Source organism: Sorex araneus, chromosome 2, assembly GCF_027595985.1.
Source record: "Sorex araneus isolate mSorAra2 chromosome 2, mSorAra2.pri, whole genome shotgun sequence".
Taxonomy (NCBI): Eukaryota; Metazoa; Chordata; class Mammalia; order Eulipotyphla; family Soricidae; genus Sorex; species Sorex araneus.
The window spans coordinates 70,177,529-70,247,086 of NC_073303.1; the positions used below are offsets into that span (position 1 = coordinate 70,177,529).

Consider the following 69,558-nt stretch of genomic DNA (forward strand, 5'->3'; position numbering starts at 1 on the left):
TGCACACAGCTGACCCTGGATCGATTCCCAGCATCCCATATGGTACCCTGAGCACTGCCAGGAGTAATTCCTGAGTGCAGAGCCAGGAGTAACCCGTGAGCATCGTCAGCTGTGACCCAAAAAGAAAAAAAAATTAAGTATAATTGTCCAACCATCAAGCACTTTTACCATTAGGTAAAATGTACCTAACTACAAAGATTTCTCTTTTCTTCTACCTCAACTCTATAAAAAAATTCAACTGCTAAATGTTGTTGGCTATAAACAGTATACCTAGACACTTAAAACTCTTTTGATAAAATACATATAACACTTCAAAATTATTCTAAGAAGACAGAAATAACAAGGATTTTTGAGAAAATGCTTCAATAATAAACCATTTATGAAAAATTTCTATTTGTCTTTGTATTTCAGTTCCTCTTTTACCTAAATCTGGCTAGAAGGCATTAATAAAAACCAATTCACATTTTTTTCTTCTTGTCTTTATTGAACAGTTTCAAAATGAAGACATTATTTATAATAAAAACAGTGAACAAGAGAAAACAGCAGCCATCATAATTCTGATTTTCCAAGCTAATAATTTTTAAAATAATATACATTTTTACATTTTAAATGTAAGCTTACAATCCTTTTCTTTCTTCAAAGATTTATGTAAATAAATAAAAATAAAATAAATGATGCATAGATCTGAGAAAGTCTTCGAAACTAAGATATTGCACAACAAACTGAAGTCAGAGAAATAAAATATAAAGATGCATTTAAATACATTGTCACAACTTATTTCATAATTTATAAATATATTTCTTCTACTTACTGTTGATAATAATATCTGAGCTCTGGAATTGAATGATTTCTTACCAATTTGTCTCCCTGTGGTACATTATACATTTGCTTGCTACTAAAGAAACAAACATGGGCCTTTTTATTTCTTCCTTGGGCAGGCAAAAATTTTATGATCATAAAACAGTAGTTGAAAAAATAGTATTCATCCTAGATAAAATAACAGTTAAGTTCTTCTTCATAACTTCTTATGAATTAAGACAGAAGAACACAAGCTATTAAAATGGAAGTCTAATATATATATATATATATATACAGTATTTTCCAAAATTTATTACTTATTCTAGTTAAATGATAACTGAATAAAAAGCAACCAAAATTGTTTTTAGGAAAGAAATTATAAGGTAAGTTAAATGACAATCATTTTTCTACTGTTTTTATTCTCTGCCTTAAAAATAAAATACCCTAATGAATAAAGTTATATCTTATAATTTATAATAAAGCATATTAAGTAGACATAAATTTCAGAAAAAATTCTAAGCCAAAAATTTCTACACTGATTTTCAAAGCTAATCAGAAACATTAACAAGAAACTAAAAATTTCCTAAAATGTAATACATTTGTTTACCAAGTGTATAAACTCTCAGGTTTAATTCAACAGAAGTTTTTACTGAATTGCTAAATATAGTTGCACAAATGATGAGATCTACTGCTAAAATATGTTACACTGAAAATGACGATTAAAACTTGCATTTTAATTAAAGTTAAATGAGAGTAAGTGAATTATGCATCAAAATGATATATTTTAGTGGCTTTTTACTGTGATACGTGATGTTTCAACATCAAACACTAGGAAGGACGCAAGGAGGAGAAATGAGTCTCTTAACCTACTCAGAACTACATCTAACTACACTTTCAAAGGACTAAAATTTATTTACTTTCTAATATCTTTAAATGATAAAGTATGTATTTATACTGGGGGGAGGGAGTGTGGGCAAAACCCACTGGTGCTCAAAGCTTACTCCTGGTTCTGTGCTCAGAGATCACTCCGAGAGGTGCTCAGGGAACCATATGGGATGCTGGGGATCAAAAGCAGGTTGGTTGCGTGCAAGGCCAGAGCCCTACCCACTGTACTATCTCTCCAGCCCTAACATTTAAATACTTTTACCTGCATGCATGCCATTCACTAAGACTTGATCACATTATTATTAGGTAAGGAGGTTTGTTTTAAAATGTATTAAGAAAATTTATCCTAACTCAAAAACATAGACATAAACATGTAGAATTTTGCAAGGAATTTTATGCATTTTATGTTATATACTCAAGCTCAGCAAAAATGACACAGTAAAATACTCTTCAGACATGAAACTTGGGCAAAAAACCAGCAAAAGTGATATTTTAAGAAAACTGGAAGTAAAAAGAATAAACATACATATATGCATATGTATTTAAACTAAAAGACACAGTGGTAAAAATCATCAATTTATAATTAGAGTAAGGAACTGTTGTATTTTTAGTCTTTTATCTCTTAAAAGAAAATTGCATAATTACATTTTCAAAGAATGAATAAAGATCAAATATAATATCACATATAATAATACAAATAGAGAAAACATAAACCTCAGGGCTATTTTTTTCCTTCTTAGAAAGTATTCATAAAGTTAATTCTGGAAGAGCTCTACAGGAGAATGACCTCACATAACTAGATGTAACAAAAATACTCTCTTCCATTTCAAAATTCCAAGCATCCCATCCTACGGTGACACTTTCTGAATAAACACCAATAGAATGTTTATTCTGCTTATTCAACGTAATGATTTAAAAAATAAAGCTTGCAGGGTTGAGCACAAGAGTTCGGGGATTCGTGAAGGCATACTTAATGTGCTTTAACAACAGTCACAGAAAAATAACAGCCAAGTTAATGATTATACTTGAAATTATTTTCTGTCTCATAAGTGACTATTTTCTTCGATGGCACAATTTAGGGTTTCAGGTGTTTATTATTACATACAGTATATGTACACTATATACACATATATACAGATAATATAGCAAGAGATTATGCTTCAAAAACTGCTGAAAAATTATTTGAATAATTTTAGCATAAAATTAACTAGATGAAGTGCTAAAGCTGTCCAGATAGCAACAGCCTTCCAACTCTGATTTTAGGTCGTTTCCTTTTGGGATTTTCACAGAATCATTCTTCTAATGCCACATTCACAGCAATATTTCGCCCATTCCACGGGGTATTTAGTCCCACACTCATGGCAGAATTTTGGCAAGTGTCCAGAATTTCCTTCAATGCCTTTAACATTTCCACCATTAAGTGACGCTACATAGTCTCCATCGGGTCTGAAGGACAGAGAAACAGCAGAAACACAAAGTCCTTGTTAGCAGTTTCAACCATATAACCCTGGGGACAAGAACTACCCATTCAATATAAATAAGTTTGCTTAATTTCACTTTCTGTTTTTGTTTTGGGGCCATACCCAATGGTACTGGTACTCAGGGCCTACTCCTGGCTCTGCTCAGGGACCCCCCCTGGCGGTGTTTAGAGGAGGGACCATATTAAATGACCCGACAGAAGCTGGGTAAACCACAAGCCAAGGCCAAGAGTCACTGTGCTCTCTCTTTAATGCCCTATCTCATTTTTAATGCTGCTCATGTTCAGATTATAAAAACAAACCTTTTAGTTATTACTTCTAAATGCTTTCCTTAGCATCATATTTGTCCTGGTTAAAATTTTTAATAGCTAATGATGGAAATGCTTCCTAATGGCTCTATTTACAATGGGAAGAGGATGGAATCTATACTATTTCTGCCAAAGTAGATACAAAGAGGAAATAAGAATTTAGCCATGAGGAAATATACATCTTTTGGTTCCAGATTTCCTTCCCATGCATAAGGTTTGTGTTATAATATCCTTAATGTTTATTTTATTATTAAATTTTTGTATTACAGTAATTAGTATTCAACAAGCCCTTGTGTATGTCCAAGTAACAGAATATAACGCTGAAGGCAAAACCAACATCAGAAGAATTATATCATCAATACAACAAATTGAGAGCTCAACATTTGATTTTATAAGCTTTTTTTCACAGAACTGAATCAATGGTTCAATTCAGATTCTACTGGTAAAACGTTAGATAGGAAAACAGCTATCCAACTCCCGTAAGATGTTCACATTCCCTCCTGGCTTATGTTTTGAGAATATGATATTTAAAGTTACCTTAATGAGAACTCTTAAACTGCCAAGAAACTATAAGCATCACAACAGAAAAAAAAAATTCCCCAGAGGAGAATTCCTGCTACACTCCAATTTGGTGAATTTCAGGTACACTCCAATTTGGGCAATTCCTGAATTAAGCAGTTTAAGGGTAATACAAAGAATCACTGAACTTTCTGATAAAATCCAACGAGACCTAAAAGCTGTATTGATGAGAAAGTCAAATGTCAACACTGAGTGCTCGAAAAGTCCTTTCCCTCTTATTTCAGCGCACTAAAGACAGACTATGGAACCACTATAATCTCTTGCAACCAGGGTACTCTTGGATACAGAGGACAAACTTTTTTTTTTTTTTTTTTTGCTTTTTGGGTCACACCCGGCAATGCACAGGGGTCATTCCTGGCTCATGCACTCAGGAATTACCCCTGGTGGTGCTCAGGGGACCATATGGGATGCTGGGATTCGAACCCGGGTTGGCCGCGTGCAAGGCAAACGCCCTACCCACTGTGCTATCGCTCCAGCCCCCAGAGGACAAACTTATAGCTGTGGATAAAATTGTTTTAAACCACAAAGAATATAGTAACTAATCAGAAGTAATAAATGAAGGGATTATCTCATCACCGTCAATAAAGATCACTGCTATCACTATCACTGTCATCCCGCTGCTCATCGATTTGCTCGAGCGGGCACCAGTAACAACTCCATTGTGAAACTAGTTACTGTTTTTGGCATATTGAATACACCACAGGTAGTTTGCCAGGCTCTGCCATGCAGGTGGGATACTCTTGGTAGCTTGCTGGGCTCTCTGAGAGGGGCAGAGGAATCAAACCTGGGTTGGCCTCGGGCAAGGCAAACACCCTGCCTGCTGTGCTACCGCTCCAGCCCGTCAATAAAGATATACAAGAAAAACTATTTCAGTACTGTCTGCACGGCCAAGGAAGTCCAGCCTCATAACGTGGCAGCCCCCCTGCTGAAACGAGCCCCCAGATCTGGACAGTCTCATGGGTGAAGCATGTTTAGTAAGGAAAGATGCAGCCGTGCATCAGAGCTGCAATGCAGGGGCAATGCAGGGAACATTCTGCTGGGAACAGCGGACCAGACAAGTAGTGCAGTAAGGGACGACTAAGACACAGACGTAGGCAAGGCAGGAGACATCCCTCAAGGAATATGTGAGCTTAAGAGGGGCCCCAAGCCCGCCAGGACTGATTCCTGAGTGCAGAGTCAGGAGATCAGCTCAAGAGTCTGAAGCATGTACTTTATACTCCAGAGGCCCAGGTTTGATCCCCAACAAATACATAGTCCCCGGGCACCCTTCGGATTGGCTGTCAAAGACCCAGTCCCTGGAGTAGCTCCCAGAACTTCTGGATATGGCCCAAACACCAAATAATAAGAATAACAGCAACCTTTTATAAAAAGTTGAAAAGGTCCTCCAATTAAAACATACACTGAAGTTTGCTTTTCACTCAGATTTGAAGTTCAGATAAGCAGCAGCTAACATAATTGAGGACCACTGAGTTATTGTGCAAAAAAAAAAAATGAACTAGAGGGTGGAAACGTGCTAAATGAAAACATACACAAACAGGCTGAAAAAACAGGAAGCAGGAGGACAGGGAACTGGTAATATCCTAAAACAGGCCTAACATGGGGCTGAAGAGAGAGGAACTTGCCTTCTGCACAGCCGACACGGCTGGATCCTGGCACCGCTGTGGGCGCCCAAGGCTGCTGCCAAGTGCCGCCTGAGCAAAGGACCATGTGGAAGCCCTGAAGTTACAGAACTGCTTTCAACACTGAACTTGAAGTGAGTTAATCTTGAGTTCAGTATAAAACGTGCTTTATTATTCTCCTTCTTCCCAGTTTGGGTTTTGCTTTCAGTTGTTTGGGGGCACCCCGCTCAGCAAGAATCTTAGTATTTTGAAGGACCTATTATTTGATTTATAGAGTAAAAACCACCATTTTGCAGTTCAGCTATGAAATCTGGTGGAAATAAATTATCTTTGATCCTTTATAACAATAACTAAAGAAAAGGGAAAGACTATGTCCAAATTGTTTCCATATTGCACAATTTAAAAGATCTCATAATTCATAATATTCAATTTTCTATAAATTACCCCAATACTGTCACTGTCATCCCGTTGCTCATTGAATTGTTCAAGTGGGCACCAGTAACGTCTCTCATTGAGAGACTTATTGTTACTGTTTCTGGCATATCCAATACGCATGGGTAGCTTGCCAGGTTCTGCCGTGCGGGCTCCATACTCTCAGTAGCTTGCCGGGCTCTCCGAGAGGGGCGGAGGAATCGAACACCGGTCGGCCGCGTGAAAGGCGAACGCCCAACCGCTGTGCTATTACTTCAGCCTAATACATATTTCGGAAAACTGCACATTTTAATTTCCACTACTAGTACACCAAGCTGAACATACCTGCATGTGTTGCTCTCATTATATGTTTTTCTTTTGTTTGTTAGTACACCTGAGGCAGGATTTCGTGCCAAACTAGGTGGTGTGGAATTTCGAGGTTTGATGTTAGTTCTAGAAAAGATGAAATAACAAAACTTAGTTAATAGCAAGCATACAAGATGAAATAACAAAACTTAGTTAATAGCAAGCATATATACTCGATTTGCTTGCTTGCATAATTAATAACAGGCTGTAGAAGTAAATCAAAGGATTATAATCTAAATAACTCTTTAAATCGAAAAGCAACAGTAGTTAATACTAAGTATAAGCCAAAGCAATTTACACTTTCTACCATTACTAGGAGTATCAGTTATTAAAGTATGTATGTTACTAATAAAATTTATAGATTAACCATCACAAAAGTAATCATTCTAAAAGTATAAATCTATAGTTTCCTCAAAACAGAGGTATATTTTGTTAAGTGCTTATGATCATTAAATAATGTATTAGCCATAGGAGATGTAGGTAAAAAAGAATCAAACATTAGTACGCCATATTACTACAAGAATTTTCATTTAGAAAAAAAAACAGCAACTTGGAAACAGCAACGGAAATAAAAAAGGGTTAAAAATATTTTTCGTTGTAGACCAAATTTTCTTCATTTCACCAATAGCCTGGATAGCTGGTATCAGTGGAATAGGAGTTTTGGTTGGAAGAGCACTGAATTTCTTTTCTAGAATTTCAGGAATCATGAAACTTCGAGGCATGATAACAGCGGGGTTAAAGTACAAGCTTTGGGATTCAGATGAATTCCCATGGAAAACCAACTGGCATGCAAGAACTCGGTGATGGAGATCAACCTTTTTAAGTCTGAATCTTCCAATTAACAAACTATGACCATCATCACTTATGTTAGGGGAAGTAAAACATACTTCAGATCAATACCCAGCATCATTGATGAAGAAGCTGCTACTATCACTCACACTATCGATACTGCTACTACTATATATGAATTAGTGCAAGCGAACATGATGAAGTGGTGTTATGCCCACTACAGCATGTCAACTATGACATGCCCAATACATTTCTAATTGTCTTCAACACATAAATTTAGTTAATCTTTCAGATCATCTTATGAGGCAGGCAGGAAAAAAATACTTCCTTTTTTCAAATGAATCAAATAGTAATTAAGAAAATTAACTGTTCTGCCACAACTAGTAAGTTGCAGAATTAGGAACCAGATGTTTGATAAAGGGTTCATTTTCACCTTCCTTTTTATCAATTTAAGTCAAATATTTTCATTTGATAGATAAGCACTGTTGTTACATAAATAAGTAGAGTCTGTCTTAAAACGCCTTTAGATAGATACCAACTTTGTAACCTGTGGCCTAAATCCTTCTCTGCTTATATTACAAAAGGTGAGGAAGGTGTCCTAAGATTGGAAACAGCTACCTCTAATCATATGCAGGTAACAATAACAATTTTTCAAATACTTTCTATGAAATTTTTAATAAAAAATAATGTTAGATACAGTAATATAACATGTCCCACTATATTTAATCTTCACAAAAGAAAAGTTAAAGAAATTCATGTGCAGAGAGTTGAAGTAAATTGAGAAGCTCCTGTGTGACCAGAGTAGTTAAAACGTGAAACCTGGCGGATCCTACTACCAAATCTATATTCGCATGCAATGGTGCCCTTCACAGAGGATGCTATGGCTAATTTCTTTAAAGTATGTCTAAGCTTCTACAAGCAAATATCATCTTGGTGTATAGATGAGTCACTCTGGGCTTACTAAACAGACACTGCTAGGCCGAATCTAAAATTCACTCTACTCACATTCACACACATCCTCTATGGGTGTTTTAGAACAATGGAAGCGCCTTTTAAAGGTATTTTTTAAACTTAAGTAACACTGCAAAAATCGAATTCCCACAGGGAATATCCTAGGAATTGAAAAGGTCACTTATGGCTCTAGATCATAGTCTTACTAGAAAACTTAATCATTCACATAATTAAATACATGATATATAAATAACTTAAGCATACTCATGTATACATACATTGTCAATATAAAACCCTTCAGATAATTAAAAAAGTCTTAAAATTCAGAAAAAATATATAAGGCATCAACAGTGGCTACCAATAGTAAAGGATTATCATGCATTTTTAATAACGTTTTCTCTGAGGTGAATCTTACTGACAAAAAATGTTTTAGACATTCTTTTTTTTGGGGGGGGGAGTGGCATGGGGGCGTTGGGAGAACACCCAGTGGTGCTCAGGACTTGCTCCTGGCTTTGCACTCAGGGATCAGCCCTGGTGGTGCTCGGGGAACCCAATGAGTTGCCGGAGATGTAACAAGGGTCTGCCATGTGCAAGGCAAGCACCACACCCGCTGTCCTATCGATCTCTCTGGAACACAGTTTTAGTAATTCTTAAGACAGTGGGAAGAAATGTTTTAATGCTTACAATGTGTCATACCACTCTCACATGGGAAACATTCTTCTCATAGGTCAGCACCTGAAAAGTGCAATCCTTATTCTATAGTTGTAAACTGTGACAGCTCCAACAAGAGCAAAAAATCATTTTGGACCTGGACTCAAATCCGTCTTACTGCTGCCTCCGAGGGTAAAGAAAGACGGTGCTTCTCATACCCAGCAGAATGTAATAGCAGGCCTTGGCTATGTTACTTCTGCTAAATAATATATTTTCTGACTCAAATAAGTTATTAATTTCATCACCTTTAAATCAGAGAGGTAGATTTGGTATTAGGATTCCAATCTGTGAATCTTAAATATTTATAAGGAAGCGTTCCAAAATAACTTCCACAGCCACACTGGTCTCTCTGATTAATCTGCTGTGCAGTATCAAAATGGCACAGAACCTAGTGGTATCATTTCCTTGTGGTATGCAAATTTTACAGCTATAGAAGAAGTAAAAATCTCTAAAATAAAAAGTTTTCTAAGATTTTTCTCTTGATTTGTAATAATTTTTTCACCTGTTTAACGAAAAGATAACCTAGCAATCTTATTTCATATACATGGCAAAATATTCCCCATACTCTTTTTATAAGTAGTACTCCTTAAACTTAGTAAAAGTAGCAATTCTTGAAGGTGACTGCCATTCCAACCCTATAAAAATTAATGGAAAAAACTTTGATCTAACTATGCATTATTTAGGATGACAGATTGTGCTATAAAAACCAAAGTGTTTTTAAGTTTCAAAAGACCATTTTCCATTTCTTGACTTCAAAAGCATAAAATAAGACCTTTTAAGTATTAAATTATACAAGTTATAGTATTATATTAAAAACTTCAAGAAAATACTGGAAAAAGATTAACCAAACTCAGTTAGTTACAAATACTTACTTGTAAATGGGTAATAACTCATGTCTTTGGATGGCACTGTCTGATTTTGTATCACTGTCATAGAACCTTTGCATATGTCTTCCAGTTCGAAGTGGAGGGCCTAACTTGTCCATCTTACTATTAAAATATATAAAGATGTACCCATAAGGAAATTGCTCTTGTTTGTTTCCTTATATAAATGGCTTTTTTAAAAGACGTTATTCTGGTACATCAAAAATCTAACCCTCCCCCAAAGTCTTAATTTTCTAACTGCCAAGGTAAAGACTAATGTCAGAAAGAATCCTAGGGAGCTGGACAGTACAGCAGGTAGGCGCTTGCCTCGCACATGGCCGACCCGGGTTCGATCCCGGGTTCCCCAAGCACCGCCAGGAATAATTCCTGAGAGCTGAGTCACAAGTAAACCCCTGAGCATGGTCAGGTATGGCCCCCAAACAAACAGAAAGGAATCCTCAGTTCATATAATGTTCATTGTCAGAAGTGAAAATTCTGATTAGAAAGATGATCCGATTAGTCCTGCTGGACACCCAAGTCAGTGCCACGTTTCGAAGTAACAGAGCCATGGAACAGATAGAGACCTAAGGCGGTGCCGGAGCAATAGTGCAGCTGGGAGCGCGTTCACCTGGCACACGGCTGAATTCCAGGCATCTTAGACGGTCCCCCGAGCACCACCAGGAGCAATTCCTCATGCAGAGCCAAGAGTCACCCCTGAGCATCACTGGGTGTGAACCAAAAAAGCCAAAAAGAAAAAAAGAAAAGAAAAGGAAAAAGAAAGAAACCTAAAGAAGTTTCAATTATTTCAAATAAAATTCATTAAGTTAGGAGTAAACAAAAAGTGGACAATTCTGATAAATAAAACAGACTGGATGGTGCTACTATTGAAGCTGTGAAATAACCGACTATTTCCCCTTCCCCGGAGTGAGAAGTTTTTTCCTACATCCTCAAATGCCAAATAGAAAAAGCAACCAAGTAAATAATGTTTCTGTCTTTCCCCCTTCTAAGGTCTACTTCCCAGCAGTGCTCAGGAGCACCCGGGCCCCAACGCGCCCAGGCGTGGGCTGCTGGTTCCCTGCGAGAACTCCAAAGCCTTCCCGGTCCCCCCGCTGATGCTCAGCGGCCTTCAGGACCAACCCATGGGCGTTACAGGGGTGCTGGTGGAGCTGTGTGCAGGGTATGCACCGTAACCCCTGCATGCTCTCTCCAGCGCCACAGAACATTTGAAGTCAAAATATGATAGACTGTGTAGGTGAAAGCTTACTGGAAAATAATACCTTTTTGTGATTTTAATTAATAAGTCAGATTTTTTCTTGGAATTGCATAACAATGATCTAAACATTGCAGTTCAAGCAGTAATTATCTTACAAAAGGCATCTGTGGATTGGAAAAGATCTTATTTTCATTCTCAAAAATAAAAAGCTACTGAAATTATAAATCAATTCTCAATAAAAATAGAAAAATTAATTTAAAAATATAAGTACCGTATAAAAGTAAATCATAAGTAAAAATGATTTAAATTTATACCAAATTTACATTTTTTGTTACGTTATACTGAAGTTAAAGTATAATCATCACTATACACTGTCACTGTCATCACTGTCATCTCATTGTTCATTGATTTGCTCGAGTGGGCACCAGTAACATCTCCATTCGTCCCAGCCCTGAGTATTTTAGCAGCTTCTCCTTACTCGTCTTTCCCAACGATTGGAGGCTCTTTCAGGGTTAGGGGAATGAGTCCTGTTATTATTACTGTATTTGGCATATCGAATACGCCATGGGAAGCTTGCCAGGCTCTTCCGTGACTTTGAATAAATAAATAAATGAAATCGCAAGTATAATCATAAGAACACAAAAAGTATTTTAAAATATTAAATATTAGTGCATATGATTTTTAAATAACATAATAGTCAATGGTGGAGTAATCATTCTAGTTTATAAGTGGAGGCCTCCCAAGCTCTTCAAGTATCTCAGCCAAGTATAGAGATCACAAAATATACAACTTCTCATGTATTCTTATTTATTTTATTAAACATGAAAACTTCTTTGTTCATAATTCCTTGCTTATCAATCCTTTTATTTCAGTTCTTCAACTTCTATAAGCATTAAAAATAACTCAACACAGCTATAAGATGAAAGGATACTTGATAAAAAATTTTTAAAAAAATGGTGACACATTTTTAAAGGGAATATAAAGGCTTTCACCCAATTGATTTTTTTCTTTGCCAAAGTTTCTTTTTTGTCTTGCTGGATCTTGCAAAACATCAGCAACTGATCTAAAGAAGTAATGAGAAAAGGAACCCAGAGAACTGTTTTTACACGTTTTTCCTAACTTTAGGAGCCTTGTAAGTTACAAAAGAAAATTCACCTGTGTTGATCACTTTTATACCAAATTGATATATCATCTGAGATTTTTTTAGAATACATAAATGCTTAGAAAGCACACAGAGATCCATTTCATTATGTCATTTTTAAGTAACACTGGAGGATTAGAATTTTAATCTGATAATCATCATGGAACAACTGAGACCAATGTTTTTGGTGTGTCTTTCTGCAACATTTCTTTAAAGAAATATGTCGAAGAATGACAATTATCTTATATCCAAGGTCTGGAATGAATTAAAACAAGGATAAACAAATAAATAAATGTAATCTTGCTGCTGCTAAGGAAAATCAAGAGTATTATGAACCAAGTATATCTACAGAAGCATACTGTAGACTATGCTGGAGACTAAGCAATACGTACTTCATGGAATAGAAACTCAATCACACAGGAAGTTCAAATATGTCTCCTTAAAATGGCACCTATACTTTGGTTACAATCAGTATGAACATGCATTTTTAATTCCTGGGTGTTCTTTCAACTCAACCATTAATCAAAAAGAGTACTGGATCAATCATTTGGCTCCATGGAACACCAACCTCTGGGGAAAGTTCTAAATAACTCTAATGACCTGCAACAACAGTCCCATCTGTGAAAATAAATGACAAGTTTCAATCTTTACTTTCAGGGGCCAGAGAGGCATACAGGGATTGAGTCACATGCTGTGCACCAGGCTGACCCCAGTTCAATCCCTGACAGCACATATGTGCCCCAAGCACCACCAAGTGATCCCTGGATACAGAGTCAGCACTGAACTCTGAGCATGCAGGGTGTGCCCTCAAAACCGAAATTAGTTCATTAATAAAGCTATACTTTCGGGGCTCGAAAGGAGGTAGTGCATTTCCCTTGCACACGGCTGACCGGGGTTCGATTCCCAGCATCTCATATGGTCTCCTGAGCAACACCAGGAGTAATTCCTGAGTGCAGAGCCAGGAGTAACCCCTGTGCATAGGCAGGTGTGACCTAATAGCCAAAGGAGAGGTGACAATGTTCTGTAAAAAACACTGTAAAAAGCAAGACACTGGGACCCGGAGTGATAGTACAGCTGGGCTTCCAGATGGCGTCCCAGTTTGATCCCCAGCATCCAGTGCATTGATAGGAGTAACTCCTGAGTTTAGAGGCAGTAACCCGAATTCTTCCGGGTGTGACCCAAAAAGGACAAAAAAAGCAAGACATTAAGTATTTGAGGTCTTGTGTGCTGTATTCTCTCATCACTAGAACAATTGGAAATACTGACTAAAAAAAGAATATACTCTGAGTTGGCAAAAACAGTTTTCTTAATTTAATGCTCTAACGAGAAGCAAATATTACTGTTTTCACCCACTAGCTGAAAATGAGAGAGAAAGAAAGAGACACAGAGACAGAGATAGAGACTTATTAGCAGTAAATAATTATTAGTAGTAAATAATTCATAAAACTAATGTGCTGAAAATCTTTACTATATTATAAAAGTATTTTTCTCCTACAGATTGCGTAAATGTCAAATTTCTGAGATCAGTTTTCAAGATCTAAGTAGATACAATGTTGTTACGGTGAAAGAGAGAAAAAAGTATATGCATAAGTCATTTACTAAGAAAAATTATAGTCTAGAAGCCTCATTTTCTAATACAAACTCAATGTCCCTTTTTATTATGTAAGGAAACTTCACATACATTAAGAAAACAGGGCACCTATCTGCACAATTTAATATTCTCAATGAATAAAAACCACAATATGATAAGAAAGGTTCTAAACACATCAGCTTTTAATTATAATTCACAGTAAATAAAACTATAGCACAGCGGTAGGGCATTTGCCTTGCACGCGGCTGACCTGGGTTCGATTCCTCCGCCCCTCTCAGAGAGCCTGGCAAGCTACCAAGAGTATCTCACTCACACGGCAGAGCCTGGCAAGCTACCCGTGGCGTACCCGATATGCCAAAAACAGTAACAAGTCTCATGATGGAGACGTTACTGGTGCCCGCTCGTGCAAACTGATGACCAATGGGATGACAGTGACTGTGACAGTGAGCATCACAACCAGCTGAAAATGATACTGTAATCTGTCATGGAAGGCAGTGTGCTGTGATCTGGCAAAAATGATTTGCAAAGTGAAAATACAAATTACTGTTAATACTGAGCTAAATATTCAGTGTACTAACCCAGGAGAAAAGTGACCGAAACAGCCAATCACAGTTTTACCACTGGGTGCTGACACGAAGCAATCCTTGGTTGGCCAAGAACGGCAGGGAGTGGCCACTGGGCCCCCTGAGCACTGCTTGGAAAGCGCCCCCTCCCAAAGAGGACTCAAGTATTTTATAACAGCAAATTAGAAAATTACTATACATAATATACAATGTATATTATTTTTAAAAATTACCCACATTAATACCTTAACATAGTCTTTTTTTAAATTGGGTCACACCCAGTCATGCTCGGGGCTTACTGCTGGGACTCTCCGCTCAGAGGTCATTCCGTGCAGTGCGTGGTGTCCTGTGTGGGGTGCTGGGGATCGGGCCCGGGTCAGCTGTGTGCAAGGCCAGCGCCCTACCCACTGCACTCTCCAGCTCCCACACTGTCTCTTTCAACTACCCGTTCGCTTGGCAGACTTCCCAACTTCACTTTGCAAACAACACTAAGCATTTAGGTGACTGTTCTTCTCGTGACATGACAGTAATGCCTTAATGTCTTGCTGTTTTTGTCCTTTCTCAATAGAACACGACAAGATTGTTTATAGTCAAGGGTATGCCAGTGTGTGCCCTCCTTTGAATTCTTAATACCTGACTCTTTAAGCAGACTGTTTTGCTTTCCTCATCCTTTGTCCTTTGTAGTGGGGTATTGTAATACACCTAAAACATCCAGCAGAATGCCTGATATCGCAGTACTAATAGGTCAAGCTCGTTACAAAAATCTTGCACATTTCAAATTATTTCCGTAAATTGACAAAAATAAAATTATTCAATTAAAAGGTACACCATTCTTGATATTGTTTTGTTTGTTTTTGTTGGTGTGGGGGTTGGACGTCCAAAGCAGTGCTCTGGGACCCAGTGCCTCTCCTAGGAATTCCTGTCTAACTGGGCCGGGCCAGAAGTTCACGAGGGAAGAGGAAGCAGTGTTGCCCAGGTTCTGCAGTGACAGAGATGACCCAGGCCACCCCGTTCCTTGATCCTCAGGGATCTCGGGGGCTGTACCCAGCAATGCTCAGAGAACCCTGTGGTATTTAACAGGGGTGAGCAACATGTAAGACACACGCCTTTAGCCTGGTACCATCTTCTCTGGCCCCAAAATATTAGTATTTTGTAAAGATCCTGATAAATACCACCAGATTGTCTTCCAAAATAGCTATTTTACACCTTCCATTGCAGAATGTGTGTACCTGACCATCAATATTAGCAAAAAAAATTGAAAATAACATCACCTGTGAAATTAATTCAGTATACTTACCCTGCCTGAGGCGCTGCTATCCCTTTATGGGAAGGAGATAAGGTCTGAAGTTTATTTCCCACAGAGCTGCTAACGGAAGACACTTTACCTGAAGTCACACCTTACAATAAAAAAGGTATTAGTTTTAACAACACTCTGAAAAAGAAAAGTCACCTTTTTTTTTTTTAAAAAGCATTCCCATAAGGAAAATAATGCTTTCAAAGCCAAAATATCTTGGTCAACATAAATGAAAATAAATTATCAATGAAGAAGCTAATTTAATGAAATATCCAGCATAAATAACACAAAGCATCTTTGATTTTTAATTTCTCTATTTTTCTTACAATTTACAAATAAATGTTCATTTTAAAAGTCAACATATTGGTCAAACTATTTGTCTAGTAAGGACAATTGTCACGTTCAGAAAAGTATGAACGACTCATGTGAAATGAGAAGAAAATATCATGAAAATATCATGAGGAAAATATCATAAAGAAAAAATTCAAGAACTTTATTAATTACTCTGAACATATGAATCGTTAATGACATTAAGGACAGCAAATTAAATTTTTAAAAAACAAGGATTATAAATCACCTCTAATAGAGGCTATTGATATTTTATTCAGAAATAATCTCTGTAACTCTTCCTAATTATGAATCTAGTTTAATAATCCAGAAAGACCACTATCGTTATTTCCTCTTTACCAACACAATTTAATCTTAAAAAATAAAGACTGAGAGGCAAGTTCTCTCAGAGATCTCATTACCTACAACAGTTTTGCTAGTGCCACTGGGCTGTGGTAACCGTGACGGTCCCGACGGCGCAGTTCCAGGAGAGTTAGACTTTTTAAGTGCAGGCGGCTTATACTAAAATAATAAAAATGAAATATTTTATCAACATCACTTTAACAGCCGACAAACTAGGCGTTGAAAGAAAACAGTCCTCATTTTTCTCTTCGGTGAGCAACCCTTCCATGAGCTACTGGAGTGTTCAAATTGAGAGTGTGAAAATTAAAATAATGCAACACCTCTGAGAGAGACTTCCCAAACTACAGCCCCGCTCAAAACTGGCCTTTGGGCTCAGTTGCCTCCACTGCTAAAACAGACTGATTAACATGTCACAGTTCACAGACATAAAAACTGTTTGAACAGAAAAAAAAATTCTTCAATGTTAAGATAACAAATAACACAAATACTAACATAAAAATTTAGAAACAGTCAATAATGCAGAAGAGGGGGCATATACACTATTTATATTATATATAACCATATATATATAACCATAAAATACATCCCTCAAATCATAAGCTAACATTCATAATACAATTTCAGAAGTACCTTCAATACTGATTTCATAGACAAGAAAAATAAGTACAAAAATAATTGCGACCATGTAAAACTAAAAAATGTTGACATTGTAAAAGAAACTTTTTTTTTAAATTAATTAGTAAATTCTAGCAAATGGTTATAAATACCCACATGTTGCAGATTAAACAAGGGCTTATGTCATCCAAGATAATATAAAGCACTCAAAAAAATAGGCAACTGCAGCAGAAAACAAAATGCTTCTTAAATGGGGAGAATAAATGAACAAGCACTTTCTTTTTGTTTTCTTTCGTGCCTCTGAGCTCAGGGATCACTCCTGGGAGGCCTGGGGAAATCATACAGGACGTCGGGGTTGAACCCCGGTCAGTTGTGTGCAGGGCAAGCGCCCTTCTCTCTCTCTATTATTTTTTAGGTGCCGGAGCAAATACTTTCCAAAGAAAACTTGCAGATAGCCAACACATGAAAAAAACAATGTTTATCACTGACTATTAGAGAAATACAAATAACCATCAAGATGACAGTGACACAACCATCAAAATAACAGTGAAACTCCCCTCACACAATGAGAGAGTCCTATATCAAAAGGCCAGAAACACAAGTGCTGACCAGAATCAGGAGATAATGAAACCTTAATTCACTATTGGTGAATATAAACTGGTTTAAGTATGTAAACTGGTTGAGCTGAAAATTTTAAGAAAATCCAACAACATGCTCTTTAGGAGATACATTGAAAGTTATATAAAAACAGATTAAAAAATGAAAAGGTTTAAAAAAAGGTACCCCAAAGACATAGGTTTTTTTTTTAATTCAGAAATTGCTATTATTAATGCATTCTATAAGATGTACCTGTGGTCAATAAAGGTAAAAATAGAGAAAAATAACATTATATACTAAGAAACCATTGTATCAAGAAGACGTAACAATATATGCACCAAACAGGCTAACACCAAAATATACAACGCAAGTATTAAGAAACCTCAGGTGGGCTATGAGAACTTAATAAGAGCAATAGACCTTATATCCCACATACAGAAATGGATAGATAGGTCAGACAAACTGAAAGCATATAGAAATTCAACAAGGAACCAACAGCATTATAGTGACAAAATAGATAAGAAGAAGTTATTATTCTAAAATCTTCAGCCCCAAAGAAACAGAACCAAAAACACTCAAGAATAGACCACATCTGGGGCTGGAGTGATAGCACAGTGGGTAGGGCGTTTGCCTTGCACTTGGCCGACCTGGGTTCGATTCCCAGCATCTCATATGGTCCCCTGAGTACCAGGAGTAACCCCTGTGCATTGCCAGATGTGACCCAAAAAGAAAAAGAAAACAAACCAAAAAAGAATAGACCACATCTGGGACCAAAAAAAAAGTATCAGTAAATTTTCAGAATCTGAAATGATATCAAGCATTATTTTGGGGTCACAACACTATGAAACTAATAAACAAAGTAGTTTTTTTCTTTCTAGCTTTGAATCATTACTTTGAAGGTTTATATTAATCAAAACTGTGTGGTACTGGAATAAATATAGACTCTCAGACCAACAGAATAGAATTGGGAGCCCAGGTAAGGCCTCCAACACACGGCCGGCTAATCTGTGACAAAGGTACACAAAGACACATACAGTTCCCACCTCACAGATGAAGCAATAAATGTTAACAGACATAAAAGGCATTCGCCTAATAGCTCAAAAGCAGCATTTCAAATGAGGGAGCCAGCTTTTATTCTTTCCAATTACTCTCATTTACATGAAAAATACTTATATGATTTCCAAACACATACTTACATGCCATTTTTCTCATTCTTTAACCCAGTTATTTTCCCAGTTATTAACTTATTTTTAATGGAATTTCTCAATTTTTCCTAATACTGATTTAAATCAGGACATTTATTTCCAACTCTTTACTAACTCAAGTCCATTGAAAATTAATTAATTTTAGTCCTTAATTAGCTACTTAGGTTTCTACTACATTCCCAAGCAGAAATATAAATCCTTATAGGTAAGAAAACTGCAGTTCTATGTCTATAAAGCATAAACATGTGGCATACTAATAAATGGCATATTCATCTATAAATGAGTCATTTTCTCAATTATTTATACAAATGAATAAAAGTGAGCATTTCACCTGGTTCCGAGAAGGTGTCTTTCCTTTGCTATCAGTAGAAAATTTGCCTTTATTGCTAATGCGTGCTGCCTGCTCCTTACAGAAATTGATATGCCTGTCGGCTGCATTTTCATTGAATCTCCTCTGGCAATATGGACACTGGATATAATCTAGAAGAGATTTTAAAAAAATAGATCTATAGACATAATAAAACTTCATATGTAAGACATACAGAAGTAGAAATTCTCATGAACAGCCAGCCATTCACTGTGTATTATGTAAGCAGTAACACGTAATAAGCAAAAAACTTATTTCCTTCTTTCAAACCTGAATTATCTAAAGTTAGAAAAGATGAGTGTGCTAATATATCAAAATTTCACATTTTTCTCCCAGTTCAGAATCAACCTGAGGAAAAAAATTAATGATAGCGCAAAATAAACAGAATAAGGAGAGGAAAATATGATTTTCTTCTTGTCTCTTAAATACTGTATTTTAAGGACTTTTTATAGATTATTACAGATTAGATTTACTAATGACTGTTGGATATCATTGGTTTGTCCTGCTCCCCTTGCCACAAGGAGCTTAGGTATATCAGTCACGCCCATCAAAGTGCTCCCGAGTCACTCCCATTCCTTTGTTTATCTGTAACCACTTCTACCAGTTTATCTTCTCTTCCTCTAAACAAACTCTGTTAATTTGTAAGGTCAGACCTTGCTAGGACAAGTGTACTTGTAAGTTAATATTGTCTTTCTCCTCTCTTATGTCTTTTGAATAGTTTCCCTTAAAACAATATCCTTTTTGTATGGACAAAGAAAGACATTTATTAATATGCTTTGGTAACATGGGATTTAATTGGCTTCAAATATTATTCATTCCCGGGCATCTGCTTTCTTGACTTAAGCCTCAGCTGGCCTTACTTCCTAGCACCCTCAAAAGCAGGGTCCCAACGGGGGACGGGATGGACCCAGGGCAAGTGGTGAGTTATGTGCTACCCTGGCATCGAGATGGGCCTGGCCAAAGCGCCTAATGCTTAATTATATGTTAAGAGCTTGGTCATGGGCATGTCATGTCATGATCCAAAAGCAACGACGAGACTAGGCCCTGCTAGGGCTAGGAAAGACTAATCTGGCCTGAGCGCTGTAGGCTGAGATCGAGGTGACACGCGCCCCCCCCCCAAGAGCAATTCTATAAGCTTAATGCATCTTTTGCTATGTCCATACAAAATGATTTATAATATGAATACTTATATGCTAGTCGGACAAAGAGAGGAGAAACACACCCATGGAATTCCACTCTTGGGCGGATGTCCTGCTGAAGGAGATTCTGTCCTAGTGAAAACACCCTCTAAGGGATAGAACTTTACCCCCTATGGATTGTAACCACACCTATGGGTAAGCCCCGGCCTGCACATTCTGGAGCGGATGTGGGGGATTTTCAGGTATGAGGGGGCAGGGGGCAGGGGGCAGGGGGAGAGTTCGAATGGAGAGTGTATAGAGGGAAGATCGGAATAAACTGCGAGTTCGAAAGGAGCAGAGGGAGAGAATGAGGTAGGATGGGGGAGGAAGAAGCAGGAGGAGAATCAGAGGAGAATGGAGAAAGAAGTTTGGAATAAACTGCGGTGAGATCAACCATCCTGGCTCCGTCCCTTCCCTCGCCCGCGTTTTTCTTTTTTCTTTTTGTGTTTTTACACAAATGACTTAAAATCTGTAAACATTCTAGGGGCTCAACAAGTAGTCAGATGGTGAATCAATTGCACAATTAGCATGTGCACAGCCATGAATCCCATCCCAGACATCTCAGGGTCCCTAGCACCACTGGGTGTATCCTGGGGGCCCCCATGCCTTTCTTGGGCATAAATAGGGCTTAAGCTGTAAGGCCACACGAGGCCAAGCATGGGCCTGGCCCCTATATAAAAACAGACCAAAAACTCTCATATTTTCTGCCCACAGGAGCATTTATGTCAACAATATTTCAAATACCTGGATCATAAGAAGGAGGAGGAGGAGGAGGGAGTTTGCCGCCCTCTTTAAGAGCTTGATCGAGGCCTTTCGCAGCTCTTATAGTAGCAATAAATTCTTCGTGTTTTCTTCTCCAATTAGATGGTTTCTTTGGTGGTTCAGGCTATAAAGAAAGAAAACTAACAGTTCATGAACTTTTTTAAAAGTAAAGTGAAGGGGCTGGAGTGATGGAACAGCACACAGGGCACTTGCTTTGTACACAGTCGACCAAGGTTCCATCCCCAGCTTCCTATAGGCTCTCCTGAGCACTGGCAGGAGTAATTTCTTTTCTTTTCTTTATTCTTTTTTTTTTTTGTTAATTTTATTGAATCACCGTAAGATAGTTAACAAGCTTTCATGTTCAGGTTACATTACATTGTACATTACCTTGTACATTACATTACATTGTACATTACAATCACATAATGATCAATCACCCATCCCTCTACCAGTACACATTCCCCACCACCAATATCCTTGGTATACTTTCTGAGTACAGTCAGGAGTAATCCCTGAGCATTACCGGGTGTGACATAACCACCCCCCTCACCCCCTCGACACACAAAGAAATTTAAAAATTATAAATAAACTAAAATAGGGACTGGAGAAAGAGTACAATGGGTAGTGCACTTGCCTTGTACACAGACAGTTCAGGTTCAATTCCCAGCATACTATACGGTTCCCTGAGCCCTGCTAGGAGTAACTCCTGAGCCCAGAGCCAGAAGAAAACTGAGAATCACTGGATGTGCCCCCAAACAAATAAAAAGTCAAAAAATGAGGGCTAGAGTGATAGCACAGTGGATACGGTGTTTGCCTTGCATGTGGCTGATTCGGGTTCAATTCCCAGCATCCCATATGGTCCCCTGAGCACCGCCAGGGGTAATTCCTGAGTGCAGAGTCAGGAGTGACCCCTGTGTATCACTGGGTGTGACTCAAAAAGAAAAAAAAGTCAAAAAATGAAAGAAAAAAGAATGAGGAAATGTTCGTATCAGAAATTCTTAAATAAACCCAAGTGCCCAAGAACAGATGGTTAAAGAAACTCTGGTACATCTACACAACAGAATACTATGCAGCTCTTAGAAAAGATAAAGTCATGAAATTTGCATGTAAAAGGATCAAGATGGAAAGTATCATGCTAAGTGAAATGAGTCAGAAAGAGAGAGACAGACATAGAAAGATTGCACTCATCTGTGGAATATAAAACAACAGAGTGGGAGACTAACACCCAAGAATAGTAGAGGTAGGACCAGGAGGTTTACTCCATGGCTTCGAAGCTGGCCTCAAATGTTGGGGAAAAAAGGCAGCTCAGATAGAGAAGGGAACATGAAGTAAGAGGTATTTGGAGGACCAGCTCGGGTTGGGAGATGCGAACCGAATGTAGATTATAGATCGAACACAATGGCCATTCAATGCCTCTAGTGCTAACTATACCACCCAAAAGGAAAGAGAGAACAAAAGGGAATGACCTGCCACAGAGGCGGGGTGGGGTGGGGGGATGGGAGGGATACTGGGATCATTGGTGGTGGAGAATGGGCACTGGTGGAGGGATCGGTACTCGATCATTCTATGACTGAAACACAAGCACGAAAGTTTGTAAATCTGTAACTGTATCCCACAGTGATTCACTAATAATTTCAAAATTTTTAAAAAAAGAATTAAAAAGTAAAAAAAAAAAGAAATTCTTAAATGATATTCCTCCCAAATTTTTTTTAAATTTTATTTATTTATTTATTTATTTTTGGGGTTTGGGTGATACCCAGTGATGCTCAGAGATTACTCCAGCTCTATGCTCAGGAATTACTCCTAGTGGTGCTGGGAACCATACAGGTTCCCAGAAATAGAACCAAGGTGAGTCACGTGCAAGGTAAACGCCCTACCCACTGTACTATCTCTCCAGCCCCTATTTCAGTTTTTTTTTTTTATATTAATTTGTTTGTTTTGTTTTGGGGCCACATCTGGTGATGCTCAGGGCTACTCCTGGTTTTCCACTCAAGAATAACTCCTGGCAATGCTCAGAGGACCATAGAGGATGCTGAGTACTGAGGCCAACCTGGCCACATGCAATCAAATGCCCCACCTGTTGTACCATCACTGCAGTCTCAGGCCCTGGCTTCAGACCGCAGGACCAAAACTTAAAAGAAAAGAATCAGTTGTATTTTCTTTTCCATAAACTATATATGTCCACTGACAATTTATCTATTGGGTATCAGATTACTGACAACTCAGTGGCTGACTCTTTAATAAGAGACTCAAGTAACTCTTCAGGGGAGACTCGTCCTACCCTTCCCCAACAAGTGTCATAATAGCATTTCATCTCTTGCCAAAGTTCCTTGGCACTGAAATGTCACCTTACCTCAATGCCAAGGGTCATTTAGTACTCAGAATTATTTTTAACTGTATCTTGATTTACTGATTAAAGCCCCTTATGCTTCCTTTACTACTGCAAATTTTTTTTTTTAAAAAAAGTCATTCCAATGGCTCTCTTACTATAAGAAAGAGTTTTTTTTTTTTTCATTATTGCTTTCTGACAGTTTCAACAACTGGATCTTTTAAACTCCAGCTTGCCCTGTCCCCTACTTCTCTCCTTCTATCCAGTTTCAGTCAAGTTCACTGCAGTTCTTGGCATGCAGAGACCCTATAGGTCTGCTGAGGCCGCCTAGCTCTGGCAAACTAAGAACACCTTCTCCAGACAAGGTGCTCTAGTATTTGAAGAGTCACTTTAAGGTAAGGAGACCCTCCTCTCCAAGGTCCTCACACTCCAAGATGTGGGACCATGAACCTCCACTGTTTGCAGTTTCTTCTGAATCTTTTTCTGTTGGCAGTTTGTACATGTATTTATAGTCTATGGAATATACAGACTGATACGTTTTATATTTGATTCATGGACGACACTGTAACATTCAATTCTTCTAATAAACTACTTCCCAAAGCTTAATGCACGTGATTTACCATAGATTTTATCAAAATACATATACTTATTCAGTGTATCTGAATGAGAACCAGTATTCTACACTTCTAACAAATTCCCAAATATTGTTAATATTACTGATACAAACACCAGACGTTAAGTATCAGCCATAAACTACTGCCTCAAGCAGTAGAGCAGTGATTTGCACTTTGCTTCCTTCACTAAAAGATTATCCCTAAGAAAAGGAATAGTATAACTAACATATGTTAATATCACCCGGAAAACATTTATATTACAAAACATAGCAATCCAACAACTAGGTGTTTAAATTGCTAAACACCATATTATAAATAAAAAGTGCAGATTAAGTAACTTGCCTGACACAATATGATAAATAGAGTAAGGGATAAATTCAGGCACTCTGACTGGAGAGCCAATTTTCACATCCACTATGCCAATAAAGATTCATCCCTGGCACCATATGAACCCCCAAGAAGTGTAGGAAGCAATGATGAGCACTGAGCCAGGAGTGTACCCCAAGTATCCTCAGGTTTAAACAAAAAATAAATTTAAAAAAAACAAAGATTTAACTAGCTTATCAATTTAAGCTAATTAAAGAAAACCTTCACTGTAGGATAACATAGCCTCAGGGAGTTTAGGTTTATTGGGTTACCCCCATCACAGTGCTCCAATTCCTCTGTGTTTATTTGTAGCTTCTTTCTTAGTGTTCTCTTGACTTGTAAATATTGTTTTTCTCTTCTCGAGTCCTTTGCATAGTTTATTCAGAGCAATGTTCTTTTTGTATGGACACTTAGCAAATGCTATGCTTTTGTAACCTGGGAGTCATTTGACTCTACATGATATTTTCTTCCTGGGCATCTGTTCTCTCCACCTAAGCCTCAGCTGCCCTTACTTCCTAGCACCCCCAAAAGCAGGTCCCGACTAGGGACTGGACGGACCCAGGGCAAGTGGTGAGTTGTGTGCTACTCTGGCATCGAGATGGGCCTGGCCAAAGTGCCTAATGCTTAACTATAAGTTAAGAGCTTGGTCATGGACAAATGCTCTCATGATCCAAACAGTGATAACTAGATTTGGACCCTGCTAGGGTGAGGAATGATTAATCTGTCCTGAGTGCTGTAGTCTGAGTCTGTGGCAAGATGTTGTCAGGAGAGCTGCCTTGCAAGCCTCACTGTATCTCTTGCTATGTCCATACAAAAATAACTAGTATTAAGATGTTAATGAGTGTTTGGACTAAGGAAAGGAGAAAAACACTGTAAGAGTCAGGAAGGGCTTTGGAAGGCCCCTAGGTTGTGTTCCCTTTGAACCTGACAGCCCTCAGGAAGGGCTTTCTTATGTTGATTTTGCTACCTGGCGGTGTGTAGCCCAGAGGGCAAGGGTGAGAGAAAAAGGGAGGAGAGAGAGAAGAGAGGGTGGAGCAGTAGATCCAGAGAGAGGATGGAGCTAAGAGTGCAGGTGATGAGAAAGATGAACGATTGAATAAAAGGTAACTAATCTGCAACCAGCTTGGTCCTGTTTTTCCTTCCGTCGCCTGCCCTTGACCAACAGCCACACACAGCGGTTCCTGAGCACCGGTTCCTGAGCACCGAACACAGGCGGTGAGACAGAGCCGCCCGGAAAGACCGCGAGTGCACATGCCCGTTGGCGTGCCATAGTTTTTTACACTTCACATAGCTAGCAAGCTACGAAGAAAAGAACTTCCAATACTGTCTATATACCTAATTGAAACACATCCATTTCCTCTTGAATATTCACAAACTAAAAGAACAGAGATGAACATCAGACTTTACTCTAGAAAGATTCCTTTAAGGTCAGTTTCTCCATATGAAGATGCTTTCCTGCATCACTAAGATAAGTTATTGCCACTGAAATCGTTTTGAAACCTACTCAAGTACAAATCTGGGGAGCACATAGACTCAAATCGGAATGATAAACCAAAGATAAGCATGGTGTCTGCACAAGGATGTATGCAAATTCAGGAAGGGACCCTTATTTTAATGCTTTAGGAACACAGATATCTACAGACTGAGTGTAGTCTAGTTTTGAGAATAAGACTTAACCCTTTATCCTACAGCATTCATGCACCACCAACTATATGCCACCAGCTTACATTTGGAAGCAGAATACTATCTTCCTGCAAGTTTCTAACAACAGTGAGAGGTCATCTTCAGCCAACTATATTTGTGAGCATGCTACACTACAGACACAATGCTAAACCTGAGAGAGGGCATAAAATGCCTCACCCTTTCCCGGGATCAGCAACAGCCATTTGGATCTAGTGGACAACATTAGAAAGAGAAATAAAGTGTCAGTGCCCTGACGCCATCTACAAACAACTAGATAGGCACTTGGGAAACTCATGTTATTCCTACTTTGAACACATTCCTTTAATTTAAGGATGACTGGCTTCCATTAAAATACTGGAAAGGTTCTTGGGTTTCAATCTGATAACCAATGCAGCTAGCTAAATAAAGCAGTAGCTAGCTTTCCCATTTCTGGAAAATCTAACTAAATGCTATAAAATGGGAAAAAAGTTTTCCAATAAGTCATCTCAATTTTAAGTATTTCATTGAAATGACTCGTAAAACTATGCCCAATTATTTAAGTGACTTGTTGCAGCAATATAACATAACAGATGGTATTAAGGAAATATTATAGGGGTTCCAAGAAAAAAAAAAAAACTAACAGCACTATATGAGAACAAATAAGACACAGAAAAAACTTTACCCAGAGAGCAAAACATAACAAATACTATTAATCACTGTAACTCATATCTATGACACTAAGCTTATAAATAAAGCTCTACTTTGTATATAATGATACTACAATTGGCAAGAAAGATTTAAAATCAACTAATATTATAGGTGGTTTAACTAACAATGACTTAAAAGAATGTGTGAAAACTGAGATTATTCTTAGCCTATTACTAAACAATTGGTTCTCTACTGCCAAAAGGCTCACTATATAATTTGAATTTTAAGGCAGCAGTTTGGTCACCCCTTTGCAAAAGTTAAAATTAAGTTTTAATAACTGCTGACCCAAGAAAATGACAGGAATTTTATACTCAAAAAGATATTGATTTTTTTTTTAAATATATACTAGCAAGGTTGACATCGTCAAGAAGGTTACATAATTACCCTTGGTTTAAGAGGTTTCACTGTTGGAATATCAGTTCCTTCAGCTCTTTGTCTGCTTGAATCAAAAGTCTTGCGTTTTTTAGTGGCAGTTTTCTGGCAAATGGGTCCATGTTTTTTCTGTTAAAATGAAGAAATAAATTATTATTTTTTCAACAGAACAAAAAGATCACAAAATTTCACTTAAACTGTCAGTTGATACCAGTTTTTTTTTAAAAGAGAGACAAAATAATAATACATAAATAAGACATACCAAAAGCATAAATATGATGTATCAAATAGCACATATGTATGTTACAAGTTCTCTTTCTCATAGCAGGAAGCACAGACACTTAAAAATATTAAGTTATTTTCAATACTCCTAGCTTTCTTATTGTTGGGGGAAATAATATATACAAGTTAAAACTGTTTGAATGGAAAAAGCTAATTTCATCATTGAATTCCTAAAAATTGATACTAGGAAAAGAAAGTAATTAAAAATGCATTAGTGATATAATTATAAAAGGTAACAGTACTAAGTTTGTAGTATTAAAATTGACCTAGTAGTAGCAAGATGATATGTAGTCAACATAAAAAAGACAAAAAAGGGGACGGGATGCATGGGGAATCTTGCGATGGGGGAGGCAGAACCAGCCCCGCCTCCTGCCCAAATGAGACCCTGAGCGGTCGCCCATGTACAGCTCCTCCACTCCTGAACAGCCATGATCCCAGCGCCACAGAAACCAATCTTGGAATGCAGCGGCTGCTGGCAGGAATACCTCTGGACTTAATACCAGAATCCCAAATCCAGGCGGCTGCTTTCGAGACCGTGCAACATCATATGCTCTTTGTTACCAACAATAGAAAACATACAATCTAATGATGCCATTCCAACAGGTCTGACTGTTGGGGGGGAAACTCTAAATAATGATAGTGAGTTTCCTGTTGAAAATTGAATGTAATTAAAGTAAGGAAAGAATAAAGTGAAAATCATCTGCCACACAGGCAGAGGGGGAGTTGCAGGGGGAGTATGCTGGGGTTCTTGATGGTGGAACATGTGCACTGGTGAAGGGATGGATGTTTGAGCATAGTATGACTGAGACTCGATCCTAAAAGCCCTGTAACTGTTCTCACGGTGACTCAGTTAAAAAATAAATTAAAAAAAAAAAGACAAAAAAGTCAAATTTGTAATTTTCCTCTATAGTCAGTCATTTCTGTCTTTCCTAATGCAATGAAAATTTTCTACCTCCTTTTTATTTTTTCTTAGCCAAAGACTTTTCTTGATCTACAGTGTAGCAGTCTTACAGACTTTTTAAAAACACGGTTTGCCTTGGAGCCTTGGGAGAGAATACAGTGGACAGAGCATTCCCTCGCACACAGCTGACCAGGTCGATCCCCAGCACTCATGTGATCCCCAGAGCACCACCAGGAGTGATCCCTGAGCCAGGACGCAGGCTCTGAGCACCACCACGTGTGTCCCCAAAACAAAAAAATATATAAAAAATTTAAAAAGAAAAATAATCACAGTTGCCAACTCATTCACTGTCACTGCCACTGTCATCCCGCTGCTCATCAATTTGCTTGAGCGGGCACCAGTAACATCTCCATTGTGAGACTTCTTGTTACTGTTTTTGGCATATGGAATACACCACAGGGAGCTTGCCAGGCTCTGCCGTGTGGGTGGGATACTCTCGGTAGCTTGCCAGGCTCTCTGAGAGGGACAGAGGAATTGAACCCGGGATGGCGCATGCAAGGCAAATGCCCTACCCACTGTGCTATCGTTCCAGCCCACAATCATTAACTTACTCATTTTTTTTTAATTTACTCATTTTTTAAAAAAAATCACAATGAGGGCCGGAGCAATAATACAATGGGTGGGCATTTGCCTTGCACGTAGCTGACCCAGGTTCAATCCTTGGAATCCTATATAGTTTCTAGGACACAACCAGAAAGCATTTCCTGAGTGCAGAGCCAGGAGTAACCCCGGAGCACTGCTGGGAGTGCTCCCAAAACAACAATAACAAAAATCACAATTAAAATTCTCTTAACCATCATCCAATCACCCACTAATATAAGTAATTATTCTCCTTTGCTAAATAAAACATAACTCATGACATCAACAATTCAATGTAGTACCTTTTTGCTTTTTATTTTGATAAATTCTAAAAAGGTTACAATTGTTCAATATTAGCAGGAGGATAAAAAATCATAGAACTGGCTTTTTGGTATCAAAGGGTCATTCAAATTTCAATATGTAGTTGCTAATCAATGGTGTTTTCAGTTTTCATTTTCAAAAGTGTTATAATTATAGTTATTAGAATAAAAATTCTTATTTCGATAGTTCCCCCAAAATCAAAGATCACAAAAAGTTATAAAATATCTTAAGTATTTAAAAACAAAAGTGATATGTGAGTATCATGCAAGTTACAAGTAGAATCATATATAAACTAGTTCCATAAACTGAGCTTTAAGTTTATGTCAAATTATTTATGTGGTACTTTCCCAAACCAGTTTGCATGTTTTATTTGTGATCTGAAAAAAAGATCCTTTTGTTTGGACAAATCTATGCAAGACTTTAAAAACAATATAATGAATTTCCACTTATTCCTTGGCCGCCTTCTCAATAACCAACATTTTGACAATCTCATTTCATCTCTCGTACTTATTTTTTCTTAAGTGCCTGAAAGCAAATTGCAAACATCATACTCTTTTTCTTATTTTTACACACAGTATTAGGCATTTCTAAAAGCTCTTTGTTAATATTACCAATATTAAGAATTATCAAAATGAGAAGAAAAGAAACCACTCCAAAGAATGAAAGTGATGGGACTGACACTTTTGAACAAAGAATGCTACTTAGCATCACTTTAAATTATCCCACAGAGATTCTTTCCACAAGAGTTGTTCTCAAGTACTTAACTATTACTGATTAACTCCCAAGGGTGAAGGTACTCACTAATGCCACTGGAAAGAATGTTCTTCCACAAATCTTGCAAGGTAACAATTCTCCAACCTGGACACTTCCGTTTTCTAAAACAAAACAAATCCGTTTGTGAAACTTTCCATTTTAAAGTTTTCTCATAGTTTCTTATATAAATTGTCAGTTCCTTCTTTTTAAGTGCACTTTTCTGGGGCCAGAGAGATGGCAGGGCACCATCTCTTGCATGTGGCTGCCCCAGGACCACACCTGGCATCACATACGGTCCTTCTGAGCACTGCCAGGGGTGAGCTCTAAGCACAACTAGGTGTGTCTCCAAAAAATAAAATACTTTTTAAAAGTGCAGTATTCAGATAACAAAACCTTACATTCTGACAACAGAACTTACCCTGCATCTGGACAGTAGTCAGCGGGGCTTGGGAAGGAGAGGAAAAGATGGACTAGAAGAGACATAAAAGTGGTGGCGGGTCTCTGGCACTTAGTAATGGTGGAAGTGCAGTGACTAGGGATCTTGTAACCAAGTTACTTACTGAAATTATAATAAAATTAATGAGAAGGGAAGAAGATGGGAATATCAGGAGTATGGTGCTGCCGGCAGGTAAACCTGTACCTGTGGGGCGAGTGTATCAGCAGCCTGATGGTGCCTTCAGACTTCCAGATACCCCAAAATTGCTGCTGTGCCTTTGGACAGACTTTGGGGCCAAGTTTAGCAAGAAATTAAACGGCCGAAAGTTAGGTATGTGGGAGACACACCCACAAACCACCTCCGGCTCAGCTATATAAGCTCATTTATTGGCCTTATTTCAGAGACCCACAAACCTCGAACGAGATCAAAAGACGCAGTTAGGGCCTGTAGTGCAGAGGTAGGTGGGAACCCATGACTGAGAGCTCCAGGCCTGTTTGGATCAGAACTGGACCGCCTCCGCCCAGGTTCCCAGTTTTCTAGTAGCTTGGCAGTCACACCCACAAACTGGCCCCTGTGCCATGTAATCTCATCAATGGCCAAGACCCAGAGACTACAAACTAAAGCTCCCAGAAGAGAGCGCCACAGAATGCCCTGATCCTGCACCAGGCTGTCTTCACTGGGGAACCTCGGAGGGAGGCAGGTTGAGTCTCCCTCCCTGCCCCAAGCCCAAGCAGAACCCCAGCAGCTGAAAACCTCCAGAACCCAACCACTGCCATGCCCAAGGCCACTCTCCACATGCTCAAACGAGCCTCACCCAAGAGGGTACGAGCCTCACCCAAAACGGAATGAACCTCACCAGAGAGCAGACCGGCAAGAAAACCCAGATATGCGGGAACCCGTGACTGAGATCTCCAAGCCCGCTTGGATCGGGACTGGGTCTCCTCCCCACAGGTCCCCACTTTTCCAGTAACCTGGTAGTCACACCTACAAATTGCCCCCGGGTGCCATGTAATCTCATCAATGGCCAAGACCCAGAGACTATAAACTAAAGCTCCTGGAAGATAATGACTCAGAATTTCCTGGACATTATATTCTATCCATAACAAGCACTACAAAACAAATCATCTAGCATTGCCTTTTCAGCAGGTTTGAGTAGTGGTGAGACTGGTGTCAAAATATCGAATGTAACCAAAGTAGAGAGAGAGTATGGGGAAAACTGTCTGCCACACAAGCAGGGGAAGGGTTGGAAGTGTGTGTGGGGGGCAGAATACTGGGGATCCTGGGGATCTTGGTGGTGGAAAGTGTGTACTGGTTAAGGGATGGGTGTTTGATGATTATAAGACCGAAGCTCAAACATGAAAGCTTTGTAGCTGTATCTCACGGTGAATCAAAAAAAAAGGGGGGGAAGTAATAATAAAATAAAGTTAACATTCAGAATAGAATTTTTAAAAAAAGGTAATGGGAAGTTCATGCCCAATTCAATCAGCTTAATCAATGGCTTAACAAATAGCAGTATTCCTACATTATTAAAAAAAAAAGAAAGAAAGAAAATGGGAATACCAATTGAGATGGACATGACTTGGTTTGGTCATTTGCTGGAAAAGCAATCTCAAATCTACAAGTCATGATTTCCTAACCAAATCGATTACTGTTGAAAATTGTATACTGTATACTACTTGTCAACTGCAGCCAACTTCCTTAGCTATTCCCACATCCTCAGAAACACATTAAACAATACTCACATCCTCTGATCCCTGAGAACAGCCTAATTGAGTGCACTGTATTATCAAGAACTACTTGCCTAAGAAGGAGATTGCATCTCTCTCTCATTAATTTTACATTACCATACTGTACTTCTACTGATGTTATCATAATGCTTTCAACAACTACTTACTGCATTTGAAAAAAATATACAGATTGTTCTGTCATTAAAACCACAAATTCCGCAAGGCAAGGAAAAACTTTTATGATTTTTTTCTACTATAGTAAACTATTCTACAATCATAGTATGAGTTTATGTGTAAGCAGTGATGTGTAATATACCTCAATGTGAATTACTTTATTGTTCTTATACACTATTGAACCACTGAAGATGTCTTACTTTTCCACAGGATGTTGACTTAATGGTACATAAACAAGAGACTATTGATATTGATTTTTTTAAAAAAATATATATACCTGGCTTTCTTTAAATTATTTTAGGCAAATTAACTTGTCATATTTCCTTAATTAATTTATTTTGTAAGGGACGAGGCATAGCTAGCATTGCTCAGGACTTACTCCTGGCTCTGCACTCAGGAATCACTCCTGGCGGACTCAGGGAAATCATTTGGGATGCTGGGGATTGAACCAAGGTCAGCTGCATGCAAGGCAAGCATCCTACCTGCTGTCCTATCTCGCCAGCCCCCAAGTCCCCTTAATTTATATTAAGAGAATGAATCTATGCCAGATTTCTAAACTTTAAAAACCAAATTCAATTTAAGGTTGATGTTATTAATCCCAAGGATTAAGAAACAACACTGGTGAGCAGTTAAGTGACTTCCTGATTTCCTGAGATGATGTCAGGATTATCTGAATTAGCATCTGTGACTATGTGAAATGTTCCATTATTTTATATACCTAATGTTATACTAAATTCTACTTGTTAAAGATATTTTGTCTGTTTAAAATCAACATATATACCATCACAATAGACACAACATTTTTTTTAAATTCTACACTCATGTTGTTGGGATCAGAGAGATAGTACAGTGACTAGGATGCTTATCTTGCATACAGCTGACCTGGGTTCGATTTCCATAACCCTGTTTAGTCCCCAAGACAACAGGGAGTGACGCTTGAGTGCAGAGCGAGGAGTAGGCCCTAAGCACCACTGGGTGTGGCCCCAAATCCCCAAAAATAAATAATCAAAATAAATACTAATGAAATTCTTGATGCATGTTGGAGGAAAAAGGACATTCTTTTGGACGATAGGGTGTTGGTATGCACAAAACCCTATCATAATATCAAAATTGTCGCAATAAAAACCAAAAAAGGAAAAAAAAATCACTACATTCTTCTTTTTTTCCCCCTTCCCAGAAGTAAAAGTTTTACTTAGGAAACATGAGAAGGGTGGGGAGGGTGGTTCAAAGGGCTACGCAGTGCAGGCCGGGAGCCCAGAGTCACAGATTGGGAAGAATGCAGTGAAATGAAAGCAAAAGAAAGAAATTACATACTCAGAGTTGGGATGTGAGCAATTCACAGTGGAAGCCAAAAACTGCATCTTCAGAATTCTACATAACTGACTCAATCTGCTATTTTATTTTCTGGCCCAATAATGACCTAAAATGCTTCTCATGACTGTAGTCTCCCAAAAATTAATACTTGAGCCTATTTCTTCTTCGCATTTTCTCCTGAGTATCTTACTGACTACTGAGATTCTTGTGCTATAGAAAGGATAAATACAAAAACATCTTTTGAAGTAACAGACTCACAAAGAAATTACGGTTGTCACACCAAGTAATTTGCAATAAGGCATTTACTGAGTTCACAGTAAACTAATGAGAACCAAAATAGCCATCAATGAGAATACAGTCCCCAGTAACAGAAGAACTATTTTGTTTTCTCACTTCTCCTACTACTCCACTGACCTATTTAAAGGCAGATAGTGAGGATTTGTCATCTCAGGTGGAGGTAGAGTCAGCGCGGTGACAGTTAAACAGTGGACAAGAGAGAGACAAAGCTGAGATTGCCCTGATCTATCCTTCTCTAAAACCAGATTATTTAAAACCAGATTATTTATCTCTAAGACTAGGTTATCTAGGTAGAGCCACCTCATATATCTCGATCACTTAATTTCACTATCTAATCAGACAGTCTAGGCACTTACTGAGTGGCATTCATTAGATTCACTACGACTGTCTCCATACCAGAATGAACAAACATAACAGAATGGAAATGAAAAAGACATAATCTGACTGGGGTTCAATCTCCAGCGTTCTATATGGTGCCTTGAATCAGCCAGACGTGATCCCTGAACGCAGAATCATGACTAAGCCCTGAACACTGCCATGTGTGGCCCCCAAACAAAAAACACAAAAAATAAAGGTTTATAAATATTAATTGTTAAAAAAATTAATTTAACTCATGAAAATAATATAAATGACTACAGGAGCTCCTAACTATCTACAAAAAAAAAAAAAAAGGAAAGAAAGAAATAAAGAAACAACAGTGACCTGACTATCTGCCAAAAAAAAAAAAAATAGTGACAACACCAGGATGACATAACACTCAGGGCCATCAAAATGCTTGGCTATGTGCATGATCTACTTATTCACTCTATCCTAAGGACCAAATCATCTAACCCATTTTCACATAAAAATACTTAACAATAATACCCAATATCTTAGGTCTAATTCCTACAGCTTACCTAACATATTCAAAATGTCTTTAAAGGAAAAGGAAATTATCAACACTAAAAAAGCACTAAAAGACAGAGAAGTGACATTAAAGGGAAAGCACTGAAAAACAATTATATTTTTTAAAAAATGGAGTGAGGAAATAGTTTAGGTTGTGCTGGGTTCAACCTGAGGGACCAGCTCGCCTCCAAAACATCCTAAGGTATAGCAAGTGGACACTCCTGAGCATCCCTGCAGACGGCCATGGAGGCCCATGGGTGCCACAGGACAGCTCTGATGGTCCCTGGACCCACAGAGCCCAAGAAGCACCACATCCTTAGACCCTAGCACTGAACCACAAACTGAAATTATTCTGGCCCCTTGAAGACCACTTAAAAGGACCACCCCATGCTAAAATAAGGAAAGAGAATAAATCATTACTTCCTTCAAAATATACATATACATGGGGCCAGAGAATATATTTAAAACTATATACAAAGGACAAAGCACTTGCTTCGCATGTGACTGCTCCCTGACACCCTAAGCACCGTAGGAGTGGCCTCTGAGCTCTACCTGACATTAACCACATACCTCCTGCACTGCCCCCAGCCCCCAGTGCCCCCACCACCGCCGCCAAAAACTAAAAGAGTGGAGAGAAGGGATAAGAAAACTAGACTAGGGGCCGGAGCAATAGTATGGCGGGGAGGGCATTTGCCTTGCATACAGCCAACCCAGGTTCGATCCCCAGTATCTCATATGGTCCCCCGATCACCACCAGGAGTAATTCCTGAGCGCAGAGCCAGGAGGAACCCCTAAGCATTGCCAGGTGTGACCCAAAAAGACAAAAATAAAGATGAAACAAGAAAACCAAACTCAAAGAGACTTAGGGACAGAGGCAGAGTTGTGGCACTTTGGGGTGAGGGTCGGAAAGTAGTAATGCTGTGTATCCACACCGTAGATGCCAACACTATTATAACTGTCTAAACTATAATATATGAAGTATAATAACAAATATGTGACTTCCTCTGACATTGGCTGGTAATTGAGTAAGGTCCAGTAATCCAGAGTGAGGTGGACACAAGCATGCTGGTGTCAACACCCGCTAGAAAGAACTTCTACCAGCAAGACACGATAACTAGGTTAGGCCTGGAGCCACAATTCACACTGTTCCCAGGAGATGCCTTAAAAGGCAAGCTTGGGGACAGATAAGGCTCTCAGATGTCCTTCATAGTTTCCAAACCCTAGCTATCCTTGGAAAAATATTTAACTTCTCTATGGTTCAGGTTATTCCAGTATAAAATAAGAAAGTTTGGTTAAAAAAAAAAACCTTTGTGGGAACAGCTTCTATCTTTAATATTCCAGTTTAGTAAAATCTACCACAGAGAACCTTAGCAAGAAACTTACATGTATCTCTCCCTTACTGGAGTTATATTTTGAAGAACTTTTAAGTTAGTCACATATATAAACGAGTAAACCAGTTAACTGAAGAAGATGGTGGAACAGATATTTCACATAGTGTCTTATGTAGTATGTTGAGTAAGTCACCACTTGTCTATGCACACAACAGAATCTGCAATGTCAAACAGCCTCACTATATAAGCTAGACAGACAGCTGTTAAATGAGGATAACGTCTACTCAAGCAGAGCCTAGCAAGCTAACCATGGCGTTTTTGAAAAGCCAAAAACAGTAACAACAAGATTCACAATGGAGACGTTACTGGTGCCCACTCAAGCAAATCGATGAACAATGGGATGACAGTGCTAGAGTGACAGTGCTAATGTCTACTCAATCTACCTTGAGATTTCTGGAGGACAACTGAGATGTCATATGTAAAAGCACTTTTCAGCCTAATGAAATAAAAATCACAACTCTAAGCCAAGATGGAAAGCTCCCCTAATCTCTTCTCAATGGCATAAGTGAGTAAGTATGCAGCTTATAAAAACGCAGAGCCAGACTCTATTCAAAGGACCAATCACTGTGACAGAGCACCAACAAGCTGATGATGAGCAGAATCAAGTCGATAGTGGATTGAGGATGCCAGGAGTGAGTCTCCTTTCAAAACTTTGTTTTTCCCTTTCAAAATTTACCTGACATATACTATTGATTCTATTTAGGAGCTGGAGAGGTAATATCTGTATTTAGGAGCTGGAGAGATAATACAGTGGGTAGGGCACTTGCTTTGCATGTGGTCAACCCGGGTTCAATCCCCAGCATCCCACATGGTCCCCTGAGTACCGCCAAGAGTTATTCCTGAGTGCAGAGCCAGGAGTTAACCCCTATGCATCGCCGGGCATGACCTTTTGCACTGTTGTAGCACTGTCGTTGTTCATCGATTTGCTCAAGCGGGAACCAGTAACGTCTCCATTGTGAGACTTGTTATTACTGTTTTTGGCATATCAAATATGCCACGGGTAGCTTGTCAGGCTCCGCTGTGCGGGTGGGATACTCTCGGTAGCTTGTCGGGCTCTCCGAGAGGGACAGAGGAATCAAACCCGGGTTGGCTGTGTGCAAGGCAAACGCCCTACCCGCTGTGCTATCAACTTCAAAATCTCTATGATAATAAAGCTTGAAATAAAGCTTGAAATGATCATCTTTGTGCAGTACTACATAGGTAACATGAAAGGATGCTGCTATCTAAAAGAGTTAAGCCATTTTTTTCAAAGTTTTAACTTTTAACATTGAGGAAATAGGAAAGAACATTTTCAAAGGAAAATAACTTGGAAAATTATAACAGAAAGTTATTTTCTGTTTTGGGAGCGTGTCCACTTCCTACCACTGAGCAGGTGAGTTCCACTTTCCAAACTCAACAGAACTCTTGAAAGCACAGAGATACAAGCCTTTTAAAAATCCACTTGACTTCCAGATCAACAATCTCTAATATATCATCAGTTTTCTCCTTTTTTTCAGCTCAGGCTAGATTTCAACATTTGAACACTCACTTAGCTTACTTGACACCTTGGAAACTAAAAAATATCCACATTTTCTATCACAAATATCCACCTCGCTTTTCCTAATGCTAGAGTGATTTTTACTTCTTTGATAGCCCGTATTTACTTGCACCTACCTTCCACTCCAGTCTGCACCTTCCTAGTCATTTCCACTTCTTTCATTAATCACCTCCAAAGCCCTTATTTTCAGACAAATGTCTGGGGAAAAAAATAGTGTAAGCACGTGGAGTTCTAAGAGCTGAATTCCTGTTTCCCCTTAATCCTTTCTGACCTATAAAGATCTAGATGATTGACATCCAGAGTAGCAGTATTTTTTGAAATAATTGTATTTCCAGCTTAGTTCTTTACATTTACTGACCAGTTATTTTCCACTTCCCATTTGCTCCCCACTTGAACTGCAAGAAACCTGTTATTAAGCCTCACTACAAGGTTTTGTTCTTTTTTTTTAAATTTTTTTCTCTTTTTGGGTCACACCCGGCGATGCACAGGGGATTACTCCTGACTCTGCACTCAGGAAATACCCCCTGGAAGTGCTCAGGGGACCATATGAGATGCTGGGAATCAAACCCAGGTTAGCTGCGTGCAAGGCAAACGCCCTACCCGCTGTGCTATTGCTCCAGCCCCTATTTTTTTTTATTTTTATTTAATGAAAGAACCATGATTTACAAAGTTATTGATAGTTGGGTTACAGGCATACGATATTTCAACACCAATCCCACCACAGGTGTCAACTTCCCTCCACTGTGTTCCCATTCTCCTGTCCACCCACCATCCTCCTTGCCACCCTGAATGGCACATGCCACCTCGCCTGGCACATTTCAAAGCACTGTAATGGTCTGACTACAATTATAAATAGATTCAATGACTGTACTCCTGTAAACCAATGTTATCTTAATTCTAAAATTATTTATCTTAATATACAGAAATTCACTGGTTTGAAGAATGAAACAGATTCATCAGTACAAGTCTTCACTGAGTAGCTTGGCAATAAAACTATTCTAGGGGGTAGGAACACAGGGAAGAAGAAAGAAGAAGAAAGGAGAAGAGGAGTAGGAGGAGGAGGGAGGAAGAAGAGGAAGAGGAGGGAGGAGGAGAAGGTGGAGGGGGAGAAGAAACCAGAGAGTTTCTGTAACGAGCCCTTAAGAAACAGAAGCAACAGATCAGCACTAAACTAAGTCATAACCCAGGTCCTTTCTTGAATCTTGACACTACTGGGCCTTTCTACAGCAAGGAAATGTGCTAATCTATCCCATCCAACAACTTTTAAATTTAATGTTTTAATTAAGGTAAACATGAGCATACAGCATGTAACTTCCAACATTACAATTCATCCTTTCTCTCCTAGTCCCAATGGCATACCTCTCCTAAATTCAAGTTAAAAAATTTCAGATCTCACAAACTAAGGAGGTTTGGACCTGGTTAGTACTTAACCTTAGAGAGGTACATTTCCTCTAGAAATGCTAGGTGCTAAGTCATCTTCAGCGCATATCTCTCCACAGCTTACCTCTTCTGCCAACTTTAAACCTGTGTAAAGACATCTTCAGAAAACACCCCTACCTCCAATTCCTTTCCTGTTCAACCCTGAAGCACCCACTCCTCCCAAGCTTCTTACCTAATTTTGCTAAGTATAACTTTCCTGGGCAAATGCATCCAGCCATTATCACTTATATGCTGCTGATTATTAAACTTTAAAATTCCAGATATATTCCAAGTCCCTACGAGACTTTTCCACCAGATACCACACCCAAGTACTCTACAAACATTTCCTGAGCCAAACGCATTACCTCATCTTCCAAACTTGGTCTTCCTGTTGGATAGAGACACTAATATTATCTCTGACCAAGACACAAAGCTGCAATTATTATTTCCTTTTTTCTCTTACATGCAAAAGTCATAATAGATCTTTCCATCTCAAAAACATCTTCTAACTATGTCTTCTGTTTGTAATCCCTGCTTTTGTCTTAGCTCAAATTCTCAACTCATTTATTTTTCTACCCTACTCTATTTGCTGTCATAGATACTTAGTGAGGCTGCCACAGTCCCTTCCCTGCATACATTTTACCTATAATGAACCATTCTCAAGACCCGAACTATTTCCTATGATTTTAGACAACCATGCAGAGGAGATTATGACTTCAGAGCTCCATTTCATAGCTGAGAAAGTGAAGGCTCAGAGTAAACTGTTCAAATTATAAAGAAACAAGGCGAGGATTCAAACACAGGCCTCATCAACACAGCAGCTATCAAAATGCCCTGCATCCAACGTAGTACTCAAGAAAGGGAATGCTATATAAAGTAGGAAAGATAAAAAATTCTTCAATAAACCAGGATATATTTAGAACAAGAAAAAAGAAAACTAAACAGAAACACTAATGGGGCAAGTAACCGCCTTCAACTAGGCATACAAAAAGAACTATAAATTATAAGAACAAGGACAACTGCAGAACAGAAATAATTTTTTATTTGATTTTTTTAGGGCAAAACTATGATCTAATATTTTCCACTGTCAAAAGAAATGAATGAGCAATCTGATCATTGTCAAAATTTATTAATAACTACTTAGCAGGAAGTTACAAAAAGAATGACAACAAAACATCTGGATACATTAACTTAGAGTTACTTTATCATCTCTCTAGTTTACAGATTAAAAGTTCATGTGATTATAACTGTCAGGAGTTGGGCTGGAGTTTGCCTTGCATGCAGCCAGGCTGGGTTTAATCCCCAGCATCCCAAAGAGTCCCCTGAGCACAGCCAGATATAGCCCAAAAGATAAAACAACAACAAAAATAATAACTCTTCCAAAACTAAAACTAACTGCTACTCTCTTAGATAAACCTAAATGGGCTGTAGATAAAAAGAAATTAAAGACTTTCTACTAATTATCAACACAATACAGGCCAGATGTAGTTCGTTAAAGACTGCAATATCACAAACCACATTTCGTACTTCCATAGCTGATCTCTTGACAGTCCAGCGAGTAAAAGTCTCCAAAGACTGAAGTCCAAACTTGCTAAAGGATTTTATATTTTTCCAACAATCAATTAATGTTTCATTTGGACTGAATGTTCTATGTCTATTCAGGTGATTTTGCTACATGTATAGAAAGTTTTATTGCATGCTATGACTTGTTAATATATACTTAAGCATCATCAAGAGTACAGTACTTTCTAACAATTTCTTTCTTCAGATAAAACACTTGTTTATACTTTCACAGGCCTATTCAGATTTTCTCTTAATTTTTTTTAAATTCTCCTCACTCTCACTAAACTGTAAACTTGTAAGATATATCTATTTTATATTATTTTAAAAATGTATCGGCATAGAATTACTCATACTGACTTAAATGAATATACCTACAAAAAAGAAAAATATCAGGTTTTTTTTAAGTTCTTTATCAACTTACTGATTTACATTTTGTGGAATTTCAAGTTAGCTTTATTCATCTACATGTGCATTGGTGTCACCACCTCCACAATATAAACTAGAAACATGACTATAACACCAAACAGCACGATATTTTCTCAATTACTGTAATATGTGCTTGAGAAAACTCAAGGGTGTGGTAGTTATAATGTTCCTTAGACACCAGCTTAATGCTACAATTTAATATCTGAGGAAGGCAAAAAGCTGCCCTTATCAACACATCAATGCCTGTTAAATCACAATATAGCCAGGTAAATTGATGAATGCTAATGGTAAGACTTAAAGATCTGTTCTTTCTGAGACAACATAAAGGACTGATTATTCAAAAAGGAAATAAGCATACTACCTTAACTCCAACATAAAACTCTCATCTTATGTGTAATTTAAACCACTTGAAATTACCAATCTTTCATTGTATTATCTTAAAAAAAAGACAATTTCATATTTTTAATTAGCCCACCATATTTAAATACATGATAGTTAACTCTAGAATTTTATCTTTAATTTTTTTAAAGTAAAAAATTACTTAATATGATCTACCAGAGACAGGAGCCAAAAAGCATGCCCATCATAAACTACTACATCAGAAATCATGTATTTTCCAAACCATTAATTAAGTATTACAGTAAATCTTCCTTACAACTCAAAAGCACCAAATTTCAAAGAAGCCTAGAGCACTAACGCCTTAAATTAAAAGTATGGCTGGGGCTAGAGCGATAGCACAGCGGGTAGGGAGTTTGCCTTGCACGTAGTCGACCCAGGTTCGAATCCCAGCATCCCATATGGTTCCCTGAGCACCGCCAGGAGTAATTCCTGAGTGCAGAGCCAGGAGTAACTCCTTGTGCGTGGCCAGACGTGACCCAAAAAGAAAAAACAACAACAAAAAAAAGTACTGCTAAAATTCAAAGTACACTAATTTACACAGAAACTGTCCTTATGCAATTTTTTGTATTGAAGATGCTTAAACTGCCAGAATCCATGATATCTACCATGTCAAAATACCACCAACAGTTTCAAAATTTTTTTTAAAACTAAGCTGTGATTTATTCAAACTTCTATTTATAGTTCTGAGTTGATAAGCCTCTTTCTGACTAGCCTTGGAGATCTGGAGCTCACATAGACTCAGGAATTCAGAACTTCACCACATATGTTGGAATTCTCCATGTGATATCCCAATTTAAAAACTGCATTTATTATTCACAGTAAAGTTCAAAAAATATTATAATCAAAGATCTTATGAGAATACCGTGAAGATAAGAGCATACTTTTCATAAATAAAAGTTTGTTTGTTGATTTTGTTTGGGGGCTCTACAGAGAGGTGCCAAGAGGACCATGTGACATCAGGGATCAAACAGGCCTCCGGGTACCGAGCCCAGTATACCAGGTAGGGTGCGAATTATGCACATGGCGGACCAGGGTGCAATTCCCAGCACCTCATGCTTCCCTGACCCAGAGTGCAGAGCCAGAAAGAAGTCCTGAGCATTGCTGGGTGTAGCCCCAAAATAAAAACAAACAAAAATCCCTCAGACTTCCTGCAAGCAAACTATGCCATCTGGTCCTAGGAGCTCTCTTCCAGGCTCAGATGATTTTGTAACTCAGACCCCAACCCCAGATGTCTCCTAAACCAAATGTTCTTAAATCACCTCAAACCTGTAGGAATGGCCTACACACACACACACACACACACACACACACACACACACACACACACACACACACACACACACACACACACACACACACACACACACACACACACACACACACACACACACACACACACACACACACACACACACACACACACACACTAATCAAAACAAACAAGTATCAGTGAGGAAGTAAAAGGAGTCTCATACTGTTGGTGACAAATGTTTTCATTTTCCTCAACTAAAACTGAACCGATCACATTAACCAGCAATCATACTCCTAAATACCTATCTAGAGAATATAAAAACACTAATTTGAAAAGATACACGTAGGCCTATGTTCAATGTCACACTACTTCCAACAGCCCACACCTGGAAACAACCCAAGTTTCCAACAACAGATGAAAAGATAGAGACGTAGCATATAAACTAATGGAATATTACTCAGCTATGTATTTTAAAAAGATAAAATCATGTCATTTGCAATGGGAATGGTGCAAGGACTGTTCCACAAGGAGAAATACAAACAGTGGATAATTTCATTCATATACAGAACATAAAGAAACAAAGCAAAGGAACAGATAAAGCCAAACCAAAAGGAACTCTTAGATGGACTCTCACTTTATCTGCAGAGCAGGTAGAGGGCACAGAAAGAGAGATTCAATGTAGTGGAGCTGATTGGCATTATAGTGGTGGATGTGGTATAACAAACATTTAGAAAGGAACAAGCCTGTTCTAAAACATGTCACCCTGTTGTAAATCACTGTCACCTCAATTTAAGGGGAAGAAAAGAACACATTCAACTCAATTCAATAAATCTCAAATATGCACTTACAAAAAAATTTCTTGAAAGTACGAAGTACTAGCATTACAATTCCTACTTCAGGGAAACGTCAATGGTCTGTTGACAAAAAATAAGCAAACACCAAAACCTTCCTAGGTTACAGAAAACCTGCTGCCCACAAAAAGAAATTCGAAGAATCCTTGATTATTACGGTCAAGGTGTTTACCGGGAGAGTTTCACCTGGCAGAAAATTTTTAAAGTGAACCTTTCATGTCAGCTATTACTGTAACAGCTTTTTGGTGAGATTTGGTCAAGGGTAGAAGTTATCAATATTTTTCACTTTTTACTTCATTGCACAATATCAAATATTTTACTCTCTAATATGCAACGTTACCCAGGGCACGGTGCCTCAGCCTTGTCTTAATTCCACCGAAATGCACTTAAATCAAAGGGAAATCAAGACCCCAGGATCTTTCGATTCTGAAGGCTTATTTTTCATCCCAAGGACCGGTTGCCATTTGAAACAGAGTCTTCCAACTGTTGTTGCCAAGTGCTCTTTGGGCGTTTTCCTTTGTTGTTTGGGGGCGAACGCTGTGTTGCACAGGATTACATGGATAAAAGAGAGGAGAGGAAAAGTGGAAGAATCGGGAACAAAGCAAAACACTGGAGTCACGGTTACAGCACGAAAGGATGAAGGAAAGGAAAAGGAAGCAAGTGCTGGCCCTTCCTTGGAGTGGCCATGAAGAGACCAATGAACCCTCTGCTAAAAATCTATTGTCCTGCTTCTAACGCCGGCTGGGGACGCTTCCTTGGGAGATGCTCCTGGCACCTTCCCGACGAGAGATGCAGCAGAAATGGAACACAAACGGTTACCCAGGGAAACCGGTCAGGGGAAGTGCCAGCAGCAGCCGGTGGCTGGACGGACAGACACCTCCCGGGGACGCAGCAGAGCCCCGGCGGGGGCGAGGCCGGAGCGCGCACTGGGAAAGGAGTCCGCTCGGCAAAGGCAATCCCATCGGACCTGGCTTCGACAGTGGCCGCTACGGAGACGAGGGTCGGGAGCGGGGCAGGATCGGAGGCCTCGCGCCCAGGGGCTGGACCCCGCGGCCGGGGCGGGAGACCAGAGGCCGGAGAGCCCCGGGACCTCCGGCCGCGCCGCGCTGGGGGGCTGCCCCCGGCCCCGGCCTGGGCGGGCGCGGCGGACTCCGCCGATCGCCGCCCGCTATCGCCTCCCCGGCACCGGGGCGTGGGTGTCCCCAACTTCTCCGGGTCCCTTCTGGAGGCCCGCCCCGCATCCCGCCACCTCTCACCTTCCAGCCCCTCCATCGCGCCGCCGTCTCGGGCCGCGGAGACTCGAGCAGCGCCCGCCGCCGCCGCCCAGCTCCGGCGGTAGCAACCCGACCGCACCTCCCACCCGCTAACATCCCGCGCTCCCATTGGCCCGGGCCGGGCGGGGGCGGGCCTTCTGGGGGCGGGGCCTCGGCGGGAGGAGCCGTGCTCGGGGTTTGCAGCCTGGGAATCGGGGCGCTCCCGCACCTCTTCCCGAGGCTCCTAGACGCCTCTCATGCCCAGCATCCTTGCCAGCCCTCGGCAGCGCTTATCTCACCTCTTACCCCGAGATCTAGAATAGTCGATTTGCCTCCTGCGCTCCTCCTCCTTGCCAGCCAGCCTCTCCCTCGCGTCTCCAAGGACGCTGAGCAAACAAGCGAACACCCACGTTTGGATGCTACCAAGCTCCGTTTGTCCCCTCTGGGGTCACGGGACTTGACCTAAGTGTATTTCCCAGACGTTAAAAGAAAGGCACACACACCCTTGGCGTCTGGGCGCCCTTTTCCTGCAGAAGGAAGGCGTCTCTGCCTATCTGCCGTGGCGCAACTGAGATTGAAAACAATTTCTCAGCGCGGAGGTGGGACCAAGAGCCAGAAGTGAAACCCAACACTTCATCTTTATCTGCTCTAGGCCTAGCCTGGCTTTGCACTTCGGTACCCTTGAACTAAAAGAGTGAAATGCCTCTCTAAGTTATGAGGTCATCTCAAAAGAACGTTTGATCAAGGAGTTTAAGGGGGTGGCGTAGGGGCGGAGTTGGGGCCCCCTGTAGGGACTAATTTACATAGAGCAGAAGGAAGTTTGATTTTGTCTGTGCAAACCTCCTGGAGGTGAAGGTGACAGTAAAACTAGATGAAATTTGTGCTTAAACAAACATATTTGCCCCAGAACTATTTTTCTCATTGATCTAGCCAATAGAGAAAGATGCTGTTGTTAATGTTAGCGTCTCTATTGACAGATTATCCATAGTAATTTCCATAGAAACCTTACATTCATTTTCTCTTTCATTTATTCAATTGCGAAGTTTTGGCATCCCATCTAACGATGCCCACTATTAAAAGTCTGGTATTACACAACCTTTTTACCTTCAAGGAGGCCAGATTCTGCCTGCTTGCATGGGATTACTACCGTAAGCTCCTGAGTGAGACATCATCTGTTCCTGGACTATTTCACGGCAATAAGACCCATCCCTTTCAAGGATTCTTCTAAAGGAAAACTTCAGTCACGCCTGTTACTTCCCTTTTTCTTTATTCAGGCCTGACTCCTGTAAGTCCTTTGAGAAGCTGGCCCTAATTGGCCAGATGACAGCCAGGCCTGTTCTTTAACACTCTGGGTGCCTATGAGCAGGTTCTTTTTCTTTGATGTGGCTAAAGCAAAGTCAGAGCTAGGGGAGTGAGGGTGTGGCAGACTTTTAAAAGAATGCTAATTGGAGTGGGGTGTCATGATGAGATGGAGGGGAGTATACTAGGAAAAAACAAAGCAAAATTAGAAAAGCAATAACTTGGCAAATTGTAATTTCTTGAACAGAAGTCAAGCCGAAGATTGACCTGGTTGATACTCAACGAATTGATCATGAAACCTATAATAATAACACGGGGAATATTGATAATAATATAATCTTTTAATCATTTGGGGCCTGTTTTAGGTCTCTTTTATATACTCTCTGCACATATCAAACCCCCAAAACAATACTGCAAAGCTGATTGTATATTTTTTCAGAATTAAAATCTTCATATTTTAGAGCCTGATGACATTTTTTAAGCAGTACTTAAACTACTAGTGAATAGGTAGCTTTGATTTAAATCTGAGTCCCTCTTTAAAAACACTTCTCGCCTTCCTTCCAAACATCTCAAATATAAAGTCAAGCATTCAGAAATGTTTAAGATATATTTGGGTACACATAACTACTGTGAATCTTTTATTTTGGCTTTTGGTGTTGTTGGGTGGGTGGGGGTGGTTGTTGCTGTTTGGCCACATCAAGCAGTGCTCACCTGGCTCTGTGCTCAAGAATCACTCTGGAGGGGCAAAGGGGACCCTATGGGGTGCCAGGGTTCAAACCCAGGTCATCTGGGTGTAAGGCAAGAGCCTTACCCACTGTCCTAACTTTCCAAACTCTATACTATGAATGTTAATTCTTTTAATGTGCCTGCTAATCTGTTCTACAGATAGAACTCAGCACTTCTATGCTATGCTCCCCTGACCTTTGCAGCTTTTTTCATGCCCGGATCCCTGGGTGAAGAAGATGACGGCTTCCTACCAGCTTTCTTCAGTTCCTTCCTCTCCCTCCTGTATTCCTAGCCTGAGAATAAAATAATCCAGGAAAAGTACACAAGAAGAATGTATTAAATAAATCCATCAGAAAAATGAAATAGATCAGAGAGAAGTAAAGTTAGAAGATCTTCTAGTTTTTCTTCTCTCTGAAATAAAGAAGACCTTCTTCTGACTTCTCTCTGATCTATTCCATTTTTCTGATGGATTCATTTAATACTTTCTTCTTGTGTACTCTTCCTGGATTATTTTATTACTTGACAGTAAGTAAACTGAAAAGAAGAAGCCCCCTTTCTTCTGTAGATTCTTATGGCTGCCAAGGAATCTTTTTAGCTGATGGTAACATTCTTAGATGAATATGAATCATCTCACCTACTCGTCATACAGAAGAAAGCAAAGGTTAAGAGTACAGTCTCAAGGCAGACTCCAGAACTAGTAAGTAGTTTTGGGGTTTTTTTTTGGGGGGGTGCGTTGTCATATCTGGTGATGCTCCTAGCTCTACACTCAGGAATTACTCCTGAAGTTTCTTGGGAGACCATATGGGATGCTGGAGATCAAACTCAGGTTGGCCACATGCAAGGCAAATGCCCTACCCTACCTGTTGTACTATTGCTCCAGCCCCTAAGAAGTAGTTTTGAGTAGCTGAACTAGATATTTACCCTTGTCTGATTACATTACTTCTCTGATTCTTTCCAGTTTGTGTTGCTTTTCCTTCATCTACTATTCCTTGGAGTCATTTCACATCTCTTTGGCACATTCCAAAGGGCTGAGCATATTTTCTTTTAAGGTTCCAACCTCCTCTTGGATCTTACACAAAAATCAATTTCCCTCTCACAGCAAACTTTAGCTCTCATTCATCTTTTTCAGAGCACAAAAAAATAAGACATCTGAATCTCAGTAAGATTTCTATTCAATTTGCCAGTTCTGTTATATACAAGGTTTCTTTTCTCCTGAACCTACAGAGGAATAACCAGTCCAGTCCAAATTTAGTCTACATACTTGACACAAAATCAAAATAAGCATACTTCCATTTAAAGTAAGGAAAAGAGGAACAGGAAGATATTTTGAAGTGCTACAGTACATGGTTTTCTTGTAGACGTATAGGTTTAATTCCCAGCACTGCAAAAATTCCCTCACACCCCCCAAAAGCACACTCACACAAAAGCGGAAGGAGTCTTAAACTTTTTAGAACTGTTTTCCCAATTGAGGAAATGCATTCTCAGTTGGCTCTTACAAGTTTTCTGTAACTAGGAGTAAAAATTAAAATCTCTAATTATTCAGGGTAAAGTTAGTGAGAGTCCTAGAAATAGATTTAAAAAAAAAAGAAGGAAACTACAGTAATCTCTATAATTGATTGGAGGACTATTTTTTTCACATTGCAATAGCAATCATTTTACCTTTCTCTGATAATCCCAAAAACAATTTCTAATCTCCACTTTCAAATCTAATTCCCAGCTGCTAAAGGATATACTTTTTGTTTTGTTTTATTTTGCGTTTGAACCACAACTGGCAGTGCTCAAAGTTTACTCCTGGCTCTGTGCTCAGGGATCACCCCTGCTTGATTTGGAGGATCAGATGGGGTCAGGGATGGAATCTTTTGCATACAGGACAAGCTCCCCGTCCACTGGACTATCTCTTTGGTTCCATTTATAATTTTCTTTAGAAATTGTTCATCTGAGTTCTCATTCATGTTCTTGTCACCTACATTATGAGGGATTTTTTTTGTTTTAACTTTTATTATTTTTTAAAATTTGTTAATTAAATCACCATGTGAAAAGTTACAAAGCTTTCAGGCTTAAGTCTCAGTCATACAGTGATTGAACGCCCATCCCTTTCACTAGTGTACATGTTCCACCACCAAGAATCCCAGTATGCGTCCCATCCACCCACCCCCGCCTGTGTGGCTGATGATTTTCACTTTACTTTCACTTTACTTTGATTACATTCAATATTTCAACAAGAAACTCACTATTATTATTTGAAAATTTCCCCCAACAATCAGACCTGCCGCAAAGGCAGCATTTGATAATTTGTTTTCCATTGCTGAGAATGAAGAGCATATGAGGTTTTGGATTTCTGGTATTTTAGTAACTAAGTCCAGAGAAATTTCTGCCATAACTTGCATCATTGCAAGCTCGTACCTTTGTTTAGTGGGCCTTATAAGATGGCGGTCACCACGCCGCCACTGGGGAAAGAAAAAGCTGAGAGAGAAAAACCTTTCCCCTCCGGTGGTGGCATGGGGCTGTAGCATAGTTCACAGTCTAGAGGCATTTCTGCAAGAAGCTGCTGGTGCCGAAAGTAGTTAGTGGGCCTCTGGGATCATGGGTGTTCAGCAACGGAGGGGTCACACATGTGCAGCCGCTCAGGTCACATCTGGGCAGACAGTGGCCTGTTTTAAACTGTTTTATTAGTACTTCCAAGCCTAACCTAAGAAAACAAATGATTTTAATTTTCATTTTAATGATAATTTGTTCTGTTTTGTTTTGTTCTTGTTTTGGAGCCACACCCAGAAGTGCTCAGGATTTACTCCTAGCTCTACATTCAGGAACAAACTCCTGTTGGATCATATGCAATGCTGGGGATTGAACCCATGTCCCTTGCTAAATGCTTTATTCCTGCACTATCACTCCAACCCTGAAAACAGAAATAATTTATATATGGACTTCAAAGAGGAAAACTTCTAAAAACTTGTAAGTGTGTGTGTGTGTGTGTGTGTGTGTGTGTGTGTCTTTTATGTTACTAGGTAACTAAAAACTCAGATGGGAATCAGTTACCTATGAAGCTGTGAGCTTCAATTATAATAAACATTGCTTGTTATCTCCAGGAAAGCCAACAATTTCCAGGAAAAAAGTATCAAGGGTGTTGGGTTTTTTTTTTTTTTTTTGCTTCCCTGTATAATAAGTATAGCAAGTATGCAGGATATTAAAAAGAATTTACTAAAAATGCTGTAAAATATTGCATAGAAGTATTATCTAATGTTGATATCAGGGTATTTATACTAAGAACAATGGAGATATTCTATTATAATTTGGCACTTACAATTTTTTAAATGATGGTTGTGATTCTTAAGAGAATTATCAGATACTATAGTTTTTGTAGGTGCAATTTATTGGAAACAGCTATTGCTCTATGAGATCATACAAGTTAGTATTATAATAGATAATATGATTTTGCTATAAAAACAAAAATTTAAAACCAAAGTTCTTAGTTTTGTTATGAAATAACATGTGGCACATTCTGTGAAATATCTAGTTTTAAAACTTAACTTTCTGAAAAGAAGTTGTATGTTTGGTTTCACAATGAAAATATGCATTCTATTTCTTAGTAAGGATGTATGAAAAAAATAAGAATTTGGTTATTGTAATATAATTATATATTTTTGAATACAATCATTGTTTGCTGTTTCTAGGAAACTAAGTTGCTTAAGCCTATGTAACATTGTTGTTTCTTAGCAGCTAACTGAAAATCAACAAAACAAAAATAAGATTCTTTTCTAGCTCTATTTTCAAAATATATATGTACTATGTTTATATATATGTATGTATGCATGTATGTTTATATGTATACTATGTTTATACTGTATATATACATAGGAAAAAAACTCCCAGATAATAATATATTATTAATGATCACTGTGTCACTGTGATCACTGTCCTCCCATTGTTCATCCATTTGCTGGAGCAGGCACTAGTGTAACATCTCCATTGTGAGACTTGTTGTTACTGGTTTTGGCATATCAAATACGCCACGGGGAGGCACCAACAGGGAGGCTCTCTGCCTTGCTGGCATGATACTCTGGGTAGCTTGCCGGGTTCTCCGAGAGGGACAGATAAATTCAACCCGGGTCAGCCGCATGCAAGGCAAAATACCCTACCCACTGTAGTAAGAACCTAAAATGTCAAGTTCTTTGGGTTAGAAATAGAAGAAATGTGCTCTTAGCACTGTGACCAAATAGAAACTTAATTAATGTACAATTGAGGAACACAGTTTTCAAATAATTTGATTACTGTAAAAGACTACAGGGGATACTACCAAAGAAGATATTACTGTCACTGTCATCCCGTTGCTCATCGATTTGTTTGAGCAGGCACCAGTAACGTCTCTCATTGAGAGATTTATTGCTACTGTTACTGGTTTTGGCATATCCAATACACATGGGTAGCTTGCCAGGCTCTGTCGCGAGGACTCTCGGTAGCTTGCCAGGCTCTCCAAGAGGGGTGGAGGAATCGAACTCGAGTCGGCCGAGTGAAAGGGGAACGCCCCACTGCTGTGCTATCGCTCCAGCCTAATAGTATTAATATTGATGCATGACAAATAGCAAATCAATAGCATAATGGGTTATAAAAGGCAAAAAAAATCTACAGAAAATAAATATTAAATGTTCAATCTGACATATTGTGTATTGAATTTCCAAGGCAGGATTAATAAAGATGGTTATATGTATTTCTAAAGAAGTTTACAATCTAGATAAGGCAATAAAATTTTAGAAAAATTTCTAGAAACACATACACAACATACAGTCAAAAATAAATTATTTTGATTGAAAGAAGCAGAGAAGTAATGAGCAAAAAAGCATGCAAATGTTTTAGAAGTGTGAGTATGTCCTTTAGGAAACGTTATTTTTAATTTGTTCTTGACGGATGTGCAGTAGTGTGATAGGCATTTGGAGTAGCAGATTGATCACAGAATAATAAAGGCCAAAACTCAATAATAATAATGACAAGTTCAGCAGACACCGAGAATGTGCTGAAAATCAAAACTTAATTTCACAGATATTTACTGAGCACTTGATGACAAAGGTTATATGTGTTCAGTTTTCAGATTGAAATGTATCTTATGGATATTGATGAATCCACAGCCTTGATGATTTGTAAAAGGTGGAAGAAGTTAATTTAAGTGAACAACCTGGTAGAGACGATGAGCAGTGTGATCTTTTGGAAGTATACTGAAACTCAAGATAGCGTGATGATGGTCTGGCCTATTATTTTTGAGTTGGCATATCCAAGGGCATGATTTTATAATATTGGGGTACAAGTATACAAATTTTCCCTTGAAAATTTCTCCAATTAACAGCACTGCATCACTATCCAAATGTGACTGGATTTGCGCCCCCCCCCAATTAGAACCAAAATTCCTTTTTCACAAGGATAGGACCTTACAACACAAAGGTCTAAGAGACACTTCAAGTTGTGACACTAAACCAAACTGCCAGTTTCTGACTTATTTGCTTAATGAATTAGAACAGCAATACTAGGAAGCAGATATTAGATCAACATGAACTCATTGGGTCCGTGCAATAGAACAGTTGGTTAAACATTTGACATGCTGGAATTTTAAATGCTTTTATTCTATTTATGCAAGACTCCCTAGTGGTTCTTGGGGTTCACACTCTTATATTCCCAGAACCACGAAGGCTTCACCTTTTTGTCTGGGGATTGATGCAAGAGCCACGCAGTGGGAGAGATTGAACATGGACCTTATAGACATCAGGCCTGTGCTCAACCCTCTATGGTACCTGGCTATGAATGTGTATATGGTGGAAGTCGTTCTAAAAATGAAACTAAACCATGTGAATAACCAATGGTTCTCAAATACCAATGGCTCCCCAGACAGCACTGGATGTGATCTGGTGGTCCCGAGTATTGCTGGAACCCAGTAGCATTGCACTGTCACTCAGGTCAATTTGCATATTAATGGAGTGGCCCTGGATTCCGACACATTACCAGAAATTAGGAGAGTTGGTCACATTCAGTGGTGACCACTGCCTATTCCTGATTCTGTAGCTCAGGGATCACACAGGGAACCGTATGCTGTGCCAGGGATTGAACTAGGGTTGGCTGTATGCAAGGCAAAATCTTAACCCATATACTATCTCACTGGCTCCACAAGTTTTGTTTTGTTTGTTCTGTTTTACAGTCCTCTAGCTACTGTATTATTACATCAGACAGCAGACTGTCAATCTCAAGTGTTATTACTAATATCTTTTCTCAGAATTGAATTTTTAATGCAGGGCAGATTATATATTTTAGAGGGCTATTTTAATTAAATGCTAAGTCTCTGGACAATAATCCATGATAGAATTACAGTTCTAATTAAAAATCTACAATTATAATTGATTTTACAATTAGAATATTATAAAATACATACAACATTATTCCCTATCTCCAGTGACTTGACTATTTAATTGGTTTCAGTTTCTCCATCTGTAAACAGAAATAATGCTCCTTCAAGAGGTGAAGATTATCGTGTCCTTTGTTCTCAGGTTGTTTGCACTCAGGTTGTTTTCAGATTCTGGCTGTTGTGAATAGTTCTGCAATGAACATAGGAATACAGATGACATTTCTGCTATGTGTTTTGGGGCCCTCAGGGTATATTTCCAGAAGTGATATTGCTGGGTCAAATGGGAGCTCAATTTCTAGTTTTTTTGAGGAACGTCCATATTGTTTTCCAAAAAGGTTGGACCAGTCAGCATTCCCAACAATGAATGAGGGTCCCTTTGTTCCCACACCAAGCCAGCACTGGTTGTTCTTGTTCTTTTTGATATGTGTCAGTCTCAGTGGTGTGAGATGATATCTCACTGTTGTTTTGATTTGCATCTCCCTGATGATTAATGATGACAAGCATTTTTTCATGTGCCTTTTAGCCATTTGAATTTCTTCTTTGAGGAAGTTTCTGTTCATTTCTTCTCCCATTTTTTGATGGAGTTGAATGTTTTTTCTTGTAACGTTCAACCAGTACCTTATATATCTTTGATATTAACCCCTTATCAGATGGGAATTGGGTAAATATTTTTGCCCATTCTGTGGGTTGTCTCTGTGTCACCATTTCATTTGAGGTGCAGGAGCTTCTTAGTTTAATGTAGTTCAGTTTGTTTATCTTTGCTTCCACTTTCTTGGTCAGTGGCATTTCATCTTTTTTTTTTCTTTGTTTTTTGGGTCACACCTGGCGATGCACAGGGGTTACTCCTGGCTCTGCACTCAGGAATTACCCCTGGCCGTGCTCAGGGGACCATATGGGATGCTGGGATTTGAACCCGGGTCGGCCGCGTGCAAGGCAAACGCCCTACCCGCTGCGCTATCTCTCCAGCCCCGGCATTTCATCTTTGAGATGCCTTTAGCTTTGATGTCATGGAAGGCTTTGCCTACATTTCCTTCAATGTTCCCTGGTCTGATGGACTCAGGTCTGATGTTTAGGTCTTTAGTCCATTTTGATCTGACTTTTGTGCATGACTTTAGGAAGAGGTCTGAGTTCATTTCTTTATAAGTAGCTGCCCAGTTTTACCAGCATCTTTTGTTAAAGAGACTTTCCATGTTCCACTTCACATTTCTTGCTCTTTTATCAAAGACTGAATGATCATATACTTGAGGGTCTGTGTCAGGATAGTCAACTCTATCCCATTGGCCTGCAGGTCTGTCTTCATTCCAACACCATGTTTTTTATACCTCTTCATAGTACAGTTTAAGTTGGGAAAGGTGATGCTTCCCATCTTTTTCCCCCAAGAATTGCTTTAGCTACTTGTGGGAATTTGTTTCACATGAATTTCAGAGGTGTTTGAAAAATGTCATGGGTATCCTTATAGGAACTGCATAGAATCTGTATAATGCTGTGGGAAGTATTGTATTTTGACAATGTTAATTCTCCCAATCCTTAGCAAGGAGATATGTTTCCATTTCCTTGTGTTCTCTTTTATTTCTCTTCTTTTTTTTTCTTTCTGGGTCACACCCAGCGATGCTCAGGGGTTATCCTGGTTCTACACTCAGGAATTACTCCTGGCAGTGCTTGGGGATCATATGGTATACCAGGGATTGAACCCGGGTCAACCTTATGCAAGACAAATGCCCTACCCACAATACTATCTCTCCAGCCCCTATTTCATTTTTTGAAGTAGTGTTTTATAATTTTCATTGTACAGGTCCTTTATCTCTTAGTTAAACTGATTCTGAGGTATTTGATTTTCTGAGGCACAATTGTGAACGCGATTTTTTTTTAATATCACTTTCTTCTCTTTCACTATTTGTATAGAGGAAAGCCATGGACTTTTGGATATTCATTTTGTAATCTGTCACTCAGATATAAAAATCTATTGTTTCTTGGAGCTTTGAGGTTCTATAAACATAGAATCATGCCATCTACAAATAGTGAGAGCTTGACTTCCATTCCTTTCTGGATGTCCATGATATCTTTTTCTTCCCTAACTGCTATGGCAAGTACTTCCAGCTGTATTCAATAGAAGTGGGGAGAGTGGGCAACCTTATCTTGTACCTGATCTTAGAGGGAAGGCTTTGAATTTTTCCCCATTGAGGATATAATGCTTGTTGTGGGCTTGTAGCAAATGACTTTGACTATATTAAGGAAAGTTCCCTCAACTCCCATTTTTTATCATGAGAGTTTTTATCATGAACACATACTAGATCTTGCCAAATGCTTTCTATGCAGGGCTGGAGCAATAGCACAGTGGGTAGGGTGTTTGCCTTGCATGCAGTCGACCCAGGTTCGATTCCCAGCATCCCATATATGAGCACCGCCAGGGGTAATTCCTGAATGCAGAGCCAGAAGTAAACCCTGTGCATCACCCAGTGTGACCCAAAAAGAAAAAAAAAATGCTTTCTATGCATCTATTGATATGATCATATGTTTAGTTTTTCTTTCATTGATATGGTGTATTATGCTGACTGACTTGCAAATGTTAAATCATCCTTACATTCCATGATGAGTTCTGCTTGGTCATGATGCTGATCTTTTTGATGAGTCTTTGGATTCAATTGTGTTTTGTTAAGGATTTTTGCCTCTGTGTTCATCAGAAATATTGGCCTATAATTATCCTTTAGAGTGGTGTGTCTGTCTGCTTTGAGTATCAGGATAATATCTGCCTCATGGAAGCTGTTTGGGAGTGTTTCCGTTTCTGCAATTTCCTGGAAGAGTCTGTAAAGGATTAGCAGTAGTTTCCCTTTAAAAGTTTGAAAGAATTCACTAGTGAATCCATCTGGACCTGGGCTTTTGTTTTGGGGGAGGCTTTTGATTACTGTCTCAATTCCTTCAATAGTTATGGGTCTTTTCAGATATTCCATATCTTCTTGGTTCAGTTCTGGGAGATTATAGGAATCCAGAAAATATTTACTTCTTCTAGGTTCTCTTCTTTCATAGTATAATCTCTGATGATCGTTTGCTTTCTGTTGTGATGTTCCCCCTATCATTTCTGATTTGGTTCATTAGATTACTCTCTTTCCTTATGAGGTTTTTTTTTAGTGGTTTATAGATTTTGTTTATTTTTCCAAAGAACAACTCTTGGTTGCATTGATCTTCTGAATTGGTCTTTTGGGATTCCAGCTCATTAATTTCTGCTTTAAGTTTTATAATTTCCTTCCTCCTGCCTGGTTTGGGCTCCTTCTGATGGTCATTTTCTAAGATCTTAAGCTATGAAGCCAAATTATTTTTGTGGGCACTTTCTTCTTTTCTGTTGAATGCTTGGATAAAGAATCTATAGTACATCTATGCAATGGAATACTACTGAGCTGTTAGGAAAAATGAAGTCATGAAATTTGCTTATAAATGGATGGACGTGTAGAGAATTGCTGAGTGAAATGAGTCAAAAAAGATGGACAGATATAGAATGACAGCATTCATTTGTGGGATATAAAAAATAAAATAATATGAGACTAATATCCAAGACCAGGGAAAACTCAGTCCAGGAAGACTACTCACTGGTTGCAAGCTTACCACAACTCTGTTGGGGATGAAGAGCAGTTAGGATAGAGAACAGACCAGTATGACAATAATAATTGGAAGTGATCACTTCGGACAGAAACTGAGTGTTGAATGTAGGTTTACCTGATAACCTTTTAGTATCTGTGTTGCAAACCATAATGCGGAAAAGGAAAGAGAGTGATGGAAAATGTACACTGATGAAGGGACAAGTGTTGGAATATTATATAACTAAAACCCAAACATGAACAACTTTGTAACTGTTTCTCAATGTGATTCATTTAAATAAATTAATTAATTAAACTTAAATATGAATAAATAAAACCAAAATTTTTTCCAGGGTTCGGTCCCTAGCATCCTATATGGTCCTGTAAACATCTCCAGGAGTAATTTCTAAGTGCAGAGCCAGAATTTACCCCCAAGCATCCCTGGTATCACCCAAAAAGCTAATAATAATAAAAATAATAATAACAATAATGATAATATAACATGAAAACAAAGAGATTTTGACCCACTGTGTCAGGGATATTGACATCCTGAAGGAAAAATCAAACTAATTCCATGCTCTCCGCCCAGATGAGACCCTGAGTACAGACCCAGGAGTGACCCCTGAACATCGCCGGGTGTGACCCAAGAAAAAGCAAATAATAATAACAATAGTAATAATAATAAAGGTGAAGATTTAATCAAATAATATATCAACAGACCTAACAGAAACCCCAACATGATTATTTATTGGACTCTTATACTTTAATTTCTATTTTTTCCTTGTAACTGAAGACTGAAAGGAGTACTCTGTACTCTAGTACAAATCAGTGATAAACCTAATGTCATCGAATAATTAGGAAATACATGACCAGTACTTCAGAATTTCTGTGAGTGAGAGAGTGGAGGAAGCAAACAATTGCTCTTTCTTCTTTTTTTTCCTTCTTTCCTTCTTTCTTTCTTTCTTTCTTTCTTTCTTTCTTTCTTTCTTTCTTTCTTCCTTTCTTTCTTTCTTTCTTTCTATCTTTCTTTCTTTCTTTCTTTCTTTCTTTCTTTCTTTCTTTCTTTCTTTCTTTCTTTCTATCTTTCTCTCTGTCTTTTTAAAGTGTGATGGAATTGTCCGCAAATAAAATAGGTGAAGAATTCAATCTCTTAAATTAAGAATCTTAGCCACAGTTTTTTTGCTCAATAGCATCAATAATAGTGTATAATAATAATACTAAGACGGTTGGAGAGGTAACTCAACAAGCTAAGTTCATATTTGCATGAATATGCGCAGGTCTGGTCCCTGATATCAGATGGTCCCTGACATCAGATGGTCTCCCAAGCCTTACCTGCAGTGGCTCCTGGAAGCAACTTCTGAACAGTACAGATTGTAGCCCTAAAACAAAATAAAATAAAATATTAAGAAACACCTAAAATCATTTTGGAAAATTCAATTGTCCTTAAAATTACAGTTAAGGAGGTCATCTCTATTTAAGTGTAAAAGTTTTAATTACTCAAGACACACAATTTTTGCATTTGCATATTTTTTCATCTTAGCTATAATTATTTATGTATTCTTTGTGCATAACTGACAAGTTGAAATTAATTTTCTCTGTATTAATTTTTTATGGTTGTGGAACTGGGGAGGGGGAGAAGCAGAGTGTAAAATATTTTTCTACCATTGCTGTAAAAAATATCACCATAAACTGCTGGCTCTATACAAAGAATACTTCTTATCCTTTCTTCCCTTCCCCAATTTGTCCTTATTCTGGATTATTCTCATATATTATGACAGAGACCATGTTTTTTTAATACTTTGATCTTTTGACCTGTATTCTATATTCTGGGAGAAAGGCAGAAATGGTATGTGATTGTAATTAACAGGAAATCTTTACCAGAATTTGATTAAATCTAATTACATATGCTCACACACACACATCCACAAAATTTTTGTGCAATCTTCACTTTGAGGACAATCCTTGAAATGAGAAAATTAGTCCTGAACAATTTGAGCAAGCATAACTTCCTCATTGAATTCAGGGTATTGCTAGGTCCTAAGTATAAATTTGTAATCATTAGAAAATCAGTTTTATGATCCTAATATTATTTATTTTATTCTATTCAACTCTTAAAATCAGAAATTTTAAGGAATGTAGGAGCAAGAATTTGAAAACTTTGGGTGGATGGTAGGAGAACTGAACTAGAACTGACAAAAGGACAAGGTCTTTGGCCCTTTGCTAATGACAGAAGTGCAATAATTTGTATGCCAAAAGCATAATTTTAACACTGTTGTAGCCATGTTACTCAACCACAATAGCACTGTAGCACTGTCGTCGAATTGTTCATCTATTTTCTCGAGCAGGCATCAGTAACATCTCCATTGTAAGACTTGTTGTTACTGTCTTTGGCATATCGATTACACCACGGGTAGCTTGCCAGGCTCTGCCGTACGGGAAGGATACTATCAGTAGCTTGCTGGGATCTCCGAGGAATCGGAGAAATCGAAGGAGGAATCAAACCCAGGTTGACCACGTGCAAGGCAAACACCCTACCCACTGTGCTATGGCTCTAGGCCACTCAACTACAATAAAATAATAAAATTAAGTAAACATTTTTTTAAAGATAGGCTTTTCACAACCCACTCATCAAGAAGCAGAACTTCTCAAGTGATAATATTCTACATTTATTCAGTGAAAGTTTTGCGTTAAACATGCTTCTTCATGCCGATTACAGTTAATCCTCAGTCAACCCAAAGACATCACTGTATCACTGTCATCCCATTGTTTGTCGATTTACTCAAGCGGGCACCAGTAACATCTTTATTTCTCCCAGCCCTGAGATTTTAGCAGCCTCTCCTTACTCATCTTTCCCAATAATTGGAGGATCTTTCAGGGTCAGGGGAATGAGACCTATTGTTACTGTTTGTGGCATATCGAATAAACCACAGGTAGCTTGCCAGGCTCTGCCTGTTTGGGTGGGATACTCTCAGTTGCTTGCCGGGCTTGCCAAAAGGTGTATATATCTATATAGATATCTATATATCTATATATATGAGTATATATATATATGTATATATCTAGCTCATTCATCAGCGTGGTTTGACACGAGCTTCAGGCAATCACAAGCTAATATCCGAGCTCGCAAAGCTATGCAGAAAAGCGATAAAGGAAGAGTTCAAAGAGAAAAGAGCAGAGTGTTGGCCGATGCGGCAGAAACCGGGAAAAGTATTCGCGACGCTCGCTTGTCCTTCGCAACTACAAGACCAAGATGACTGCCCTCCGACGTCCCGATGGATCTATCACATCTTCCAAAAGGGCAATGGAGAGGATTATTCACGACTTCTACTTGGATCTCTTTGACAGTCACGTCCACCTCCCCACATACCAAAATTCCGCAGGATGGATATGTCGTTCCCATCATCCTCCCTTCCAAAATCTGACATGCCATTTCGTTGGTAAAGACGCGTACAGCACCCAGTTTAGACAATGTCAGACCAAACACCTTAAGAATCTGCAGCCAGTACTCGTCAATACACTGGCTCGGCACTTCACACGCTGCCTGTCTGAATGCAAGTTTCCATCCCAATGGAAAACCAGCAGGACCGTCCTGTAGTACAAGAAGGGAGACATCCACAACATTGGCAACTATCGCCCAATCTGCCTATTGTCCATCGTCTACAAGTTGTTCCCTCGAGTCATCCTGAATGGAATAGGCAGAACACTAGACGAAGGACAACTATGCTAGCAAGCTGGGTTCCGAAAAAATTCAGCACGATCTACCCTATCCACACAGTGACCAAAATCATGGAAGTTTCTCGAGAGTTCGAGATGCCGCTCTGTCTAATGTTCATCAATTTAAAGAAGGCCTTTGATTCTGTTGAGACTGAAACGGTCATCAAAACCCTAGCTAAACAGGGCGTTCAAACTCAGTACATCAAGATGCTCCGAGAGCTGTATTACGGATTCACCACCAGGATCTCACCATTCTACAAGGAAGTGACCATCGACATAAAGAAAAGGGTTCAGCAGGTGAAATAATTTCATTGAAACTCTTCAGTGCCACCCTCAAGAATGTCATGCGACGACTGGAATGGGAAGGAATGGGAGTGAAGATAGACAGTCGGCCACTATACCACCTCCGCTTTGCTGATGACATCGTTCTAGTAACACCAAATATTAGCCAAGTGTCACAAATGCTGGCTGACTTCGACAGTGAGTTTGGAAAGGTCGGACTACAGCTGAATCACCAAGACAATGTTCACGAAAAACGAACTAGTCCCTGACATTCCATTTGCTCTCAACGAAATAACATCTCTGAATGCAGCAGCTATGTGTACCTGGATCGAGAACTCAATATGAGGAATGACTTGATGCCAGAACTGCGCAGGAGGAAGAGAGCAGCATGGAATGCCTTCAAGAGCGTCGAAGAAGTGGTTAAGAGGACAAAGAACCTCCAGCTCCGGGCACATCTTTTTGACTCCACCATTCTTCCTGCACTAACATACGCCTTCGAGACTTGTGAAATGAGAAAGCCATTCGAGTATCCCAAAGAGGAATGGAAAGAGCTATGCTTAGAGTATCATATTTCACTCAAGTGAGAGAAGGAATCTGGAGTTCCAACCTCCATCGATGATCAAGAATCAGGGACGCTGTCTCATTTGCCAAGGTGTCAAAAATCTGATGGGTCGGACACGTAATGTGATTTAGAGATAACCGCTGGACTAAAGTCACACAGTCACACTCAGATACTCACATTCAGACACACACTTACACTGTGACACTCGAAACTCATAGACATTCAGACACTCAGACTTAAACACTCACACTTAGACATTCATGCTCAAACAAAGACACTCACAGTCAGACACTCACATTCAGACACTCAGACACTCAAAAATACAGACACTCACACTCAGACACTCACACTCAGACACTCACACTCAACACACACTAAGAAACACAGACACTCAGACACAGACACACAGACACTAACACTCAGAGACTCACATTCAGACACTCACACTCAGACACACAGACACTCACATTTAAACACACTAACACTCACACTCAGACACTCAGAATCAAACACAAACACTCAGATACACAGACACTTAGACTAAAACACTCAAACTAGGATACTCACACTCAGACACACAGACACTCACATTCAGACACTCAGACACTCACAATCAGACACTCATATTCAGACACTCACTCACATTCAGACACTCACACTCATAAACTCATATTCAAACACTAACACTCAGAAACACAGACATTGACACTCAGACACTCACACTCAAACACACAGACGCTTACACTCAGTCACTCAGACACTCACACTCAGACACTGAGACACTCACACACATACACTCATAGTCAGACACTCAGACACTCACACTCTGACACAGACACTCATACTTGGATACACAGATGCTCACACTAAGACACACAAGAGTCATAATCAGACCCTCATTCACCCTCAGACACTCACACTCAAACACTCACACTCAGACACACAGATACTCACACCCAGACACTCACTCTCAGACACTCAACACTCACACTCAGATACTCACACTAAAAAAACAGACACTCAGACTCAGACACACAGACACTCACACACAGACACTCGGACAATCGCATTCTGATACTCAGAAGCTCAGACACACAGACACTCACAGTCAGACACTCAGACACTCACACTCAGACATGCACACTAAAAAACTCAGACTCAGACACACCTAGACACTCAGATACTCACACTCAGACACACAGACACTCACGCTAAGACACTCAGACATTCACACTCAGACACTCAACACTCACACTCAGATACTCACACTGAGACACTGAAGCACTCAGACAATCACACTTAGACACTCAAAGGCATAGGAATTATTTATCATTACTTATCCTTCAAATTGTGGTAGAGAAATTAACTAGTTCTCTCGAAAGTTCCACAATTAGCAAATGGCAGAGTCTGTCTTCAAATTTCTGTTTGATTCCAGAAAAATGTTTTATCTGAAAGTTACTTATAATAATCTGCATCATTGTCTAATATGATTGTAGAACTGATGATAAATACTACTTTAAAACCATTTTTGTTTCTTTTGACACTTACTTAAAGAAATATTTATTTTGAGACACATACACGAATCTCGGAACCACGCAGCTGGCAGCAGAAATGCCTCTGGACTTTGCCATAGGCCACTTTTGCCAGGCCACTCCAGACGGGAGCAGGTGCTGTCCCTCCGCCTGCACCCTAGGAATCCGGGGGCTGCCATCTGCTAGAACCCAACAAAAAGTCCAGGTGTGCAGGAGCAGAAGAGGCAAATGCCAGGCCTCATGGGACAGGGGAGGAGCCGTTCCTTCTCCTTGCCCCCGGCCCTGATGGGACTCTGAGATGATGCTCACAAATGATCTACTTATTAAGCTCCTACATGGCCACAATCCAGAAACACACACACAAATCTCGGAACCGAGCAGCTCGCTGCAGAGATCTCTCCAGACCCTAATTATTAAAATTTATAATTCCTAGACATCATATGCTATCCATGACGAGCAATACAAAACAAGTTGTCTAGCAGTGACTTTCGGCAGGTTTGAGTGGTGGTGGGGCTGATGTCGAAATACTGAAAAATGCAATCATAGTAGAGAGAGTATTGTGGAAATTGCCACACAGGCAGGGGAAGGGCTGGAATGGGGGGGGGGTGGATACTGGGGATTTTGGTGGTGGAAAATGTGCACTGGTGAAAGGACAGGTGATTGATCATTGTATGACCAAAACTCAAACATGAAAGCTTTGTAACAAAGAAAAAAACAAACAAAAAGAAATATTTATTTTGTAAATACAGAAATTATTTAGTATATGCTTGTTTATTTCCAAAATGCAGTAATTCAGTTTTGTTTATTCAAATTTTACCATGCTTATGAAAGTTAAAACTATTTTTTAAATCAAGGCTACTATAGTTCTATTTAGTATTATTAATAATTAATGTATTAATATATCTCAAAATACTGAGGAGAATATAGATTAAAACAGAAATTTCTCTTTATAACAATCATTTGATGACACCAACAAATTCTATTGGTTACTTTCCTTAAACTAGGCTTTGTGTTTGCAAAAGCCTATCTTTTTTGTTTGTTTTTTGTTTTGGATCACACCAGGATGTGTTCAGGGTTTACCCCAGACAGTGCTTGGGAGGCACGTAGACTTAGGATCAATCCTGAGTCAACTGAATGCAAAGGCAAGGACATACCTGCTGCTAATATTTCTCAAGCCCCATAATAGCTTATCTTCATGTTAGCACGTAGCTTTTGAAATTCTTGGAAAAGCTCCTAAGATTCATTCTTTTCAAACTACACAATTATTTTTAAACTTGTGTTTAATGTATTCAGTACATTTTCTAAGAGGCAGTAGAAAGTCTATTAACTTTTGATAGTGTAAACAATTCATAGTTCACATGTGACCCTCCCTCAGATTGGAAGAGAACTGCAATTATTTCATCAAATGCTTTAGGATGGAATAAAATGAACACTTTAATTTCTTGTAACTAATTTGTATTGCATTCAGTTTCTGCTAATATTTCTAGCTTTAAAATCCTTCAAAAATTCCACATGGACTAGCTTATAATAAACATTTGTTGGATATAGTATTAGGATTTAGAGGAAAAGAAATGAAGCTTTATCACCCCCTAGTGGTTTCCATTAGAAATGAGCTAGAACAAAATACAGCGCGCAAATCAGAGATAAGTAAAAGATATATGTGTATATATCTTTTTATATATATAATGCATATATTTACATAGTCTTGTTAAGGCATGGATTTTTATGTATGTAAAATAGTCATGATTATTAAAGTCTATTTGATATCCTCGAATAATATTTATTTATTGTTATTATTATTATTTTTTTTGCTTTTTGGGTCACACCTGGTGTTGCACAGGGGTTCCTCCTGGCTCTGCACTCGGGAATTACTCCTGGCAGTGCTCAGGGGACCATATGGGATGCTGGGAATTGAACCCGGGTCAGCTGCATGCAAGGCAAACTCCCTACCCGCTGTGCTATCTCTCCAGCCTCTCGAATAATATTTTAGAAGGTTGGAAATCACTGTAGAAAAGACAATGAGAAAAGGGAAGAGAGCTTTGTCAGAAGCTGATTCAGAGCTTAAAGCTCTCTTTCTTTTCAGAAAATTCAAAAGTACTTAACAGAAAGTTCATAGAAACCATGTAATCTTATCTTAAGCTTACAGTGATTAGAAGTTGCTTGTTTTACTGTATTTTCAAATTAAGAAATTAATATGTTTTTGAATTAGTTGCTTCTATTTTAATAATATACCAGAGTTTGTAATGCCACAATTTACTAGATATGCCTGCTTCATGCTTTTAATAAATTAATTCACTTCCATTGCAATTTATTTGTGCCTACTTGTATTTCATGCATGTTACATCACATGCTTCTTATCAAAATACAAGAATGGCTTAAATTCTAGGTTTTGAAAATTAAATGGAAATGATAGGCTGAAGTATACTATCACATCAATTAAGATACAATATTTGCATTTACCAGGCAAATTGTGGTGTCTTTTAGGTATTCATGTGTTGCTATTTTAGGGTAAGGTATACCTCCTATTTCAGCAACTTAACAATATCACTTAAGAAAAATATCAGCTCTGTATCCTTTTGTGTTTGTGTTACTACCTATGAAAACAAGGTACCTCTCTTGTGAAAAGCAGATACAATGAAATTCAAAATGCTTTGTATTTATTTACTTCATGCTCAAAATATATTAGAAGATTTTCCTGAATGTATTTCTTTTGTTTTTAACATAGGCTTTGTTTTTAAAAGAGGTTTGTTTCATTCCTTAAAATTCTTCAAAATATTTTGTCATCAATTTAAGTTATTATTTATTAGGCAGTGCCAGGAAAAAATTTTAAAGGCAAAAATTAAAGTCAATGCATTGTGTTTTGTCTACCATTATTTAGATTTCAAAGTCCTATTTGACCTGAGTTTGCGTAAATAACACTGAGCCAGTTTGATTCTTAAGATTATGTATAATTGATCTGATATTTGAAATGGTTAAGTCAAGTTCCTAAGAAAATAAACTTCAATTACTAGAAAAAAATGTCTTTCCTACTGGGAAAGAAAGTTTCATTTCTATGTGGAGAGTCAGTGTGACTATGCCAAAATTTGAATTTTTAATTAAAATTTTCCAGAGAATGAGTACAAAATAAGACATGACAGTCATTACCCTCAGAGGAATTTGTAAGATAGGTGTATACACAAATATACTAGTAAAATTTATACTAACCTTAGTTGCTTAGGAATAGTGGAGGCTTTTGCCTAATTTGTTTCAGACAAGACGTAAGCCTAAATTTTCTCTTTCTTTTCTGGGCTCAGAAGAACTTGGGGACCTCTGGTGATTCATGACCAGTCAGCTGATGGCTCAATGTGAGGGCCTAAGGAGGTGGTACTGATTTTGCCCAGCAGTACTGAGAATTACCCAGGCCACCAGATGATGCTCTGGGTACCATTATGTGCATGCAATAGAAATAGGGTTGGCAGCATGCAAAGCATGTGCATTAACCCCTATATTATCGGATCCCAAAGTGTAATTTTTTTCATATATAAAACCATAAACTGGGTTACTATGAAAAGTAGAACAATTTTTCTCTATTATGGAATATGTCTGCACACGGCTGACCCGGTTTCAATTCCTCTGTTCCTCTCAGAGAGCCCGGCAAGCTACTGAGAGTATCCTGCCTGCCTAGCAGAGCCTGGCAAGCTACCTGTGGTATATTTGATATGCCAAAAACAGTAACAAGTCTCACAATAGAGACGTTACTGGTGCTCACTCAAGCAAAATTGATGAACAACAGGATGCCAGTGCTACAGTGCATGGAATATGTAAGTGGCTTCTCTAGATCCTTGTATGGCTGTGTCTGTCTATTGAGATTATTTGGGACTGAATGAACAGTAGTAAGCATTGTTGTAAATATAAACCAGGTCCTTATATAATCATACACCCAGGATACTGATAGCTATTTCAATGGTTTCTATGGAATATGTACAAGAACATTTCCAAGAGAATGAACTGAATTGAACGTATAATTGGCTGCTCATACTTGATAGCTTGAGAGAGAAAAAAGCTAATTACATAGAGTTTAGTATCTTCCTGGGTGAATACGGCTAAGATTATTCAATGTCCAGGGCTATTCAGAGGACTGAAGACAAAGACCTTCAGCACACTTTGGAACACCTCCTGTACCTAGTATGATACGTATTCCCTCTAGGGCCTGCCAAGCAGTGCTCAGGCTCCCTGGGGGCCGGACCCTCCGCCAACTTGGCCAGAGGGCTCATGCTGAGGCCCCAGGAGGCAGTGCTGCTTGGTTTCAGCAGTGCTGGATTCAACAGAGCCCTTCCCGGTGGTGTTCTGGGGGTCAGGCTGTGTTGAGGGCTGAACTTGGGGTGCTGAGCAGGCAAGGTATATGCTCCAGCCATCTGCACTATCTCCCTGGCCCTACCTGGTGCTTTAAAATTTTATAACATACTTGTCTTAAAGTTGTTCCTGATATTTATTTTTAGTCTAATTCTGTCCATATAATTTTAGCTATATAAAGACTAGAACATCCAATAATCTGTCCAGCAGCAGTCAATTATTTTAATAGTTAAATTTTATAATCTACAATATTGTGACAAATTGAATCTATGACAGTTTCAGAGCAATGTGGCAGCGTATATTTAACCATAACTGCAATAAATATAATTCCCTCAAACTTTACTATTTTATCCATATTTTTAGGACAGTAAATTCCTAAACTGTAGATTCAAGTTTCCTACAAAGAATATTCACTGTGGATTTGTAACAAAAGGTTCATTATTAAAAGGAGTATAATTCTCAATCATATATATTTTTTTACTTTTTAAAGGAATTAAGTGTGGTCATTATTAATCAAAATTAAACAATAATCATGATTTTTGTCATTCTCTAATCTGTGTTCTAGTCCCTAATCATATCACCTACTCTAAGTCACACTGTGTCAGAAAGACCGTTTGATGTCTTGCTTAACAGACAAAGACAACTGTAGGACAGCCAGGAGACGGTGTTAATTCTGTTAAGAATAGCAGAAAGTATTTTGGGTCTCTGAAGTATGAAACCACTTGTGGTTTGTCAAGTTCACCAAACAAGTCAGTTCAAGCCTGTGAATTTGTTTCTGAAAGAACTGAACCAACCCACTATTCCTGTTATTTACTTATAATGCAGGCATGTGCAGTGCTAGAAAATTCAGATCACCTTATTGAAATCAGGGAGTATTTACTCTGGGACTGGAAAAGAAAATGCTTTAAGCATAGAGAAGTGTCCACTTTTTCTTCATGTTATCACAAGGCATAGATTAATATGCAGACATGTGCAACATTCTGGTCATGTAGTATGAGGTGTTATAGATATTGTAGTTATCTGAAACATGGCAGAAGTGGTAGAGAGAAACAATCAAGACACCACTTATGTTAACATTCTAAAATGTAGAAAAAATATGAATGGGGAATTAAAATTTTCTCTACATTTCACCACTTCTCCACAAATTTGAGACTTTTCAAATCTGTCTCTAGGAGTGTGGTTTGATGTTTCACGTACCCATGGTTGTAGTGTTCTGTTTGTGTTAGTTTCCATGGGTTCAAATACTGCCAGTAAAGAATCAAGTGGAAAATGGTGATGTAACTGGCAGTTCAGAGTAGAAGTCTATCGAACATCCTGGATATACCATACCATACAATTTACATTCAATCAGGTTGGGCCTAGGAGCAATGGTAGTAAGTGGAATTATATATTGTAGAAAACTTTTAGGGGAAAAAAACGTTTTGAAGTTCAAGTCAGAAGGGCTGGTATTCTACGATTCTGTTTGGTTCTTCATGATTTGCTTTTTTTTTTTCCTGGTTACTGTTATCGTTGTTTCCTTTCATTTTACCCAAATGTTGTATGTTTGACTTAGTTCTCAGTCTAGATTCCATCAGACAGCAGATAAGAGATTTAGTATCTTAAGTAAATACAGATTCATTTACTTCTCCCTTTGCCCTGGCAGGTGAGCTGCAGAACTCGTTGCTTCCTTTAGCTCACTGCCAGCCTTTGCTTCCCACACGCCAGGAGCCTCGGGGCCTGCCCACACCCCCCTTATCGTGAACAGATGAGCTCCCAGCCTGCCCACTCAAAACTTCTCCCTGACCTGTCAACTCTCACCTCTGTCCGTTAACTGGTCATCTCAAAAATCTTAACATTTGCAGGGCCAGAGGAATAGTACGGTGGGTAAGGTGTTTGCCTTGCACACAGCTGACCCGGGTTCGATCCTTGGTATTCCATATAGTCCCCCTGAGCACTGTCAGGAGCAATTCCTGAGGGCAAGGCCCAGAGCAATCCCCTGAGCATCCCCAGATGTGGGCCAATCTCCTTCCGCCAACACCATCCCCCCGCCCCCCGCAAAAAAAAAATCTAAACAATTGAGCTCCAAACCACCAGTGCTGCCAGTTCACCCCATGACAGTTTGGCTAGTCTCAGACCCCGCCTAGCGCTCGGCAGTCAGTTCTGAAGACAATTAATCACATGGCTGCTGTGGCTTTCAGAATCCCCGGGGCCGTAAGCACTAGCCTGAGACTGTGAAACGGAAAATCACATCAGTGCTCAGACCACCTGGAATCTGCTACTCTCAGTTCCTGCCAGGCACCAGGATTAGATAAAGGAATTCAGCTGAATAAAGGAAT

At 38.9% G+C, this 69,558-nt stretch overlaps 1 protein-coding gene across 1 annotated transcript; it reads right to left on the reverse strand.

The window, feature by feature from the left end:
- Nucleotides 1-468: 468 nt before the first annotated feature.
- ZC2HC1A (zinc finger C2HC-type containing 1A) lies at nucleotides 469-44,946 on the reverse strand. The gene is made up of 9 exons (XM_055126386.1): nucleotides 44,849-44,946; nucleotides 29,970-30,043; nucleotides 27,038-27,154; nucleotides 20,957-21,098; nucleotides 18,999-19,147; nucleotides 16,310-16,409; nucleotides 15,564-15,663; nucleotides 6,424-6,531; nucleotides 469-3,129 (listed from the first exon to the last, which is right to left on the reverse strand). Exons 1-9 carry the CDS (start codon nucleotides 44,862-44,864, stop codon nucleotides 2,967-2,969), a joined length of 969 nt encoding a protein of 322 aa, XP_054982361.1. The 5' UTR covers nucleotides 44,865-44,946; the 3' UTR covers nucleotides 469-2,966.
- Nucleotides 44,947-69,558: the final 24,612 nt, after the last annotated feature.

What these genes read in the sequence shown, in the direction of transcription:
- ZC2HC1A (XM_055126386.1), bottom strand. An exon ending in CATTCTTTCCAGTGGCATTA is followed by an intron (nt 27,155 to 29,969) that starts GTGAGTACCTTC and finishes TCATTTTAACAG; the next exon opens with AAAAAACATGGACCCATTTG. An exon ending in CACTAGCAAAACTGTTGTAG is followed by an intron (nt 15,664 to 16,309) that starts GTAATGAGATCT and finishes TTTTATTGTAAG; the next exon opens with GTGTGACTTCAGGTAAAGTG.